Source organism: Anomaloglossus baeobatrachus, chromosome 5, assembly GCF_048569485.1.
Source record: "Anomaloglossus baeobatrachus isolate aAnoBae1 chromosome 5, aAnoBae1.hap1, whole genome shotgun sequence".
In the NCBI taxonomy this organism is placed as follows: Eukaryota; Metazoa; Chordata; class Amphibia; order Anura; family Aromobatidae; genus Anomaloglossus; species Anomaloglossus baeobatrachus.
Window position 1 is genome coordinate 265,701,834 of NC_134357.1, and position 72,089 is coordinate 265,773,922.

At 44.1% G+C, this 72,089-nt stretch overlaps 1 protein-coding gene across 4 annotated transcripts; it reads left to right on the top strand.

Moving 5' to 3' along the window:
- Window positions 1-6,284: 6,284 nt before the first annotated feature.
- On the top strand, window positions 6,285-51,998 carry LOC142311217 (uncharacterized). 4 transcript variants are annotated; one of them, XM_075349424.1, is made up of 7 exons: window positions 6,285-6,387; window positions 18,222-18,378; window positions 30,318-30,509; window positions 30,592-30,697; window positions 30,819-30,895; window positions 37,954-38,062; window positions 45,180-51,998. In XM_075349424.1, exons 2-7 carry the CDS (start codon window positions 18,301-18,303, stop codon window positions 46,550-46,552), a joined length of 1,935 nt encoding a protein of 644 aa, XP_075205539.1. In that variant the 5' UTR covers window positions 6,285-6,387; window positions 18,222-18,300; the 3' UTR covers window positions 46,553-51,998. The 4 variants fall into 4 exon arrangements, with proteins under 4 accessions (XP_075205539.1, XP_075205543.1, XP_075205540.1 ...); XM_075349428.1 differs by having other exon boundaries at window positions 45,183-51,998; XM_075349425.1 differs by lacking the exon at window positions 6,285-6,387 and adding an exon at window positions 6,391-6,417.
- The last annotated feature ends 20,091 nt before the right edge of the window (window positions 51,999-72,089 follow it).

A 72,089-nucleotide genomic window follows, 5' to 3' on the forward strand; every position in this document is an offset into this window, starting at 1 on the left:
CTGATCGGCCGGCTTTTGTGAACGTTCAGCTGATCGGCCGGCTTTTGTGAACGTTCAGCTGATCGGCCGGCTTTTGTGAACGTTCAGCTGATCGGCCGGCTTTTGTGAACGTTCAGCTGATCGGCCGGCTTTTCTGAACGTTCAGCTGATCGGCCGGCTTTTCTGAACGTTCAGCTGATCGGCCGGCTTTTCTGAACGTTCAGCTGATCGGACGGCTTTTCTGAACGTTCAGCTGATCGGACGGCTTTTCTGAACGTTCAGCTGATCGGACGGCTTTTCTGAACGTTCAGCTGATCGGCCAGCTTTTCTGAACGTTCAGCTGGTCGGCCGGCTTTTCTGAACGTTCAGCTGATCGGCCGGCTTTTCTGAACGTTCAGCTGATCGGCCGGCTTTTCTGAACGTTCAGCTGATCGGCCGGCTTTTCTGAACGTTCAGCTGATCGGCCGGCTTTTCTGAACGTTCAGCTGATCGGCCGGCTTTTCTGAACGTTCAGCTGATCGGCCGGCTTTTCTGAACGTTCAGCTGATCGGACGGCTTTTCTGAACGTTCAGCTGATCGGACGGCTTTTCTGAACGTTCAGCTGATCGGACGGCTTTTCTGAACGTTCAGCTGATCGGACGGCTTTTCTGAACGTTCAGCTGATCGGCTGGCTTTTGTGAACGATCAGCTGATCGGCCGGCTTTTCTGAACGTTCAGCTGATCGGCCGGCTTTTCTGAACGTTCAGCTGATCGGACGGCTTTTCTGAACGTTCAGCTGATCGGACGGCTTTTCTGAACGTTCAGCTGATCGGACGGCTTTTCTGAACGTTCAGCTGATCGGACGGCTTTTCTGAACGTTCAGCTGATCGGCTGGCTTTTGTGAATGATCAGCTGATCGGCCGGCTTTTGTGAATGATCAACTAATCGGCCGGCTTTTCTGAACGTTCAGCTGATCGGCCGGCTTTTGTGAACGATCAGCTGATACCCTTTTAAACAGTAAAAAGAATAAAAAACAATGGACCCGTTGTTTTGCAGCATCAATCACATCAGTTGTGTCACTATCTGCAACGCATCCGTTGCATCAGTCACACAAATGATTGTAACTGATGCAAAAAGATGGAAGTGTGAAGGTAGCCTAAGAAGGGAGGTTAGGGACAGCATATGTTGGAAAGCCGTCGAGGAATGGGGGCACCATTTTACCTTTAGGGTGCGTGTAACGTAAGTTATATCTCCATTGGCAGGTAGTGGAAAGAAATACTGAGGGTAATTTAGAAATTGCTGCCCTTTAACTAACATTATCAACCGATACTTTGAAGGTGTATTCTTTTTCTCTACAGGATTTATCTATTGAGGCTGTCCCATAGTCCTGGGATTTTGTTTGTTAATTATTCACGGTGTGCGATGGTTTATGATTTTTACTGAGATTTAAAGGGAACCTGTCACCAGATTTTTCCCTATGCAACTGAAACTACCACCTTCTGCAGCTCCTGGGCTGCATTCTATGAAGGTGCGCCTTGTATCTGGCCCCCTTTTCAGACTGCAAAAACAACTTTATAAATATTACCTTTTCTTATGTAAATTTTTAGTAGGGCCTAAAGGGTGGGCTATCTTTCTCCTTCGTTCCCCCCTCCTGCGGCTGTATGCCGTCCCGTGTCTGTATTTGAATTATGACGACGGCCCTGTCATCCTCCACGCTGTGCCGAGGTCTCGCGCATGCGCCGTTATTGTAGGCCACTATCACGGGCCTATGCACAATCTATCCCTCGCGTGCGCCCGGGATGTATTTGCTCAGGCACGAGATTATGGGCGGCGCTGTGCATGACCTCACCAGCATCATGCTAGTACCCGCCCATAATCTCGTGCCTGCGCATTTAGCTCTGCCTCAAACTATATGCGTAGGCGTTGTCCACATCTTCTGTTTTTCTTTCACGGCAACTAGTACCCACCTTTCCCTGGAGCAAGAAATTAATGCCTTCTATGCCCGCCACGTTCTTACATCATGTCTCGCAGGCGGCAGTAGCGGTGACGTCACGGGCTCCCGCGATACTGCTGAGAACTCGGCGAGCATAGACGTCAGTGACAGCGCTGACGTCAGGAGTACAGGAGATCATCACAGCAGGTAATGATTTCATCTAACCTCCTGACGGCAGCGTTCGTCATCCCCTGCAGTGACCTGGGCTGACCTATTGATGTTAGCTCAGGTCACTGCTCTACTCTCACAGCCAATGGGGAACATTCTGTTCTTCATTGCCTGGGACAGTGACTATGATATGGATCGTCGTGGGACCCCCTTATTGGATTACGCTGTACCCAGATTTGATTGTTCTTTTCAATAAATTGGTGAAAGAGGGAATGTTTTGTGAAGTGTTTGTACAAATAAAACTTTTATGTTGCCTATTTTTTTTTATTACTGACTGGGTTGGTGATGTCGGGTATCTGATAGACGTCGTAACATCACTAACCCCAGGGCTTGATGCCAGGTGACATTACACATCTGGCACAACCCCATATATTACCCCGTTTGCCACTGCACCAGGGCAATGGGATGAGTTGGGGCGAAGCGCCAGGATTGGCACATCCAATGGAAGCGCCACTTCTGGGGTGGCTGTGGCCTGCTATTTTTAGGCTGGGGAGTGTCAAATAACGGTGGACCTCCCTAGTCTGAGAATACCAGACCACAGCTGTCCACTTTACCTTGGCTGGTGATCCAATTTGGGGGGACCCCACGTTTTTTGTTTTAAATTATTTATTTAATTTAAAATAACAGCGTGGGGTGCCCTCTGTTTTGGATTACCAGCCAAGGTGAAGCTGCCAGCTATGGTCTGCAGGCTGCAGCCGTATGCTTTACCCTAGATGGCTACAAAAGATAGGGGGACCTCACGTCATTTTTTTTTAATTATTTAGTTTTTTTTTCTAAATTCAAGGCTAAACACCCTTTAGTGCCACATGAAAGTCACTAAAGAGTGCCAGCTTAGAATATGCAGGGGGGTGGGACATTATATAGGTCTTTCTCATCTATTATCTATCTATCCATCTATCTATCTATCTATCCCTCCATTCATTCATTCATTCATCTATCCCTCTATGGCTCTGTCTCTATATCTATCTATCCATCTTTATATCTACCCATCTATTTATCTTTCTAGCTGCTTCCATTTTTTGCGGTCCACAAAAAAACCGGAAGGCACACGGATGACACACGGACCGCAAAAACGGAACGATCATGTGAATGTAGCCATATTCTGCTGTGAAGTGATAATCACAATTTTTTTTTTCCAATCTCTTTATCTATGTATTGCTTATCCATACCATATTCATTCTAACGATGTATAACTGTATCTCTCTTTGTCTCTCCATCTCTGTCAATGTCTCTCTACCTCTCTTTATATCTCTTTCTCTCTCTCTTTCTGTGTCTTTCTCTCTATTTTTCTGTTTATCTCTTTCTCTCGCTCTCTTTATTTCTATTTCTCTCTTTTTCGCTCTCTCTCTATTTCTCTATGTCTCTTTCTCTCCCTCTCTTTCTGTTTCTCTCTTGCTCTCTATTTGTCTCTTTTTCTCTGTCTATCACTTTCTTTCTATTTATCTATCTGTCTATCTCTCTCTGTGTATCTCTCTTCTATCTCAATGTCTGTGTGTCTCTCTATTTCTCTCTATCCTTTTATCTGTGTATTGATGCCAAAGGAGCTTAAGGCAAGTTTTGAAAATTACAAGTAGAAGAGAAGAGCAGATGAGAAGAATTGAGAGAAGTAAAATTAAAATAAATACAAAACAATAAGCACATATACGCCAAAAAACATCAACTAATAATTTGATTCTACATCTCTCCTTTATTTTTATATCTATTCCTCTTCACATTTATCTAGCTCTATACCTCTGTCTCTCTATCTATAGAAAGAGAGAAAGATAGAGAAATAGAGAGAGAAATAGAGCAAGAAAGAGAGAGAAAGATATAAAGAGAGAAACAGAGAGAAAGATATAAAGAGAGATACACACAGAAAGAGAGAGAAAGATATAAAGAGTGAGAAAGAGAGACACACAAAGAGAAATAGAGAGAGAAAGAAAGATATAAAGAGACACACAGAAAGAGAGAGAGAGAAATAGAGAGACAGAGAAAAAGAGAGGAGAGAGAAAGAGAGAGAGAAAGAGAAAAATAGAGAGGTAGAGAGACATTGACACAGAGGGAGAGACAAAGAGTTATACAGTGTTAGAATGAATAAGGTATGGATGGGGAATACATAGATAATAAAGAGATTTTGGAAAAAAAAAATAGTTTTTATCACTTCACAGCAGCATATGGCTACATTCACATGTCATCCGTGTGCCTTCCGTTTTTTTTGCAGACCGCAAAAAACGGAAGCAGCTAGAAAGATAAATAGATGGGTAGATATAAAGATGGATAGATAGAGATAGAGACAGAGACAGAGGGATAGATGGATGAATGAATGCATAGAAGGATAGATAATAGATGAGAAAGACATATATAATGTCCCACCTCCCTGCATAGTCTAAGCTGGCACCCTTTAGTGACTATTACAGCCTGTAAACCACAGCTGGCAGCTTCACCTTGGCTGGTAATCCAAAACAGAAGGCACCCCATGCTGTTATTTTAAATAAATAAATGATTTAAAACAAAAAATGTGGGGTTCCCCTCCCAAATTAGATCACCAGCTAAGGTAAAGCGGACAGCTGTGGTCTGGTATTCTCAGACTAGGGAGGTCCGCGGTTCTTGGACCCTCCCCAGCCTAAAAATAGCAGGCCGCAGCCGCTCCAGAAGTGGCGCTTCTATTAGATGCACCAATCCCGGTGCCCTGGAGCGGTGGCAAACGGGGTAATATATGAGGTTGATGCCAACTGTTTAATGTCACCTGGCATCAAGCCCATGGGTTAATGATGTAACGGCATCTATCAGATACCCGACATCACAAACCCAGTCAGTAATTAAAAAAAAATTGACGCCAAACAAATTTGTATTTGAAAAAACACTCCTCAACACATTCCCTCTTTCACCAATTTATTGGAAAGAAAAATCAAATCGGGTCCAGCGTAATCCAATAAGGGGGTCCCACGACGATCCATACTCATTGTCCCAGTCAATAAAGAACAGAATGTTCTCCATTATCTGGGAGAGCAGTGCAGTGACCAGAGCTAACATCATTAAGTCAGGCTAGGTCACTGCAGGGCATGACCAGCGCTGACTTCAGGAGGTTAGCTAGGTGCATTACCTGCGGTGATCGCTGCACTCCTGACGTCAGTGCTGGTTACTGAGATTAATGACCACTGCGTTCACAAACGAGGTATCGCGAGCAGTCCGTGACGTCACCGCTAGTCAGTCTCGGGCCGCCCGCGAGAGGACGCGGCGGGCATAGAAGTTAGTGACGAGTGTTGACGTCAGGAGTGCAGGACTTCATGACCGCAGGTAATGAACTTTTCTAACCTCCTGACAACAACGCTCATCATCCCCGCGGCTGCTCGCATTGCTGTGCGGGGAGATGCTGACACACTGCAGTGCGAGCAGCAGCGGGGCTGGAGCGGGACACAGACTGCAGGGGCACCCGATAATAGTCACGCAGAAGTGCTTCCGTGCAGCTTCCGGGGATTTTGCAGGCCCATTCACTTGTATTGAGTCACGGTCCGTTATTACGGAACAGAATAGGACATGTTCCATAATAACGGAACGTACATACTGCATCCGATGTCCTTTTTTGTAGGATCGGATGCACACGGAAGTGCTTCAGTGTGTTATCAGATCCTGCACAAGACATTGAAAACATGGCCCTGTCCCTGTGTTCGCAAAAAAACAGGAATTGACCAGGACAGACGGAACGGTCATGAGAATGAGCCCTTAAGAGTGTTTAGTTTGCACCTGTTCACATTTGTCTGGTAGGAAGTGCTGTCAGTTTTCGTATTATAGATGATGTAGCAGCAAAAATATGTAATTGGTGGAGGAAGGTTACCTATGTAACTGTGACAGGACAACTGGTCTGGGGGGAGACTGTCCATATTGGAAAATGTGGGGTAGCGCAGCAGTGAGATGTATTTTTTGGTCTCCCCCACAGTTCTTTTACGTCAAGGCAACTTCACCCCAGCTCCTCATCCATTACGGCTACACCATGAACCCCAGTAGCAGGCTTAGAAGTGGAGTCAGTAACAACTGCAGGCCTCTCGCTCGCTCATCAAACACGTCTACACGTGAAATATGGAGCAATAGAAACGGGCCGGTGCTTTTCCTTCACTGCAGGCTCCAACAAAATGGTGTTTACCGAGCGACCGCGCGTCACCTCAGCACTGCTGATCCTGGACTCTAGCAGCCGCTCACCCTAGTCACGTGGTACGCACAGACCGGAAGTCTCTGCCATTCCCGGGAGTGGCGGTTGGGAAATAAAAGGTCGTTCTTCCGGCAGCGGCACAGTGAGTGCTCTGTGTGTGTGGATGTGCTGGGTGAGAAGGTTGTCCTCATGAATCCTCCGTGACATCATGTCTGTCTGTGCTGTGTCTAGTACTGAGGAGGGGAGGGGCAGAAAAGTGGCCGTGCGGTGTAGGTGGCACGTAGAGGACGTTCTCCCTGACAGAGTGGAGTCCTAGGCTGCTCTCTGTAAGGGTCATCTGGGTGCACTGCTTCTGCCAATGTATAGGATCACCCCCTCTGCCAATGTACTGGATTATCCCATCTGCCCATGTATAGGATCATTTCTCTGTCCATGTATAGGATCATCACCCCATCTGCCCATGTATACGACCACCTCCTCTGCCCATGTATAGGATCATCCCTATCTGCCCATGTATAGGATCATCCCTATCTGCCCATGTATAGGATCATTTCTCTGCCCATGTATAGGATCATCACCCCATCTGCCCATGTATACGACCACCTCCTCTGCCCATGTATAGGATCATCCCTATCTGCCCATGTATAAGATTACACCCTCTGTCCATATACAGGATCATCCCCTCTGCCCATGTATAAGATTACACCCTCTGTCCATAGAGGATCAACCCCTCTGCCCATGTATAGGATCATCCCTATCTGCCCATGTATAGGATTACACCCTCTGTCCATGTATAGGATTACACCCTCTGCCCATATATAGGATCATCCCCATCTGCCCATATATAGGATCATCCCTCTTTGCCCATGTATCGGATCATCCCTCTTTGCCCAAGTACAGGATCACCCCCTCTGCCAATGAAGGGGATCATCTCTCTGCCCATGTACAGCATCACTCCATCTGCCCATGTATAGGATCATCCCCATCTGTCCATGTATACGACCACCTCCTCTGCCCATGTATAGGATCATTTCTCTGCCCATGTACAGCATCACCCCATCTGCCCATGTATACGATCACCCCATCTGCCCATGTATACGATCACCCCCTCTGCCCATGTATAGGATCATCCCTATCTGCCCATGTATAAGATTACACCCTCTGTCCATGTATAAGATTACACCCTCTGCCCATATATAGGATCATCCCCATCTGCCCATATATAGGATCATCCCTCTTTGCCCAAGTACAGGATCACCCCCTCTGCCAATGAAGGGGATCATCTCTCTGCCCATGTACAGCATCACCCCATCCCATCTGCCCATGTATAGGATCATCCCTCTTTGCCCATATATAGGATCACCCCATCCGCTTATGTAGATGATCACCCTTTTGCCAATGTAGGGGATCGTCCCCCTGTGCGATGCTTCCTGCACCCTTACCACTGCATGGCATACACTGTATGTGTATGTAAAATATATATATATATATATATATTATAAGAGCGCATGCTGGCCTTTCTCCTGTATACAGGACCAGTATGGCCATGTTTAGCTATACTGATGGCTTGGCAGTCTGTGGAACAATACCATGGCCTTCTTTTGGCAGTTGAGTTTGGCCTTCTTATTGTTCCCATTTCTACTGACCAGGTAAATTTAGTTTGATGAAAGTTTAGGTTATAAAATAAAAAGTAGTTAACTCTTTACCAATCCCGTGCCACTTTGAGTTATGATCCTTCTAGGCTCCTAAGGAGTGCATGATGTGAAAATGAGATTGTAGTTATGAATGGCTGTATAACCCCTTTAACCTCTTGGTCAATAGAGTTCATAGCATTTAAGGTGTTTGCTGGGTTTCCTTGGTAGCCTGGGGACATGATCTAAGCATTTGCCTGTTCTGGCACCCCATGTAATACTGATCGGAATGAATACTTTTAAAATGCTCAGTATATATTTAAGGCTATATTAACACGGGGCATTTTTGTACTGCTTTTAGCATGGTTTTTGCCTTGGTTTTATGCAAATCCATACTAATAAAACACTACCTTTACAGTCACAGCAAAGCCTATGAGATAACAGAAATCTCATACACACACACACACCTGTGGTGTTTTCCTGACCATTTTGTCAATCAACCTGGTTTTTGCTGTGTTATTTAAAAGAATGAATATGTCCATTCTTTTCTGCGGTTTTGTCTTGGTCTTTCACATTAGTGATGGGTGAATTCGCAGATACCCTGGAATGGCGGGTCTAACTGGGTTAATAAAAAACTCAATTCCGGCCCAAAATTGATCCAGGGTATCTGGCCGGACACCGGTCCTCATATGAGTCTATAGGGACCAGAATCCGGCACTTAAAAATGGTGGTGGAACGGGGGGAATACTTACCAAATCACGAGCACGGCTGTATGCTCCCCCGGCCGCTCCATCTATTTTCGGGCCGCTCATTACCTTCATTGCATATCCACTGCTTTCCTCGCCCACCAACATCAGTGATTGGTTGCAGTCAGACGCGCCCCCAGCCTGTGTCACAGCGTCTGACTGCAACCAATCACTGACCCGGTCTGCGAGTTTATCATATAGTAAAAATTAAATAAAAAAAAAATGGAGTAGGTTCCCCCATATTATGATACCTAGCACAGGTAAAGCATTTAGTTAGATGCTGCAGTATCAAGCTAAGAGGGACCCCATGCTGACTTTATTATTTAAATAAATATTTAAATAACAATTTTCACACCCAGCCAAGATAAAGCCTGACAGCTGGGGGCTGGTATTCTATAGCTGGAGAGATCCATGTTTATTGGGCACCCCCCCCCCCCCAGCCTAAAAATAGTAGCCTGTAGCCGCCCAGGATTGTCACAGTTTACCTGGCTCTTACCGATTGCCCTGGTTCGGTGCAAATCGGGGTAATATAGGAGGGTTTAATATTACTCGTAAGGGGTTAATGTCAGCTCACAGCTGCCACTAAGCCCTAGATTGGTAATGGGAGGCGTCTAAGACTTCCCCCCCATTACTAATCTGTAAAGAAATAAACACAAACACCAAAAAATCTTGAAATAATATCCAAAAACACCCTCTTTCACCACTTTATTAACCCCCAAAACACCCCTGCAGGTCCGACGTAATATACATGAGGTCCCACGATGATTCAGCTCTGTTACATCTGAAATTACAGCTCGCGATTATGGAACATGTCCGCACGCTGTAATTGCATGCAGAGAGTGAGCCGTGATCAGCGGTGATGTCATTCAGGTGATTTGCTGTCACATCTAGATGTTATCACGGTCCTCCAGCTGTGACTGCCAATAGCTTCAGTGACCTCATTGTGCGGCTCATTTAGGCTATGTGCGCACTTTGCTTTTTTACCTGCTTTTTTGCTGCTTTTCCAACTGCAGCGTTTAATGCCAAAATGGATGTGTTCTGCTTTTCAAGCAAAGTCTATGGGAATTTGGGATTTCTTGTGCGCACTTTGCTGTTCAAAATGCTGCGTTTTTGTGGCAGAAATTTGGGCCAAAACTCCTTCCTCCAACCTAGGCCCTATTTCCTGTCCTCTTCCCTGATGGTAGGACCCCCTCCACAACCCACCACCCGGGGGGGATGAGCAAGAATAGGAGTCTACACCCCACCAACGAATACAAACAAACCCTAACAACAAGAACTACTCGTATACACGGCAACCACACACAAAGGAGCCACTAAGGCTATGTGCGCACGCTGCGGATTTTGCCGCGGATTTACCGCGGATTTTCCGAAAATCTGCAGCAGCGGCACTTCCAAGCCATTTCAATGGCATTTTTGGAAATGCTGTGTCCATGCTGCGGATTTTTCCGCGGCGGATTTGCCGCGGATTTTGATCCGGAAAAATCTGCAGCATGTCAATTATTGTTGCGGATTTTGGGTATAGAATGGGGGAAAAAAAAAAAATCCGCATCAAAATCCGCGGCAAATTCGCGGTAAATCCGCGGCAAAAATAAGGTGCGGATTTGCCGCGAAAGTCGCGGATTTTCATGCAGAAAAATCCGCAGGTACATTCTACCGTGGACACATAGCCTAAAAGTGCACAAGGGGAAACAACAAAAAAGGGGTGAAGACAACAGACTACTGGGAAACTATCATACAATCCAAAGACACACCTAGAAATGTAGCCCACAGCATAACAGAGAGTGTTAGGCTATGTGCCCACGCTAGAATGTCCCTGCGGATTTTTTTGCCTGAAAATCCGCGACTTTCGCGGCAAATCCGCACCCGCGGATTTGCCGCGGATTTTGATGCGGATTTTTTTTTTTTTTTTTTCCCCAAAGCCAAAAATCCGCACCAAATCTGCACCAAACAATTGACATGCTGCAGATTTTTCCGGATCAAAATCCGCGGCAAATCCGCCGCGGAAAAATCCGCAGCATGGGCACAGCATTTCCAAAATGCCATTGAAATGGCTTGGAAGTGCTGCTGCTGCAGATTTTCGGCAAATCCGCGGTAAATCCGCGGCAAAATCCGCGGTAAATCCGCGGTAAATCCTGTAGCGTGGGCACATAGCCTTAGGCCGCTTTCACACATCAGTTTTTTGCCATCAGGCACAATCCGACAAAAACTAAAAAAAAAGGATCCGGCATCTGTTGCCGCCGGATCCGTTTTTTCCTCCATAGACTTTCATTAGCGCCGGATTGTGCCGGATGGCCTTGTGTTTCATCTGTTTTTTGCCGGATACAGCAAAATTTACTTGTCCGGCGGCCTTCAAATGAAATGTTGAAGTGAACATTTTTGTGTCCGGCAAAAAAAAACGGATCACTCCGGATCCGGCGGCATACGGCGTGTTTTATAATAGAAGCCTATGGATGTCGGATCCGGCGTAATGCGGAAAAAAACGGATCCAACCGCCGGATCCGTTTTTTTGAACCGAGCATGCTCAGAATCACACCGGATCTGTCAAAAAACTGAAGGAACTGATGGAAAAAACTCATGCAACTGATCTGTTTTTTCGCCGGATCCGTCGCATCAGTTTTTTCGCCGGATCATGCCTGATGCCAAAAAACTGATGTGTGAAAGCAGCCTTAAGGCCCAGTCACACACAACGACTTACCAGCGATCCCGAAAACGATCCAACCTGATAGGGATCGCAGGTAAGTCGCTGGGAGGTCGCAGGTGAGATGTTACACAGTCAGCTCTTACCAGCGATGCAGGAACAATACAGGTCGCAGTAGCGACCTGTATAACGAGCTCGGTGGTCATTGGGAACCTGTCACACAGCGTCAAACACAGCGATGTGTCCTGCCCAGCAGGACATCGCCTTTGAAGAAAATGGCCTGGACCATTCTACAACGACTAGAGATCTCACAGCAGGGGCCTGATCGCTGGTAGATGTCACATATAACGAAATCGCTAATGGGATCGCTACTGCGTCACGGAAACCGTGACTCAGCAGCGATCTCATTATGTGTGACGGTACCTTTACACAGCTCCTTTCAACTCCTGGTCAAGCTGCCAAATAAAAGGAAATAACCAGCACCCTCTGGTGGATGTAGAGGGTATTTATACAACCTGGGCGTGGACCTAATGAAACCCCTGACCAGGAGTCAGGAGCTACTGGAAGGAAACCTGGCATTAACCCTCTCCTTCCCAAAGGAAAGGGAATTCATTTAATCAGCAGAGTCCTCACTACAGCAATACTAAACATGTGGACACTAAGGCTATGTGCGCACGTTGCGTAATTACATGCAGTTACGCTGCGCTTTGTAGCGCAGCGTAACTGCATGCGTCCTGCGTCCCCTGCACAGTCTATGGAGATTGTGCAGGGGCCGTGCGCACGTGGTGTCTTAGAGCGCAGCGCTTCGGCTGCTGCCCAAAGCACGCGTTCTAAGTAGTGACATGTCACTTCTTCTGTGCGCTTTGCCGGCAGCCCCTGCTCGGTCTATGGCAGGAGCTGCAGGCAGAGCGCATGGAATCTGCTTTTTTTTTTTCCACTACGGACATTTTCGGCAGCGATTTGAAGCGCACGTGTGCTCTTCAGATCGCTGCAGAACTTTCTGCAGTGAAGTACGCAACGTGCGCACATAGCGGTTTAAGCACATTGTGGGGCTCAGAAGAGAGGGGAGCATTTGGATTTGGGAGCACAGGTTTTGCTAGATTTCTTTTTTCCAGAGCCTTCATGCTGACAGTGACATGGAAACCCCTTATATTTCCATTAACAGATAACAGACCTTAGTGGGGACTTGTGTATTTGTGGGTTGAGTTGAATGCTATTTGGTGGCAGTTTGGGGTTCATAACATTTTGGCTCAGTTCACATTCATCCTGTGCTAGATGCTGAGTGCTTACATCAGGGTTTCCATCTACATCTCCAAATTACGTGATTCAGATGAAATCCCCGATGGAACAATTCACTATAATGTGACAGCAGAGTTAAGGCTGCTTTACACACTACGACTTCGCTCAAGCGATCTCGTTGGGGTCACGGATTTTGTGACGCACATCCGGCCGTGTTAGCGATGTCGTTGTGTGTGACACCTATTAGCGATTTTGAATCGTTGCAAAAACGTTCAAAATGTAATTGGTGACATCCCCCCTAATCTCGATTACCGTTGCTGCTGCAGTAACGATGTTGTTCCTCGTTCCTGCGGCAGCACACATCGCTATTTGTGACACCGCAGGAACGAGGAACCTTACCTTACCTGCGTCCCGCCCACAATGAGGAAGGAAGTAGGTGGGCAGGATGTTACGGCCGCTCATCTCCGCCCCTCAGCTTCTATTGGGCGGCCGCTTAGTGACGTCGCTGTGACGCCGAACCAATCGCCCCCTTAGAAAGGAGGCGGTTCGCCGGTCACAGCAACGTCGCTAGGCAGGTAAGTAGTGTGACGGGTCTGAACGATGTTGTGCGCCACGGGCAGTGATTTGCCCGTGTCGCACAACCGATGGGGGCGGGTACGCACGTTAGCGATATCGGTAACGATATCGCAGCGTGTAAAGCAGCCTTTACTCTGGACTCCATTTGGACTCTGTTCAGCAGTATCTGTGTTTTCAAAGGTGAACAAAACTGTTGATGACCGCACATCTAAGAAGATGGACACCTCCGGACCACAGGCCAGACGGGAATTCAATGTGACTCTCTCTGCCTCATTACAGTAAATTTTCCATTAAGAATTGTATCTGAGTCCTGATTTTCACATAGTCTCTGGTGTAAGCGCTCCTTGTAGATCGCAGAATAAATGTGAGCTGTACCGTACTGCAATCTTTGGGAGGCAGAATGAACAAATCAAAAGCAGTTAAAAAATTGGCTTTATTTTTTACGCCCCACCGTATGGTATAAATCATTAGGCGGCTTTATTCCTCAGATCAGTACGATTACAGCGATACCAGGTTTATATAGTTTTTTTTATTTAGGTTTGGTTACTATCACATTAAAAACGCTTTTTTTTATAAAATAAAGTTTTTTTGCATTACCGAATTTTGAAGGCTTTATTTTTCAGCTGAGTCATGTGAGGGCTTGTTTTTTGCAGGATGAGTTTGAGTTTTTATTTGTAGCATTTTGGGCCACATAATATTTTTTTATCGCGTTCTACTCCGCTTTTAAGACAAAAACTTCAATTCATGAAAAGTTTTTTTTTTCTACGCCTTTCAGCTTGCAGTAGAACACAGATTTATTCTTTGGGTCAGTACAATTACAGTAATGCCACATATATATATATATATATATATATATATATATATATATATTTTTTTTTATGTTTTGCTGCTTTTACACCATAGGAATTGTTTTATAGAAAATAGAAACTGTTTTTGCATTGCTGCATTCTGAGAGCTATAGTTTTTTTTATTTTTTCACTGACCGAGCTGTATGGCGGTTTTATTTTTGTGTGACAGTTTTATATTTTTTTTACATAATTATACATATTTCTTGGCATATTGTTTCAATTTTCTTTCTGATTTTTTTTTTTTTTTTGTAATGTTTTCGAATTTCTTCCTTTTTTTTTTTTACTTAGTCCCCAATAACATTTACTGCTCTGATCGCAGCGATAGTATATTGCAATGCATAATCATTGTAGTGTACTGTAGCTGTCAGTTTTACACTGACAGAAGCACGTGGCATCATGCTGCAGACATGATCCCAGGCACTTTCCGTAGCTTGGTGACCTTCAGTCACCATAGCAGTAATCAGGCCCTCGCGACTACATTGCGAGGGCACCGATCAGAGGGGAGAGGGAGCACAATCCCTCTCCCAAACCCCTAACTGCTGCGATTGTTATTGATCACCGCATTTAAAGGGTTAAACAGCCAGGGTCGGCGTGGGGACCGTCCCTGGCTGTGAGACCTTAGGCTTGGCTGTCATATAAGCGATGATCGCAGGGGCATAGTGCATACATACGCACTATGTAATGGATCAGGATGCCCTATCCAACCATGACATATTGGGAACGTCAAAGGTCGGGAAGGGGTTAATGAGGCAAAAGGAGGGTGATTTAATATTTTTTATTTTTATTTTACTGTATTTATTAGTTTTCCTTAGAGAACGTGAACATGGAATTGTCTGCCTGTGCTATACATAGCAATGCATTAGCACAGCTCTGTGTTGCAGAAATCACAATCTCCTATGAACGCCGGCTTTCCCAGGAGTATCATATTGTCCAGGCTGCTCCAGCAGACCCCGGGTGTCATCATGTCATAACAAACCATCTGCGCCCTGTGATCTCATCATGGGTCCGCCGATGGGCAGGAGAAATTATGTGCCCCCCCGCCTGCACATGTTTAATCCCGCTGTCAGATATTGACAGCAGAATTTAACAGGTTAACTGTCATAGCTGTTAGAGGCACATGACGGCTAATTAAAGCAGCTGTCATGTGCAGGGAAAGATGTGGCTCTGTGTGCGGGCCTGCATCAAAGGCAGGGACAGGACATATGACGCAAGTTTACATCATGTCATGAAGGGGTTAGGCTACAAGTCTGCAGTCATTCTACATCACTGTAGATGTGTGAATACTCACATCTCGCACTGTTTTTGGCCTCACTCAGTACACTGGCATTGAAGGGGGCCTCGCCGATCTAGTTAGTATTTGGTTGGGAGTGTGCATATTGCATTCTTGCAGTCACATCAGTGCCCAGCACAGGAGGATCCTCACAGTATAGAGTGCGTGCGGGGTGAGGATTCACATAGAATGACTGCAGACTTATAGCTAAAGATTGGACGGCCCCTTTAAAAAGTAGCACAAACTGTATAGGTAATAATGCGCAAATAAAAAAAAGAAAACTAGTCCAGAAACTGGAGAACGTGAGTGATGAAAAACCCTACGCTTTTTCAATTTACCTGTTATTTAAAACACTATCCGTATTCAATACTAATGAATACTGTCATTTTTAGTTCTGTAATGTACTCCTCATTGTGTAAGTTACCAGCCAGACTCGTAGCCAAAGAGCGAGTGCTTACAAGCTGGTTAATATACAGCTTGCTAGGGCTGCTCTGAAGCTGGCCAGATTGCTGGATCTATCAAGTTTTAATGCCCCTGCTCCTCTGCAGGGCTAAAGAGGTTTAGCCACCATGTCACTGGTCTGAACTGTCAGTCAACAATGAAGCTGGGGGGAAGAGAAGAGTACACACTCAGAATGATGAGTTCACACTCAGATCGTGAGCACACAGTTTTAAACCCTTCCCGATTGAGCAATTTTCCATTTTTCCTCCCATTATGCCAAGAGCTACAACTTTTACTTTGATCTAGTCTTATGAGAGCTTGTTTTTTGCAAGGCGATCTGATAATTTTTATTGATAACATGCATGGACCCCAAAATGGTATTATTACTTCTTATTGTAATTTTTGGCCTGGTTGCGGAGACAAAAACAGTGATTCTGGCATTTTGTTTTTCCCCCACTGTACAGCTTTTACTGTATTTTTGCCTAATTTTACTTTTTGACAGATCAGACTTTTACAGGTGCAGCGATTCTATATATATTTACTTTTTTATTTTTAAAGGTGGGGGGAAAAGGGTTTGATTTGAACTTTTATGTATACAGTACAGACCAAAAGTTTGGACACACACCTTCTCATTCAATAAGTTTTCTTTATTTTCATGACTCTGAAAATTGTAGACTCACATTGAAGGCATCAAAACTATGAATTAACACATGTGGAATGAAATACTTAACAAAAAAGTGTGAAACAACTGAAAATATGTCTTATATTCTAGGTTCTTCAAAGTAGCCACCTTTTGCTTTGATTACTACTTTGCACAGTCTTGGCATTCTCTTGAGGAGCTTCAAGAGGTAGTGACCGGAAATGGTTTTCCAACAATCTTGAAGGAGTTCCCAGAGATGCTTAGCACTTGTTGGCCCTTTTGCCTTCACTCTGCGGTCCAGCTCACCCCAGACCATCTCGATAGGGTTCAGGTCTGGTGACTGGAGGCCAGGTCATTTGGCGTAGCATCCCATCACTCTCCTTCTTAGTTAAATAGCCCTTACACAGTCTGGAGGTGTGTTTGGGGTCATTGTCCTGTTGAAAAATAAATGATGGTCCAACTAAACGCAAACAGGATGGAATAGCATGCTGCTGCAAGATGCTGTGGTAGCCATGCTGGTTCAGTATGCCTTCAATTTTGAATAAATCCCCAAAAGTGTCACCAGTAAAGCACCCCCACACCATCACACCTCCTCCTCCATGCTTCGCGGTGGGAACCAGGCATGTAGAGTCCATCCGTTCACCTTTTCTACAAAGACACGGTGGTTGGATCCAAAGATCTCAAATTTGGACTCATCAGACCAAAGCACAGATTTCCACTGGTCTAATGTCCAGTCCTTGTGTTCTTTATCCCAAACAAGTCTCTTCTGCTTGTTGCCTGTCCTTAGCAGTCGTTCCCTAGAAGCTATTTTACCATGAAGGCCTGCTGCACAAAGTCTCCTCTTAACAGTTGTTCTAGAGATAAGAAGGTGTGTCCAAACTTTTGGTCTGTACTGTATTTTTAAAATATTTGTAACTTTTTACCAACATACCGTCTCCCTGATATTGATGCAGGCTCACAAGCCGAGCCCTCATTTGTGGCGGCAGATGATGGCTGTTATTCAGTCATCAGCTGCTTCTAACAGCCGTTGGTAGAGCTGAGCTTTTAACCTTTTAAATGCCACTGTCAATGGTGCGTAGGTGAGTTTAGGTGGGGGGTGTTCATATCATTCAATTAGTCCACCGATGGGTTTCCATGGCTGCCATCATGTCAGTATTCTTGTGAAAGACAGCCTGTGGCCAGTGTTTAAAGGGGACCGTGATTTGTGCAATATACAGCAGTGTTGTGGCATTATTGTATATAGCACAAATCAATCAGATGATTCCAGGTTTAAATCTCCTAAGGGAAGAAAGAAAGAAAAAAAAGGTTTAAAAAATATGAAAAAATATAAAAGTTCAAATCACCACTTTTTATTCACCATTAAAAATTAAGATCTAAAAAAATATTAATAATAATAAAACATATTTGGTATCGCTGCATTTGTAAAAGTCCGATCTATCAAAATATAAATAAATGAATCCGATAGGTAATCAACATAATGACAAAAAATTAAAACAGAAATGCGTTTTTTGTTTTTTTTTGTCTCCTCAACAACCCAAAATAATTAAAAGGTGATGTATACATTATATCTACCCCAAAATGATATCAATATAAACATTGGCTCAGGGCTTTCGGGGACATAAGCGAACATATTTTACATTTTTGTTTTTCATTTCTAAAAAAAAAAAGAAACCATTTTTTACCTTATTTTTTAGTCTCTTTGGAGGACGAGTCGGCAATCGTCTGATCCACATGCAATAATAGAGAACCCAGACCTCGTGCTTTAAATGATGCTGTCGGAGTTTGACAGCGGCATAATATGGGGTCAAGCTCAGCTTTTACACACATCATACACGGGACCCGACATTGGACATACCAGTTCATCCAGTGTTGGAAAGGGTTAATCATGGTGCAATTTTGGAATATCTTTACTTTGTTACATCACCAGTTCACTTCTTATTTCTACAGTTTAGGATCTTATGTGCTGAAATCTTCTCATACTATAGTCTGCTAGACAGAGTTCCTGGTCCAGACTGACCCACCGAAGATGGACAAGGATAGAAAAAAATTGAGCGAGACGTTATTAAACCTCGCCTTGGAGATCGTTTACCTACTGACAGGAGAGGTAAGGAGTTTTGGGAGTTACATGGCACTACTAGATAAATGACTCCTTAATCAGACCATTGTTTGATGGCGGAAGGCACAGCTGAGAAATCCCGGAATTCAGAAGCCAAGGCAATTGCATGATGGCAGCAACCTTTCTTGTAAAACTTTTGCAGGTTCTTGATAAATGTAGAAGGACTTTAAAACTTATATGTAATCTGTCAATAGGATCAACCCTCATAAGCTGCCTAACTGGACACATACAAATCAAAAAGGTCCATGGAGCCTCTGTTAGGAGTCTCGACACGGAAAATAGCCAGATATCCCTCCGAAGGACCTAGCCAAGGAGTGGCTCTTTTTAGTAGACCACCATAACCACCATATTAAGTGGCCCTTTTAGTGAATATCCAAATCTTGACGAGTTTAAAGGTATGACAAGGGAAATACCAAGGCCAGGTATCCATCCACAGACAGCTGTTTCGGGGTATTGCCCCTCATCAGTGTGGAGTAGGATTCTGGCTGGGTGCCAAGAATCCTACTCCACAATCCTACAGATATCAAGATAGATATAGATATTTTACATATAACCTACCTATTTTGACCCTGAGAATAGCTAATTGAGCTGGTAGGTTATATGTAAAATATCTATATCTATCTTGATCAGTGATATTTATATGAAGAATTATTTATAACTGGTCATTAGATAATATGAATATTTTTATAGTGGGAAAATCCTCCTAAGAAAATACAAACTGGTCTGAATGAATGTGGATAATAAGGAATACTCTGTAATTTCTGCAAGCCCTTCATTTTGATCAGCAGCACTATAATATTCAGTATAGGGTCAGAGGGGTTAGTCATCGTTGAGTGGGGGCCCCACTGCATTACCCTTAGTGTGCCAACCTCCGCGGTCAGGAAGGGAGATATCAGGGACTCTTGGCCTGGGCCCCTTCCCTGATTTATATGTGCGGCAACCTGGTTTTTACTTGCACTTTTTGAAATTTTGATTAAATAAAGTTTGATATTTTATGACCCAGTACAGCAGAGCTGACCCAGTACAGCAGAGCTGACCCAGTACAGCAGAGCTCACCCAGTACAGCAGTTTACGCAGTACAGCAGAGCTCACCCAGTACAGCAGAGCTCACCCAGTACAGCAGAGCTCACCCAGTACAGCAGAGCTCACCCAGTACAGCAGAGCTGACGCAGTACAGCAGAGCTGACGCAGTACAGCAGAGCTCACCCAGTACAGCAGAGCTCACCCAGTACAGCAGAGCTGACGCAGTACAGCAGAGCTGACGCAGTACAGCAGAGCTGACGCAGTACAGCAGAGCTGACGCAGTACAGCAGAGCTGACGCAGTACAGCAGAGCTGACGCAGTACAGCAGAGCTGACCCAGTACAGCAGAGCTCACCCAGTACAGCAAAGCTCACCCAGTACAGCAAAGCTCACCCAGTACAGCAAAGCTCACCCAGTACAGCAGAGATGACGCAGTACAGCAGAGATGACGCAGTACAGCAGAGATGACGCAGTACAGCAGAGATGACGCAGTACAGCAGAGATGACGCAGTACAGCAGAGATGACGCAGTACAGCAGAGATGACGCAGTACAGCAGAGATGACGCAGTACAGCAGAGATGACGCAGTACAGCAGAGCTCACCCAGTACAGCAGAGCTCACCCAGTACAGCAGAGCTCACCCAGTACAGCAGAGCTCACCCAGTACAGCAGAGCTCACCCAGTACAGCAGAGATGACCCAGTACAGCAGAGATGACACAGTACAGCAGAGATGACCCAGTACAGCAGAGATGACGCAGTACAGCAGAGATGACGCAGTACAGCAGAGATGACGCAGTACAGCAGAGATGACGCAGTACAGCAGAGATGACGCAGTACAGCAGAGATGACGCAGTACAGCAGAGATGACTCAGTACAGCAGAGATGACGCAGTACAGCAGAGATGACGCAGTACAGCAGAGATGACGCAGTACAGCAGAGATGACGCAGTACAGCAGAGATGACGCAGTACAGCAGAGATGACGCAGTACAGCAGAGCTCACCCAGTACAGCAGAGCTCACCCAGTACAGCAGAGCTCACCCAGTACAGCAGAGCTCACCCAGTACAGCAGAGCTCACCCAGTACAGCAGAGATGACACAGTACAGCAGAGATGACACAGTACAGCAGAGATGACCCAGTACAGCAGAGCTCACCCAGTACAGCAGAGATGACACAGTACAGCAGAGATGACACAGTACAGCAGAGATGACCCAGTACAGCAGAGATGACCCAGTACAGCAGAGATGACCCAGTACAGCAGAGATGACCCAGTACAGCAGAGATGACCCAGTACAGCAGAGATGACGCAGTACAGCAGAGATGACGCAGTACAGCAGAGATGACGCAGTACAGCAGAGATGACGCAGTACAGCAGAGATGACGCAGTACAGCAGAGATGACGCAGTACAGCAGAGATGACGCAGTACAGCAGAGATGACTCAGTACAGCAGAGATGACTCAGTACAGCAGAGATGACGCAGTACAGCAGAGATGACGCAGTACAGCAGAGATGACGCAGTACAGCAGAGATGACGCAGTACAGCAGAGATGACGCAGTACAGCAGAGCTCACCCAGTACAGCAGAGCTCACCCAGTACAGCAGAGCTCACCCAGTACAGCAGAGCTCACCCAGTACAGCAGAGCTCACCCAGTACAGCAGAGATGACCCAGTACAGCAGAGATGACACAGTACAGCAGAGATGACACAGTACAGCAGAGATGACCCAGTACAGCAGAGCTCACCCAGTACAGCAGAGCTCACCCAGTACAGCAGAGATGACACAGTACAGCAGAGATGACACAGTACAGCAGAGATGACCCAGTACAGCAGAGATGACCCAGTACAGCAGAGATGACCCAGTACAGCAGAGATGACCCAGTACAGCAGAGATGACCCAGTACAGCAGAGATGACCCAGTACAGCAGAGATGACGCAGTACAGCAGAGATGACGCAGTACAGCAGAGATGACGCAGTACAGCAGAGATGACGCAGTACAGCAGAGATGACGCAGTACAGCAGAGATGACGCAGTACAGCAGAGATGACGCAGTACAGCAGAGATGACGCAGTACAGCAGAGATGACGCAGTACAGCAGAGATGACGCAGTACAGCAGAGATGACGCAGTACAGCAGAGATGACGCAGTACAGCAGAGATGACGCAGTACAGCAGAGATGACGCAGTACAGCAGAGATGACGCAGTACAGCAGAGCTGACCCAGTACAGCATGACACCTAGTCTCAGCATTTCCTTGAATTCATTTTCTGCTATGCTTTTTAGTTTTTCTGGTATTCTATAAGGTTTCTGTCTAACTGGAGCATGATTCCCTGTATTTATTTCATGACAAATGACAGATACACGCCCTGGCTGACTACCGAAAACATGTGAACTTGATCTAATAAGGTTTCTCAAGTCGAAATGTTGCTCCTCGGATAACCTTGGATTAAAGATTACATCTGACCACTTTGCAGAATTATTTAAGAAAGGATACATGTCCTCAGACATATCTTGTGAAGACTCTGGAAGAACAGTACAAGCAATGTTACGTTCTACACTGCCCTTTGGTTCTGGTTCAAGCCATCGTTTCAATAAATTAACATGATAGACCTTACTACTTGTTTTTTTATCTGGCGTTTCAATTTCAAAGTCTACAGGTCCAGTTTGTCTAACAACCTTATAGGGACCCTGCCACTTCGCCATCAATTTATTTTCGCTGCTAGGAAGTAAGAGGAGGACCTTATCCCCTACTTGAATGGATTTCTTTCTGGCATGCTGATCATACCATTTCTTTTGATAGCATTTGGCTTTATGAACATTATCATGAGCTACCTTAGGGTACCTTCACACTTTAGCGATGCAGCAGCGATCCGACCAGCGATCTGACCTGGTCAGGATCGCTGCTGCATCGCTACATGGTCGCTGGTGAGCTGTCAAACAGGCAGATCTCACCAGCGACCAGTGACCAGCCCCCAGCCAGCAGCGATGTGCAAGCGACGCTGCGCTTGCACGGAGCCGGCGTCTGGAAGCTGCGGACACTGGTAACTAAGGTAAACATCGGGTCTGGTTACCCGATGTTTACCTTAGTTACCAGCTCACACCGCTTAACTTAGCGTGTGCAGGGAGCAGGAGCCAGCACTGGCAGCGTGAGAGCTGCGGAGGCTGGTAACGAAGGTAAATATCGGGTAACCACCTTGGTTAACCGATGTTTACCTTAGTTACAGCTTACCGCAGGCTGTCAGACGCCGGCTCCTGCTACCTGCACATTCAGGATTGTTGCTCTCTCGCTGTCACACACAGCGATGTGTGCTTAGCAGCGGGAGAGCAACAATAAAAAAACGAACCAGCACTGTGTGTAACGAGCAGCGATCTCACAGCAGGGGCCAGATCGCTGCTCAGTGTCACACACAGCGAGATCGCTAATGAGGTCACAAAAAACGTGACTCAGCAGCGATCTCAGTAGCGATCTCGCTGTGTGTGAAGTACCCCTTAGTCAGTTGCATTAGTTTATGTCTCATTTGTAACACATGTTCAACCACATTTTTCAGATGACCAGTTGTACCTTCCCATACTTCTCTGATAATAACCAAGAGTCCTCTGGGACGCCTCCCATATAACAATTCAAATGGGCTAAACCCTGTTGATTCTTGTGGGACTTCACGGTAGGCAAATAACAAAAATGGCAGCCATTTGTCCCACTGTTTTGGATCATTGTGTGCAAATTTCCTAAGCATATTCTTCAAGGTCTGATTATACCTTTCAGTCAACCCATCTGTTTGGGGATGATAAGGAGTCGTCTTGAGGGGCTGTATACCAAGAAGTTGATAAACCTCTGACATAAAAGAAGAGGTAAAGTTAGTACCTTGATCAGTCAGGATATGCTTAGGTAATCCCACCCTGCTAAACACTTTCAGAATTTCCTCTGCAACCCTTTTAGCAGTAAGGGTAAGTTCACACAGTGGGTTTTTCGTGGCGTTTTTGCGCAGTTTTCGGGTCCATTTTTGCTCAGAAAACTGCATGACTTTGCTTCCCCAGCAAAGTCTATGAGTTTTCATTTTTGCTGTCTGCACACAGCGGTTTTTTTCAGCTGCGTTTTTGTGGTGCCACAAAAACGCAGCATGTCAATTATTCCCGCGTTTTTCACTGCGCTTTTCATCCATTGAGTGCAATGGGATGTTGAAAGACGCAATGAGAAACGCAAATAGCTGCGTTTTGGTGCGTTTTAGTGCATTTCTAAGACCAAAAACGCAGGAGGTGGGTAGAAAAAGTGACGTGTACAGGAAGAGGATTCCTTCTGTCAGTAAACACAGAAGCGTGAATCCTCCCGGTACCGTCACCGCCGCTTCCACCTCCGGTCCTGTGCATGTATGCTGCCGTGCGGCGCCATGTCTGGGCGGGAGGTGGAAGCGGCTGCGAAAACAAAAGTTAACAGTAGAAAAAAAAAAAAGTCATACTCACCTGTCTGCAGACTCCCGGTGCCATGCCCGCTCCCAGATCCTCCTACCGGTACCGCCGCTCCGGGTGTGTGCAGTCTCCCCGGATACGTATGCCTGCAGGATGCAGGACCTGGCGATGGATCACCTGATGCAGTCACCTGACGCGTCAGCTGATCGTAAGTCTCGGGCTGACGCCGGCGCCCGGCCGGTTATCAGCGGATGCGTCAGGAGGACTTCATCCCTGATTACCAGCAGCTCCTGCAGCGATCTGACGGGATCAGACTCCGCTGCAGGAGCTGCCGGTAATCAGCACATAAGTATTTTTTTTTTTTTTTGCACAGATGCATCTGCGGATTGTATAAACGGCTTTTATACAATCAGCTGATGTGTGATGTGCTTCAGCCCCTAGAACCTGACACATCATCTGATCGCTTTGCCTTCCAGCAAACCGATCAGATATTGGATCCGGATTGGACGGGGCGGGACCCTTGACCCAGGATTACTGCGGAGGGGGTTCTTTATTACAATAAAGATGGAGTCACTAATTGTGTTGTGTTTTATTTCTAATAAAAATATTTTTCTGTGTGTTGTGTTTTTTTTTATCTTTACTAGAAATTCATGGTGGCCATGTCTAATATTGGTGTGACACCATGAATTTCGGGCTTAGGGCCAGCTGATAATATACAGGTAGCCCTAACCCCATTATTACCCAGTGAGCCACCCGGCATCAGGCAGCTGGAAGAGTTGGATACAGCGCCAGAAGATGGCGCTTCTATGAAAGCGCCATTTTCTGGGGTGGCTGCGGACTGCAATTCGCAGCGGGGGTGCCCAGAAAGCATGGGCACCCTGCACTGTGGATTCCAATCCCCAGCTGCCTAGTTGTACCCGGCTGGACACAAAATTTAGGCGAAGCTCACGTCATTTTTTTTTTAATTATTTCATGAAATTCATGAAATAAAAAGGGCTTCTCTATATTTTTGGTTCCCAGCTGGGTACAAATAGGCAGCTGGGGGTTGGGGGCAAGCCCGTACCTGCCTGCTGTACCCGGCTAGCATACAAAAATATGCCGAAGCCCACGTTATTTTTTTTTTGTTTGGGGGGGCAAAGAAATCCTGCATACAGTCCTGGAAGGAGGATGCTGAGCCTTGTAGTTAGACAGCTGCTGTCTGCTCTCCTGCATACACTATTGGATGGAGGATGCTGAGCCTTGTAGGTCTGCTCCCCCTGACTTTCCAGCATACAGTCCTGGATGGAGCATGCTGAGCCTTGTAGTTCTGCAGCTGCTGTCTGCTCTCCTGCATACACTATTGGATGGAGTATGCTGAGCCTTGTAGTTCTGCAGCTGTTTGCTCTCCTGCATACACTAGTGGAGAATGAAGAACATATTGAAGAAGGAAATGACATCAGACCTTTTTTGTTCACTGATAAAAAAAACGCATAAAGACGCAGTGAGCAAAAACGCAGCACAAAACGCACCAAATCGCAGCAAAACGCGTGCGTTTTTTGCCACGTTTATTTGATGCGGGTGCGTTTTTGTGCGGTTTTTGCCACAAAAACCGCACAAAAATGCAGCGTCAAAAAAACGCAGTGTGTGAACCTAGCCTAACTGTTCGCATGGGAATGGCTTCCGGGTACTTTGTGCCATAGTCCACAATGGTAAGTATAAAACGATTACCTTTAGAGCTCCTCTGTAATGGACCAATAACATCCATACCAACAGTATGAAATGGTTCATCGATTACTGGCAATGGTATAAGTTCGTCATAAACTCCAGGCCAATAGAACCGATACAGAACTCTAGCTAAAGTTTTTTTGTAACCCAAATGACCTGCAATAGGGACGTCATGTGCTAGTTTCAAGATTTCTGATCTAAACCTTTTTGGCACAACCGTCGTACTTGTTCCCCAGTTTTTGGATGAGTACATACTCTATACAAGATATCATTATCAATTGTGAAAAATGGTGCAGCCGCCTGTCTGTCATGTTTCCCCACCAATGCACAATTTCTTAATGCATACACATCAATGTCCGGTTTCTGCTCAAATGCAATGTCAGTGTCCCACAGTCCAACACGCTTATACTTGCCATCCTGATGCTTAGATGGTGATGGTTGCATAACGTCCTCATGAAACGGAAAGATTTCTCCCAAGGTTTCAGATTCCTCTTGAGTCCTTGCTTGCGCTCTAGTAGTAACAGCAGAGAAATGGGATTCTCCCATAATCAAGTCCTTGAAACCTGGAGTAGTTCTGCCAAGGATCACTGGTACTTGCAGCTCAGGAACAACAACCGCTGACATAGTAAAACAATTATTGTCCACTTGCAATGCAATCTTTGAAGAGGAATACCTTTTTGTATCCCCATGAACACAAGTAATAGGTATTCTAGGAGACTCATGGGTTACCAAGGTTCCCTTAACCAGGCTTAGTTTACTTCCTGAATCCAGCAAAGCATCCACAGAATGTCCATTAAGGCTGGTTTCACACTACGTCTTTTTAACATCCGTTGAAAACGTTATTTTAGCGGAAATACGGATCCTGCTTTTACAGCAAATAACGTATGCAAACGCATCTGTTATTTTGCAGGATCCTGCACTGGATGTTTAGGGGCGGGCATTGGAGTCATGTGATCGGGAGTGAGGGGAACTAGACTGGGAGCCGGCTTCTGACAGCTGCAGACGCTGGTAACCAAGGTAAACATCTGCCTTGGATACCCGATATTTATCTTGGTTACGAGTGTCTGCAGCTGCTAGGAGCAGGGCTGCCTGCACACGTAACCAACGTAAACATCGGGTAACTAAGAGGTGGTTACGCGATATTTACCTTGGTTACGAGTGTCCGCAGCTCTCAGGTGGGAGAGAGAGGAAGGGGGAAAGACCGAGATAGAGAGAGAGGGTGAGGGAGGGAGGAGGAGAGACAGACAGATCACGCGAGACTGGTTCTGGGCATGCTCAGTACTTTCTGGGCATGCTCAGTACAAAAGCAGGATCCTGTCTATCAGCATGCCAGCGTTCACCTGCGTTTGCGTGCTGTTTAGTCAGGATCCAGCAATTTGCAGTATTTGGACGCAGCTCAAAAACGCTACAAGTAGCGTTTTTGAAACATGTTAAAAAACTGCAAGTCACTGGATCCTCACTATAACGCACGCAAACGCAGGTGAACGGATGTTAACGCGAGTCCATTGCAAATGCATTGAAATGAAAACGCATTTGCACTGGATCCGTACTTCCGCTAAAATAACGTTTTCAACGGATGTTAAAAAGACGTAGTGTGAAACCAGCCTAACTAGCACTGGCCGGATAAAGTCACTGGAAGAATAAAATTATGTTGATGTTGAGCTCTCAGTGTTCTTCTTTGGACAAAACTTTGCAGTATGGCCGCTCTTATGACAGATATAACACATTTTGTCACTTTTGGCTGATTCCAATGGTGTCCTAGTGTCTGGGCTCCTCCCACCAAACAGTAATTTGGACGGTCTGAATGTTCTGTTGATATCTTTTTTTGCAAAAAGAAAGTCCTCTGCTAATGAAATAGCTTTGTCAGCACTCTTGGGGCTATGTTTTTTAATCCATGCATTAACATCAGCTGGAAGAATGTATAGAAACTGTTCAAGTATAATCTCTTCACCAACCTCTAATGGATTTAGTGTCTGGCTTCATCCATTTCATATATAAGTCTTGCAGGCGGGTAAAGACCTCTCTTGGATTATCGGTGTAGCAATATTTGAGATCCCTGAACCTCTGTCTGTAGGTTTCCTCATTGATGTCATAACGCATTAGGATCATTTCTTTCACCAAATCATAGTTCTTGGCATCCTGTATATTCATGTGGCTATATGCAAGCTGGGCTTGTCCCATAAGATATGGTGCTAGTCTCACCACCCATTGCTCGTCTCACCACCCATTGCTCCTTAGCCCACTGACAGGTGCTTGCGATTCTCTCAAACGTGGTTAAATATGCTTCAACATCATCTTGTGGAGTAAGTTTTGTCATATGAGGGTCTTTCCAAGGCGACTCCATTGCAGGTGGAGCACGAGAAGGGGGGAGATGCTCGCTGTTCCTATTTTAGCGTCTGGAACAATTCCCTCCATCGTTCATCCTGACGTCGCAATTCCTCATGATGTCTCCTGGTTTCCTCTTCTTCTGTCAGCTTGGACTTGCTGCAGAGCCAGCCATTTCATCAGCTCAGCAATGCTCTCAGGTAAAGTCCTTTCAAGTGGTTCAGCAGCACTGGGCTGTTCAGCAGCACTGGAGTATTCTGCCTCATCCTCTTTGTGCTGTGTCCTTCACTTTAGGTCTGGCACCTAGACCTTCCATAGCCTTGGTTTTCTTTACCTCAGTTCGCTTTTCAGCTGGAGATCCTTTTGCTTTCACACGCCAGGAACGTGTCTTGTACATAACACCTTTGATTTGCACTAGGAGTACTTGGAGCAATACTCAAAAGTAATCCCACTTCTGACACCATATGTGAAGCATGGGATGTTAAGAGTCCGTTAGATCATGCAAATATTTTTCCCAAAGGCATTTATTTTAACACAAGAATCTGTCTTCCAGCAAAAGAGAAATATCACCAGGCAAATCCATATGCAGTTCACATTGGTCTGGTACATAGGCTGTTGCAGCTCCACAAAACAGAAAACATTATCCACACAGATTGCTGTTAATTGCAACCTTTTATACACATGGAAAACTCCCACAATCCCTTGCACCAGGCCCTATATAACACCAGAAAATTCCTGGCCAGTCTCTTATAAGGTCAGGACAGACACACCTTGCTGCAGGTAAGTGAATTTATAACATAGAAACAGATATAATATGCAGACTTTCCTTGGTATTTGTACATTATTCCTAACTAGCAGCACACAGCAAGAAGAGAAAAATACATCAGGTGGCCAGCCCAATAAGAAAAGTAAGAAGTAAAAGCATCTACACACATTCACACAGAAGCTGTCAGATTAGGAAAAGTCATGTACCAGTACCAGGATTACAAACCTAAAAAGAAACTTTCTACCTCCTCACACAAACGCAATCGTCTCAGTGCTTCAGCTTCCATCTCACACGCAGAGTGGGCGAAGGGCATTACAACAAAGGTGATCGCGCTGAGAAGTCAGCTGTCAATGTGCTTGTGTTTGTAATGAGACATAGTTCATCTCTGCTGCACTGCTAGTTATAATAAGGCACAGCTCTGCAGCAGAGCAGACAGCCATAAGACAGGACAAGTGCTGCTGAAGATGTTTGTAAGGAGACAAAGTTCACTTCTGCTGTACTGTGTTAGTTCTAATCTCAATGTAGAGCTGAGTTTGGTTATGAGAGCGAGGTTTCAATCATTACATGTCTCACAATGGTATTAACCCTTTTTATTTAAGATAAGCTCTGGAGGCCGATTCTCTGGGGGATCTTTATCTGGCCCACAATTCTTAACAGAACAATGTGGATTTCTCTGGAAATTGTATTCCACTTTCTGTGACCTGCATGCCCCATACCTCAGGAGAGCAGAACTTTATAACAGATTCCCTTTAAAAGTTCTAATTCAGAAATTACCCATTAGCTTTGGGTCCACACATCCTGGTTAAGAAGCAATTGATTCACCTTTAAAGGGAATTTGTCAGCAGGTTTTTCTACCCAATCTGAGAGTACATGATATAGTAGCAGAAAACATGATTCCAGTGATGTATCACTGCCTGATGTGCTTGCTGTCTTTTTGATAAAATCACTGGTTTCTGCTGCAGATCTAGCAGTTCTCTGAATGCTGAGCTCTAAATAACTCCGGACACTTCAGTGATTGACCGTTTACTGTGTATGTGTATAGGCACAAAAGTTGCCAATCGGTGGAGATTGCGGAGTTATACTGAGTTCTATAGAGGACTACATGACACTCGTTTACCAGTCCTCTAGTGATAAAATCCACTGTTTTATCAGCAGGAGGGTGTCAAAACTACAGCAAGCAGCCAAGTAAGTGACACATTGGTAGGATCAGGGTCTCTGTCTATACATATGCTGTTATCAGCTTAAAGAACAAAAACCTGCTGACAGATTCCCCTTAAAGGAAATCTGTCAGCAGGTTTTTGCTATATAATCTGACAGCTGCATGAGGTAGGGCCAGAGACTCTTATTCCAGCGTTGTATCACTTAGTTTACAATGGTTAAGATAGTCACGTTGTTTTGTGCTGCAAATGTATCAGAGCTTAGATGTTGAGTTGTGTATAACTCCACCCACACACCTGCTTTCTGTGTGACAGAGTGCTGCTAATCAGTGCTGCGGCACGGTTGGACTAGAAAGCAAAAGCCCAGTTGGCCTCTATATATTGACATATCACTGTAATCAGAGTCTCTGCTCCTACATTATGGTGCTGTCAGAATACATAGCAAAAACCTGCTGACAGAACAAAATACAGGCTGAGTGACATTGATCTTACAAGTCTGTATAGGGCTTGTTCACCACTACGTTTTTTGTGATATTTCCTCATCTCACACAGGAATGCACAGTAGTGAAGAAGACACCTTGTGAGAGCGGCATTCCTACCAACCATCCTAATGCCTCAAGAGAACAGAGCCAGACCCAAAGCACCATCACATGCCTTCAAATATACTCAATAATTAATATCAGAAAAAATAGGACGAAGATCCTAGACCTCACCAATAAGATCATTGAGGTGCTGACTGGAGAGGTGAGCGCTGCTGGGATGCTTGCACATTATACGGTAAAGCCAAGAATGGTATCTGGATGATGACTGTATCATTGTGTGCCAGGATTTCACAGAATATTTCTCCATGGAGAAGTGGAAGTATGTAGAAGGACATAGCGATCTGTACAAAGATGACATGAATGATGATCAGCAGCCTATGGCCTCACCAGGTTAGAGGATACTTTGGTTAATTGTAAAGGCAATCAGATTTAAGTGTCTTATGGATATATACATTTTCTAGTCATCACAAGTAAACCATATCTTCAGGTGATGTATGTGTATGTTTTATAGGTGGATCTAGTAATACAAGCACACCAAAGAGAAGTGCCAGTCCGTTCTTTTCCCAGGATTGTCCAGAGGATCATGAGGTAGGTAGAGATTAAGGTTGACCAAATGCTCTAGAGCAGGGTTCGGGAACCTATGGCTCGCGAGCCAGATGTGGCTCTTTTGATGGTAGCATCTTTCTCACAGACAAATCTTAAATAAAAAATACAGTTTTTTCCGGTTTGTAAGGTGCACTTTTTCCCCCCAAAACTGAGGGGAAAATGGGATTGTGTCTTACAAACCGCGTATGGCTTACCATATGGCTTATGGCAGTGGTGGCGCAGGGTCAGTTATTTTGTGGGGTGTCGCGGCAGAGGGCGCCATTGATCTTCGGGCTGCTTTGAATCTCCCACAGTTAACGAGATCGACTTCAAGAAATTGGCCGCGGAGACGGTGTGCACAGATAGGACAGGATAGGACTCTGCAGCCATTTTCTTGAAGTCTATCGTGTCGATCTGCGCACACACCGTGGCCATTTTCTTGAAGTCCATCCCGTCAACTGCGGGAAATTCCAAGCAGCCCGCCAGCAGATCAATGGCGCTCGCCAATGTGACACCCCACGACCCTCTGCACACTGACCCTCTTGAGCCGCGACACCCCATCCTCCGTGCCTGCAGCATCGCCTACCCTGCCTCTTGGGACCTTTTGAGCTGCTCCACCACCGCTCTCCCCTAGTGAGTATGGCAATCACAGAATTACATTTTATAATATGTGGCGTTCATGGCTCTCTCAGCCACAAAGGTTCCCAACCCCTGCTCTAAAGGATCTATATATGAGCGCTTCATTGACTCTTATAAAAGAAAAGTAGAAAACATTTTCCATGAATAACTCGCTCCAAACTAAGTTGTACATCAGTTGTGTCACTGCAGAGTCCTACAGCAATCAGCTGTAATATGCAGTGATATCTGACAGCAAGCTCTTTCCCCTGGAGTACCCTTCTGGGAAGACGAATCTTTAGCCCTGCTCAAACTGCATCTTTGTTGGTTTCGTGTGAATCCCTCTAAAAATGGGACTCAGAGCGGATTGAGATGGACCACTGACAGGGCCATAGATTGCAGTGACACAAACTGAGTCCAAATAACCTCCATGTGCATTTTTCTTCTGTTTTTTCAATGGAGGGACTAAGTAACAAAGTTAGGATAGGTCATTAATATCTGATAGTCGGGGGGGAGGGGGATACTAAATATGCCCACCGATCTGGTGCGATGGACTGATGTCCTCAGGCACAGAGTTGTACAAGATAGACCTGTTAAGCATATGGTGACTGTGTACGGCTACTGTACTTCTGCCCTGTATTTACACCCTCTAGGTGTTATTTCGATAATGGGGTCAATAGCGGGGGTTTCTACTGTTCTGGCACTTATCAGCTCTGTAAATAGTCTTCAAACATAGCTCTCCTCTCTTGCAGTGCTTTCATTGTGCCCAACCAGTACTTTCTGACCACATATGGGGTATCTGCACACTTGAGAGAAATAGCCCAACACATTTTGTGGTCCATTTTTTCCTGTTAAGACCCTGTTACATGCAACGACGAATCTAACGATATATCCGGATTCCGTGACGCACATCCGGCATCGTTAGCAACGTCGTTGCGTGTGACACCAATGAGCGAGCGTTAACGATGGAAAATACTCACCTTATCATCCATAGTTGACACGTCGTTCCTTTTCAAAAAATCATTGATTGTGGAGAACGCAGGTTGTTAGTCGTTCCCGAGGCAGCACACATCGCTATGTGTGACACCTCAGGAACGACGAACTACAGCTTACCTGCGGCCGCCGGCAATGCAGAAGGAAGGAGGTGGGCGGGATGTTACGGCCACTCATCTCCGCCCCTCCGCTTCTATTGGGCGGCCGCTTTGTGACGCCGAACAAACCGCCCGCTTAGAAAGGAGGCGGTTCGCCGGCCACAGTGACGTCGCTAGGCAGGTAAGACCGTGTGACTGCTTTTAACGATATTGTGCGCCACGGGCAGCGATTTGCTCGTGACGCACAAACGACGGGGGCGGGTGCTTTCACCAGCGACATCGCTAGCGATATCTCTGCGTGTAACACCCCCTTTAATCTTGAGAGAAATTAAACATTTGAGGCTAAAGCAATATTTTATACAAATAGAAATGTTTCATTTTTTTGCTTCCACTTTGTCTCCATTGCTGTGAAGCATCTGAAAGGTTAACAAACTTTCTGAATGCAGTTTTTAATACATTGAGGAGGGCAGTTTTCAAAACAGTCTTGTTTTGGGGTTTTCCGACATATAAGCCCCTCAAGGTCACTTCAGAATTGAAGTGGTTCCTAAAAAAAAAAAACCAAAGAAAACAGATTTTTTAAATTTTATAAAAAAAAAAAATGAAAAGTTTCGGCTAAACTGTTAACCATAGTAACATTTTAACAAAAAAATATTTGAAAACTGATGCTGATGTAAAGATATGTCCCTACCTTTGATGTGGGCTCACATGCCGAGTTAATCAGCTATCAAGTGCCTTTAACAGATCCACCCACAGTTGTTAACCAGTTAAATCCCGCTGTCAATCTCTGACAGCGGCATTTAACACATAGCAGCAGTGGGGTGTCATTCCTTCCCATCGGCATGCCCCTAACATGATCGCGGGGCGCCGATGGGTTGTCATGATAGCTGGAGATCTGTTGATGACCCCGTGCTTGTCATTATGAATCTTTCTCATTCAAAGGAGATTTTGACTTCTCCTATAGAGAGCAGGGCTAATTCACTGCTATGTATACCACAGGCAATCAGATGATTGCAGCTTCAATTTCCCTAAGGCTGGAGTCACACTTGCGATTGGAAAATCGGACCGATTCTCATGCTAGAAAGTAGCATGAGCTCTGTCTGAGTGTTGATCCGTGTGTGATGCAACTGCAATGCGATTCTGTGATTTTTCCTCATGATTGTAGTCCATGTGCAATTCTTGTGTGATCCGTATGGGATCTGTTTTTATTCTCAGCAGCTATGTCATCTGCTATTCAGCTCTGCTACGTAGCCGCTGACAGCAGCCACAGAGAGAGCCATGTGGCAGAGCTGAATGGCCGCTGACAGCAGCCACAGAGAGAGCCATGTGGCAGAGCTGAATGGCCGCTGACAGCAGCCACAGACAGAGCCATGTGGCAGAGCTGAATGGCCGCTGACAGCAGCCACAGAGAGAGCCATGTGGCAGAGCTGAATGGCCTCTGACAGCAGACACAGACAGAGCCCCACGATCAGAATGAAGTCGGATGAACGTCACCAGACTTCATTGTCATCCCGCGGCTCTGTCTGTGTGTCGTGGCCTGATTTTCGCTCACCGGTGAAGGTCTCACCGGTGACCTCAAATCCCCTGAGTGACTTAAGTGATCTGCGCGATCAGCGGTGCCATCACTGAGGTTACCCGCGGCCACATCAGAAGTCCTCCCGCTGAGATCTGTGGCCGCAGGTAACCTGAGTGACGTCATCGCTGATAGCAAGACTCACTTCAGTCGCAGCGGGGAGCTCGTGACTTTCGGTGGTTGTCATGGTAGCACAGGGTCATGTGATGACTCCTGTACTACACATGAATTACTTTCAGTTCACTCGACCCGGTGCCAAGTGAAGCAGATAGTGAGCGTATCTGCTGTTTACAGCTGTGTAGCTGTGATCAGCAGATAGGGCAGAGCGATCGGATTGTTGATCCATATAGCCCCCTAGGGGGACTAGTAAAATAAAATAAAATAAAGTAAAAAAAAAAAGTTTAAAAAATTAAAAACAAAAAAACCCTAAAAGTTCAAATCAGGGTTTGCAGGGTTTTGGACCCAGCGTCTTTTCATTGTGTCCAAAACTCTGCTATGAACAGTCCAAGCACAGTGGATGGGATTTATAGAAATCTCATGCCCACTGTGCTTCCTTTCCCCTCAGCGTAAACAGACATGCGATGCGGCTTCCCGAGTCACGGCATGTCAATTTATGCTGTGGAGATGCAAGTGTTTTCTGCAGGGAGAACAGACCAAAAATTTGCAGGGGCCCAAAACCCTGATCGTGGGCACGCGCAGCTGCGGTCTCCTGCGAAGAACACTTGTGTGTCTGCAGGAGAAGGCATTCTGCGTCCAGATTGTGTGCACCCACCCTCACTTGCTTAAAAAAAAGATAAATACCCTGTAAGAAATCTCTGTGCTTCTGATTCTGATCCTTTCATTTTCTATTTTGCACTGCATCGCTCTGTTGCAGAGTTACTCAGATTTTTTTTCTTTTGGAGGGCAATATGTGAAATTTCTGCTTGTAGTGTAAATGGGTGTTTCCTCCGAATTGTCTTGGAGGGGTGTGCTGTCACCCTTCTGACACTGCCGAGCTATGATTGACAGCAGCTGGGAGGGGAAAAAGCATACGTCCACCGAGAAGAAGGAACGTAAATTTGGACTGCAAGCAGAGACCTCTCATACTCTATTCCAAAACCAATAATTGTGAATACAGTTAAAACCAGAAGTTTACATACACTTTCTAAAAAGACATATCTGCAGGTTTTCCTCACTATCTGACATGAAATCAGAATAAACCTTTCCTGTTTTAGGTCAATTAGGAACCAAAATTATTTATATTTGCCAAGTGCCAGAATAATGAGAGAGAGAGAATGTTTTATGACATTTTTATTACTTTCTGCAAAGTCAAAAATTACATAGCCTAACAGTACTATGCATTTAGACAATATGGGACAGCCCATATGATGATGTCATGTCTTTAGAAGCTTCTGAGTTAATCACAGACACACCTGTGGATGTATTTTACCGTATTTTTCGCTTTATAAGACGCACCGGAATATAAGACGCACCCCAAACTTAGACATAAAAAAGGTAAAAAAAAGAAAAATGGGGTCCGTCTTATACTCCGGTGTTCTCTTACCGGAGGGGGGCAGCAGTGGTGGTGAAGCGGGGTCACAGGAGGCACAGGTTGTGCTGGCAGGCGCGGCAGGTCAGTGGCAGCGGGGTCCGTGGTTGCAGGTGCCGTGGTTGCAGGCGCGGTGGCGTCCGCGGTGGCAGGATCCGTGGGGTCCGTGGTGGCGGCAGCAGCCGTGGCGTGTGAGCCGTGCAGCAGGCCGGTGCAGTGAGTGTCCGCGGTCCCGGTTCAGTGGTGGCAGCGGCGGCGGCAACTGCTCAGTGGTGGCAGCGGCAGGGACTGCTCAGTGGTGGCAGCGGCAGGGACTGCTCAGTGGTGGCGTGTGTCCGCGGTCCCGGTTCAGTGGTGGCAGCGGCGGCGGCGGCTCAGTGGTGGGAGCGGCGGCAACTGCTCAGTGGTGGCAGCGGCAGGGACTGCTCAGTGGTGGCGTGTGTCCGCGGTCCCGGTTCAGTGGTGGCAGCGGCGGCTCAGTAGTGGGAGCGGCGGCGACGGCTCAGTGGTGGAGTGTGTCCGCGGTCCCGATTCAAGTAATGGCGCCCGGAGCGACGCATGCGCAGATGGAGCTCTCATCCAAGGGCTCCATCTGCGCACGCGCTGACTCCCGGAGCAGCGCGTGCGCAGATGGAGCTCTCATCCAAGAGCTCCACCGGCGCCATCATTTGAAAGTGGGACCGCGGACAACTGGTAAGCTGCACAGCCGCCCGCCCCGCATGCACAGAGTGGCAGCCAGCAGGCTGCCCGCCCACCCCGCGTACAAGCCGCCGGGTACCTGTGCTTGCGTGCGGTGGCAGCCGGGTACCCATGGCTGTGTGCGGGCGGCAGATGGGTGACTGTGTGAGGGCGGCAGCCGAGTACCTGCACGGGCACCCGACTGCCGCTCGCACACAGCACCCGGCTGCCGCCCGCACACAGCCATGGGTACCCGTCTGCCACCGCATGCAAGCACAGGTACCTGGCTGCCGACCCCACACAGCACCCGCTGCCGCCCGTACACAGCCACGGGTACCCGGCTGCCGCTGCATGCAAGTACAGGTACCCGGGCGCTTGCATGCAGCCACAGGCACCCGCCCGATCGCCTCAGACAGGACCCCCCCCCCCCCGCTACCGCTTTATAAGACGCACCCCCCATTTTCCTCCCAAAATTTGGGGAGGAAAAGTGCGTCTTATAAAGCGAAAAATACGGTAATTCACACCTGAAACACACTGCTTCTCTGTGTAGCATCATGGGAAAGTCAAAAGAAATCAGCCAAGATCTCAGTAAGAGAATTGTGGACTTGCACAAGTCTGGTTCATCCTTGGGTGCAATTTTCTGATACCTGAAGGTGGCTCATTCATCTGTACAAACAATTATATGCAAGTACAAACAAGATGGGAATGTCCAGCCATCATACCGCTTAAGAAGGAGACGGGTTCTGTGTACCAGAGATGAATGTGCTTTGGTAAGACATGTGCATATCGACCCAAAAACAAAAGCAAAAAAACCTTGTGAAGATGCTGGCGGAAGCTGGTAAGAGTGTGTCATTATCCACAGTGAAACGCGTACTGTATCAACATGGGCTGATTGGCCGCTCTGACAGGAAGAAGCCATTACGCCAAAAAAACATATAAGAAAAGCGAGATTAATGTTTGCAAATTCACACAGGAACACAGACCTTAATTTTTGGAGACCTGTCCTGACGTCTAACGAAACTAAAATTGAACTGTTTGGCCATAATGATCATCGTTACAATTTGGAGGAAAAAGGGAGAGGCTTTTAAGCCTAAGAACACCGCCCCAACTGTGATACATGGGGATGGCAGCATCATGTTTTGGGGTTGTTTTGCTGCAGGAGGGACTGGTGCACGTCACAAAATAGATGGGATCATGAGGAAAGTAGATTATGTGGCAATACTGAAGCAACATCTCAAGACATCAGCGAGGAACTTAAAGCTTGGGCGGAAATAAATCTTCCGAATGGACAATGACCTGAGGCATACTCCCAAATTGGTTACAAGGTGGTTTAAGCATAACAAAGTCAATGTTTTGGAGTGGCCATCACAAAACCCTGATCTCAATCCTATTGAAAATTTATGGGCAAAGCTGAAAAGAAAAGAAAAAAATTCCCTAGTCCTTAAAGGATTATCTAAATATTTCTAAGCAAATAACAGGATGTTATTTCAAAGGAGTTGATGATTTTATTTTAAAAATTTTAAGCATTCACTTTACCAGCCATTTTTCTGATAAGAATTTTATCTGTTTATTGAATCAGGCTGAAAATCTTATTGACATTAAAGTTGAAGTAATGGATGGCGATGAGTCATATGGGATTGGTGATGTGCAGTGTAAGGAGGAGGAGATACCTGTAGAAATCAGCACACGTAAGTTATAACCAAAGAATACAGAAGTTATATTTTCTCCTTTTTACAGATTTTCCCATTACTAAGATGACAGTTGGAACTTGCAGTTGGAACTTTCCTTTAGCTCCTCCTTCCTCTCCATAGAAATTTAAAAGCACCAGCTATCATCTTTCTTAGTAATGCTTTCACTGTATACATTATTTTAGCCATTAATTGAATGTGAAGGATCAGTCCAGAAGGAGAAAGAAGCAGATTTCTCTGATAAGATATATTATTAACGTGCTCATTTTCATGTCTACTATCCATTTATGACAAAAAAAAATAAAATAACTGTTATGCAGGCGTCACACGGTACGATCTATCATGCGATCGCACGAGCGATCACACCCGCCCCGGTCGTTTGTGCGTCACGGGCAAATCGCTGCCCGTGTCGCACAAAGACGTTAAATCCCCGTCACACGCACTTACCTGCTGTGCGACCTCACTGTGGGCGGCGATCATCCTCTTCCTGAAGGGGGTGGGACGTTCGGCGTCACAGTGACGTTAAACAACCACCGGCCAATAGAAGCGGAGGGGGGAGATGAGCAGGACATAAACATCCGGCCCACCTCCTTCCTTCCGCATAGCAGGCGGGTGCCGCAGGACGCAGGTAAGCTGTGTTCATTGTTCCCAGGGTGTCACACGGAGCGATGTGTGCTACTCCAGGTACGATGAACAACCGGCCATGAAAAATAAACAATTTTTTAAAAATAAGCGACGTGTACACGACTCACGATTTGTGACCGATACTGCATCGCTCGGAGGTGTCACACGAGACGAAGTCGTGAACGATGCCGGATGAGCGTCACGAAAACTGTGACCCCGACGATGCATCGCACAATAGATCGTCTTGTGTGACGCCCGCATTAGTCTTGAACAGTAAAATATAGGGCTTTTGGTACATGTCAAATGTACTAAAGCATCAGAGAAAAAAAAAGTCACAATCTACAAAGATGATGTTGCCAAAGCCAGATTTGGAAGTTGAAAGACGTTCTTCCTCTCGAACAGTTGAAAATGTGCCATATCGTTAAATAAATTTGACACAGAAATACAGTCTCAAGGTGGGGTATTTGATATTAAGCGCAAGAGGAGTCATAAATGAGACTGGACCCTTGGCCATATTCCCTCATCTCACAGGACAAGATCAGGTCCATTCTCACCGTGTTTCAGTTTAGAGTGAGCCTAAAATATTGCCATTTGCCTGTTAACAAGCTAGCAACCCGACGACATTCTATCATGCAGATTTGTGCCACCATTTTACAAACAGACATTTATTGCATTGTTGATGTCTGCTAGAACCAGCCCCATGAACGACCACTTCTTCATTTCTTCTATGCCCGGATGTTGCAGGTTTTCACCAGAGGTAGGACTGTCATCTATAAACTATTAGACACTTGCGGTATATTTATTATATTTTGTTGTCCGTTACATAGCAAAGCAAACACAGGTTAACATTTTCTGGAATTTAAAAGGAATCTGTCACTATGCTTTGACCACCCCATCTGAAAGAAGCATAACGTAGAGACAGAGACCCTGATTCCAGTGATGTGTCATTTACTTTGTTGGCTACTCTGGTTTTTATTAAAAACTGTTTTATCTGCTGTAGAACTAGCAGTTCTCTGAATGCTGAGCTTTGTATAACCCCACTCACACCACTGATTGGCAGCTTTCTGTGTACTTTGTGCATAGGCAGAAAACTGCCAACTGATGGAGGTGTGGTGGTACTACATGGCAGCATGTTTACTAGTCCTCTAGTGATAATCTCCTGCTGATAAAACAATGATTTTATCAAAATTACAGCAAGCAGCTTAGTACGTGATACATCACTGGAAGATTAGGAGGCAAAAATCTGGTGACAGATTCCCTTTAATGAATAATGCTCTTTACCAGTCCAAAAGCCCGAAATTTTAAAGCGTAACTGTTGTTTTTATTTTTTATTTCATAAATCAGTAACACACATAAAATTAATAATAATGGATCTTAAGGTGGCTTTACACGCAACGATATCGCTAAAGTGATCTAGTTGGGATCACGGAATTTGTGACGCACATCCGGCCGCTTTAGCGATGTCGTTGCGTATGGCACCTATGAGCGATTTTGAATCGTCGCAAAAACATTCAAAATCATCACCCCCTATTCCCAATTATCGTTGCCAATGCTTTGGCGATGTAGTTCGTCGTTCCTGCGGCAGCACACATCGCTACGTGCGACACCGCAGGAACGAGGAACCTCACCTTACCTGCGGCTGCCCGCAATGAGGAAGGAAGTAGGTGGGCGGGATGTTACGTCCCGCTCATCTCCGCCCCTCCGCTTTGATTAGGCGGCCGCTTAGTGACGTCGCTGTGACGCCGAACGAACCGCCCCCCTTAGAAAGGAGGCGGTTCGCCGGTCACAGCGACAGCGCTAGGCAGGTAAGTAGTGTGACGGGTCCGCGCAATTTTGTGCGCCACGGGCAACAATTTGTCCATGTCGCACAAACGATGGGGGCGGGTACGCACGCTGGCGATATCGCAGCGTGTAAAGCGGCCCTTAGACAAATCTGCTGATTTCTCCTCCTGGACTGATCTTTCACTTTCAAAGTTCTCAATTCCTTGGTAAAATCTGTCTTTAGTAAATACAGGTTTCTAATTTACTGAGAAGGGATGGCTTGTGCAGTCAGATTATTAGAAGAGCGCATTATCGGATGTTCCCCTGATAACGCGCTCTCTAGTCACCTGACCGCTGCAGCAGTCCTGTGACTTCGGACAACACCTCCTGAGCCAGCACTAACCTCCAGATCAGATGGCTTTGGAAGGTGAGTATGCCTTATTTTTTTTAAACGTACATTTTGTATTGCATTTTTCAGAATTATTACAATATGTCTAACATTTGAACAAGAATAAATTCACCTTACCAATTTACCCCCCCTTGTCTTAACCCACCCTCTTTTATTCACACTTTATCCCCCCCAACATTTTTAATACGCTGAACACCAGGTATAAGTCGCAGAACACACAGCTCCTCTATATTCTGATTCCCGTTTGAAGCCCTATGTCTCTGAAACCCTCGTCTCGCCCTACTGTTGTGTCTCTACTGCGTGTGTATTTTCAGCTTTCCCAATGTGCCTTGCAAGTCTCCCAGTAGATACCATTCCGTATTAGTGAAAGGAGATACCACTTTCCGTATTTCTGCAACTCCATACTGTTGTACTATAAATCTCTTCCATTTTTTAAAAAAGTTTCCCGTTAGTTCGTCCTTATTTCTTTCGGCTTCCAACTGTTCAATATTGAGCAGCTTTTTAATCTGATTGACCACCTCCTCCTCTGATGGAACAGATTCCTCGAGCCATCTGCGTAGTAGGGCCTTTTTCCCTATCATAGCAATATTATGAAAGAGTCTTGGAATCGTGGTCCCCCGTGTATCTCCTCCTCCTTCCTTTTCTTTAGTCCTGTGGTGGAAAATCCATAAGAATGGGTCTAGTTCCATTTCCACTTCCCATACTTTTTCTATAAGTGTCTTCATTTTTCCCCAAAATTTCTGACTTTGTGGGCACTGCCAAATCCAGTGGTATAAGTCCGTTTTCGGCTGTTTACATTTGGGGCAATGTTCTATTTTATTCATAGTCTGCTTGGTGGGGATGTTAAAACCATAAATTGCTCTGTGCATTAATCTAAACTGTGTGTCCCTCCATTCCTCATTAATCACCTCCTTCCTCATCCTCATCCATCCCTGCTGTATCTTTTCCCCTGCCTCTGTATCTTTTAGTTGTCGTGCCCACGCTCCCCAGACCTGGTCCGAGTGCAGTGGTACCAGTGCTGTTCTCAGATCTTTGTACAGGGAGGAGATAGTAATCTCCTGTTTATCCTTCATTATAAATTGGTCCATTTCATTCATTACCTGTTCTTTTCTAACATCCCTCAATAGTCCCATTATTCCTTTTTCCACCTGTTTGTATTGTATGATTTGGAATGGGGAAAGCCCGTACCTGTTCACCATCTCCTCAAGGGTCAACCACCTATGTTCCGTTTCATGGAGCAGATCCTTCACCCCACTGATCCCCTTATTTCTCCATTCTAGAAATAGTTTGTTTTCCCTCCCTGCTGGGAATTCCGGAAAATTCCAGATATTTAGGTATTTGGAGATTCGCCAGGACAGGTTAAACTTTTTCCTCACTGCTTTCCACGCCATTATCGTATCCCTACATACCAGGGAGTGCTTAATTTTCCTCGGAATATTGGCCAATGACGTGTGTAATATTGCCCCCAAGTCCCATGGTCTACAGCACTCACTTTCCAATTTTATGTTAGAATAGCTATTTGTCTTCCTCAGCCAGTCTATTACATGCCTCATCAAGTATGCAAGGTTGTAGCCTCTCACATTTGGCATCTTGATTCCTCCCTTTTCCAGTGGTAGCATTAGTTTTTCTGCCCTAATTCTTGGTCTTTTTCTCTTCCATGGGAGCTTGTAAATGCTTTATTCAGTCTATTTACATCCGCATGCTTTAATAATATAGGGATAGTCTGCATTGGGTATAACAGCTTCGAGAAACTCATCATTTTTAAGAGGTGGTTTCTAGCTAGCAGGGATAGCGGCAGCCCCTCCCACATCTTTAGCTCTCGTTCTATTTTCTGTATCAACTGTTTGAAGTTTATTTCATAAATGGAGGCAGGCTGGCGTCCCAACTGGATCCCCAGGTATTTAAGGTGGGTTTTTGCTATCGGTATCCCACATATGTTATCCTCTATTCCATAGATTTTCAGGGATGACATAGTTCGCTCATTCAGAAACAGTATTTCACATTTTGTCTTGTTCAATTTAAAACCTGCCATAGACCCAAATCTCTCTATCTGTTGTATTGTTTTTAAAAGGTCATTCTGTGGTCTGTTCATGAATAATATGATATCGTCCGCGAATAGAGCTGAATGTACTTTTTCCATTCCAATGTTAATGCCCTCAAAGCAATCTCCTCCATTGATCAGTTTTGCCTTATTTTTTAAAAAACTTGTTGTTTTGAAGATTATACAATAAAGCAAGGTTACATCATAGAATAGAAAGACAAATATGTCATATTGCTCATTAATACTATCTGGTAAAGTTAACGTTGCCCTTATTATACCATGGGTCAAATATCTTAACAAAAAGCATATGACACTTCTGTCAGACACTTCATCACCTGAGTCAAAGGGGAATCAAGCCAAGGCTTCCATACCTTATCAAAGTTTTGAAGACAATGTCCACTTTTATATAGCACACTCTGATAGGAAGCAGCAGAAATGACCATATTGATCAAGTGTGAAACCAATTAATCTCATAGTGATAGCCATACAAGCCAAAAAATGTTTCCCTAAGGCCCCTTTCACACGTCAGTGATTCTGGTACGTTTGTGCTTTTTTTTAAACGTAAAAGAATCACGGACATACGCAGACGCATTATAATGAATGGGTCTGCTCACACGTCAGTGATTTGTCACTGCACGTGTCTCCGTGCAGCGTACCCGCGTGTGCGTGATTGCTGCACGGAGACATGTCCATTTTTTTCTGGCATCACTGATGTTCCACGGACCACGCAGTGGTGTGGTCCGTGAAACATGTGCCAGAAAAAAACGTACTTTTAAAATAAAAAACATTTTAACTCACCCGGCGTCCAGCGATGTCCTCTGCAGCCCGTGCAGCTTGCTCCTTCTGTGCCGGCTGATTACTGTCGCGCATATTCATTATGCGCGACACAGCCGACCCGGAAGCAGCTGCTGCAGGGGTCACCGCCGGCCGGATGCTGCGTCGCGGGAGCGATCAGCACCACGGACAGCGGGAGCGGGCGCAGGTGAGTGAATCTCTAAGTGCAATCACGGGCCACGGAGAACGGAGCCCGGATTGCACTTAGACAACCCACGTGTGCCGTGATTTTCGGCACACGCAGGGACATGTGCGTGTTTTACACGCCAGTGAAAAACGTCACTGTTTTTCACTGACGTGTGAAACGGGCCTAAGAAAAATGCAAGGGTATTGAGCCAGGGTCTCCATCAAGTATATCCAATAGGCACATCTTAAGAAGATTTAAGTGGAGATAGCTACGACCACCTTCCAAAAGGAGGGCAATACCACCTTAGGTGTATAAAATCTGCTGCCTCCTCCCCATACGTATGGTTGATATAATATGGATATACCCTTATAGGTGTCACGTAGCATTGATGGACTATATATGTTTGGATTAGCTTGTTATTAATTGCAGCTAAAACAAATTGCTGGGAGGCCAAGGCTTTGGTTATGCTTTTAAAACTATTGATGCCTGGAAAAAAAAAATTACTATCTGAAAACCCTTTGAAGCAGGGGTGGGGATCATTACCTGCGGCCCCCGGGCAGATTCCCAAAGACCACAGTGCTCAGGCGCCAGCCATGTCTTGCTGGCTGCTGACCTTTTAAACCCCGCACACAATACACATCCACCAACCTGGAAGGAGCCCATACATTCTAGGCTCAACTATGCACATACTGTGAGGTCAAGGAACCCCAGTCATGTCTAGGCTCAGTAGTGATGTATATTCCTTCCAGCGCTCCCCTGTGCTGTATATGCCCCCAGCGTCTCATGTGATGTATATGCCCTCAGCAGTTCCAGCCCACACAAACCTAGTAAAGCAGTTGAGAAGGAATAAGATCAATGTCTCCTAATATTACAGCTGCACCAAAAACAAGAAGCTCCAGCCGCCACAGTGAGTTAATTGTTTGACTAAATATAGTAGGGTAATTTGTAAGTTGATGATTTTGTGCGGCCCCCGAATGATGGTACAAATTTTCAAATTGCCTCTGGCCGAAAAAAGGTTCTCCACTCCTGCATTGAAGAATAGGCCATCAATACTGTGATGCTGGAAACCTGATGAAGTATGCTATGTACTGTCATTCCGAGCGAGCATGTCAGAATTAATAGCTGAGAGGTAAATTTGGATGACCTCAGCATAACATTCTTGGAAGCTAATAAATTTGCAAAAATGTTCTATACACCACAAAAGTATTTGTCCTATGCATTCAGTAGTGTCGAGGAGTCACATGTGATGTCCTGCCTTAACTTATTGATTTTTATTTTTCATTAAAAAGCTGGGATATTCAAATTTTGTTTTTATTCTCAGCAGATGGATTTACGGAAAACTCAGGACATCTGACCTCTTTATCCGCGGATTGTAAATTAGATGTCAAAAATATCGCAATAAACACTTCAAAAGAAAACGTCATCAACCCGAATCAACTGTCATTTCTTCACAGCAAGCAGCCGTTATCTGATCCCTCTACTTCATTAGATCAGTCATTCATAACTCAACAAAGCACAGGTCAAAAGGGGGACAAATTGTTCCCATGTCCTCAGTGTGGAAAATATTTTAAAAGCAAGGCAAGTCTACTTAAACATCAGCTACTTCATTTAGATAAGAAACCATATTCATGCTCGCAATGTGAGAAAGGTTTTACCCAGAAATCGGGTCTTATTAAACATGAGAGAATTCATACAGATGAGAGGCCATTTCCATGTACTAAATGTGGGAAAAGTTTTACACAGAAATCCGTTCTTGTTGAACACCAGAGAGGTCACTCAGGAGAGAAACCATTTTCATGTACAGAATGCGGGAAATGTTTTACCTGGAAATCTGTTCTTTTTGAACATCAGAAAACACATACAGGAAATAAACCATATACATGCGAGGCGTGCGGCAAATGTTTCACTCAAAAATCGAATCTGGTTGATCATCAGAAAACTCACACAGGAGAGAAGCCATTTTCTTGTTTTGATTGTGGAAAATGCTTTAGCCGTAAATCTGGTCTTGTTCAACATCAACGACTTCACACAGGGGAAAATCCATGTATGCAATGTGGGAAATATTTTACCCAAAAATCGGATCTTCTTAAACATCAACGGACTCACACTGGGGAGAGGCCATTCTCATGTTTAATATGTGGAAAATGTTTTACCCAGAAGTCATCTCTTGTTGGACATCAGAAATGTCACACAGGGGAGAAGCCATTTTCATGTTTAGAGTGTGGAAAACGTTTTACTCGAAAATCGGTTTTGTTGGACCATCAGAAAACACACACAGGCGAGAGGCCTTACCCATGTTTGGATTGTGGGAAATGTTTTGCCCAAAAATCAGATCTTGTTGTTCATCACAGAGTTCACACAGGGGAGAAACCATATTCATGTGCAGAATGTGGAAAATGCTTTACTCAGAAATCATCCCTTGCTGAACATCAGAAAATTCACACAGGTGAGAAGCCATTCTCATGTTCTGAATGTGGGAAATGCTTCATCCAGAAATCTTCTCTTGTTAAGCATCAGATGACTCACATAGGGCCTCAATCATATTCAGTAAGTGAAATATTTTATCCAGAAATCAATGTTTTACCAGCAGAAAATTCCATTAAGGAAGAAGCTTTTTTAAATGTTCAGTGTGTGGAAAATGATTTGCCTGAGGATGAAACCTGTGAAGACATTTCAGTCTTGAGCCCTGATTAGTGAAGACTGTCGTTTTGCACATCATTCTTGATGAAGACTGCACTCAATTTATTAAAGGGCTCATCTGGGACTTTTATTTTTATAATTTGCGTAAGCACTACAGGCTGGTAGTTACAAATGAGCTGAAAGTTGGTTTTGCTCGGCACCTATCTTTGGTGGCACAGAGCGATCACTGATCGCTTCTACCAGTGATTCAGCGGCTTCTGCTGTTGTCACGTCATCAGAACAGCAGTTTCTTTTCCGCTCTGCTTTATTTACAGGGCGTGATGTCCGATTTCATGCTGAATGACGACTGGCTCCCGGTCGCCTAATTGCGAGACGTCAGCATGATGTCACCAGTCATGCCTTATTGACACCTCAGCTTACAAGAGCTACTCTGTTGACATGGAGCAGCTGAATTGCCGACACAAGCGGTCAGTGAGTGTTCTGAGTCGGCGCAGAGTACAGTAGCCAGTTAGTTCATCTATTAGCAACTTCTTGCCTATTAGTGTTTAGACACATAGTAAAAATTAATAACTTCCTGGATAACCTCCTTAAAGGGTCTGTACCCCCATGTAAATTTGATGCAAAATGTTCATACAAATACAAATTTCAAGCGGTTTTATCTCAGAAAACTGCTTTTTGAATCTGGACCTTTGTGTGTTCTTAGAAATCATATAAAATGTTAATTTTCTGGCTGAATTAATATTTTTTTTCTTTATATGAATAGTGGTCTGCCGTAGCTCAGTTCAGGTGAGGTGGATAGAGCATCAAGTCTGTTAAATTAGCGACACCACTAGTATCCTATTCCCTATCTCTGCTTTAATCATAAAGGGCCAACAACAATCCAAAAGTTTCTTAGTTTTAGAGGTAAGCCTAAAATTACATTTTCTCTGTCACTTCATTGCATGACACAGATTGACATGGGTGTATGCTGCAGGAGACTGACCTTAAGAATTACAACTAAGAAAAAAAGTTGACTATACCTGCCTACTAGCAATTAAGCTACTCAGTTTAGCTTAGTGTCACTAGGAGACAGACACGGGTCAGGAGCCCACTGTTTTCTTCATTCTTTTCCTCTCTTCTCCTTTCTGAGGCTTCCTACAGACTCCTACTCTTTCCCTTGCCCTTTTTGCGGCCTTCTGCAGCATCAGCTGAAGTCAGGACTGGAATTTAGTCACTGAATTTGTTTGTAGCCTGGTGGAGCTGGTAGGCCACTCCCCTTCTCAGCTAGACTCCCTTTAGTGGGTCTTTTTTTTCCCCCTTCCCTTTCTCTTGGCCTTCCTGCAGTGGGGTCTCGAGTCTGGTTTGGCTTTTAGCTCCCTCAAAGGCTAGGTCTTGGCTCGATCTATACCTTTTCAGATGAACTTGGCTTCCAGACCGCAAGTCGTCTTTCAGTGTTTGGCCTACTCTGTTCCTCTTTACCAGCCTCTCTTGGACCTTAATCTTGTTTTCTGTGCTTCAGTATCTTCCCTTTGAACCAATCCACAGCACTCCCCCACGCTGGTGCTTTTGATCATGATCATTTCTCTTAGACAAGTATCTGAACTAGCGACTCTTTTCTCCCACTCTCCATTTCTTGTTCTCCATATGGTCCCAATGTTATTTCTTCTTTCCACCTTAACGAATAGATTGTTCTTCTCTCTGCCCTTACCCTTCTAATACTGTGGAGAAATCCCTACACTGTTTGGATCTGGCCAGAGTGGTGCGTCACTATTGGAAGGTGACAGCTTCCTTCAGATGTTCAGATGTCGTATTTGTCAGTCAAAAAAGATCTCGCCAAGGTCTTCTGCCTCCAAAGCGACCATTGCCCTTTAGATTAAAGATGGCATAAAAAATCCAAAGTCTGCCATCTAAAGTCTATTAAGCTTTCACTGGCAGAGTGGGCACTTTCCTCTTGGCTTTATAAGCATTAAGCCAAGAGGAAAGTGCCCCCTCTGACAGTGTAAGGTTAATAGATTTTGGCAGTAGGGGCTTCATGGGGTCTTCGCCATCAAGCTTCATCCTTGCAACTTTGTAAAGCTGCTACTTGGTCCTCTGTTCACACCTTTTCAAAATGTTGCAAAGTTCATACTTTTGCCTTGGCAGATGCGAGTCTGGACAGAAAGGTGCTACAGGCGGCAGTCGCTTGGGTTACTTCCCTGAGAGGAATTGCCTTTACCCATTTATATGTATTTCTCACCCTAGAGGCTGTTTTGAGACATCGCTTCGTCTCCTTTGTCCCCCAATGCAGCGACCGAGAAAAGAGAACTTTTGTACTTAACCGTGAAATCTCCCTCTTGTAGTCTTCATTGGGGGACAAAGCACCAACCCTTTTATTTATTTATTTAAGAATAGTGTTCTCTGCTTCTCCTACTGCTTTTTCTCACTAACTGAATAGCTTGGATGCCAGTAGGCGGGCGTAGCCTGCTTGGAACGAGTCAAGTTTTTTTCTTAGTTGTAATTCTTAGCGTCCACCTCCTGGTGGCAGCAGCGTATATCCTTGGTCTCCTGTGTCCCCCAATGAAGGCTATAAGGCTGCTTTCACACCTCCGGTTTTTATTAGCAGAGCCGGCCAATCCGTCTCTAAAACCTATGCAACGGATGCGGCGACAAAACCGTATCCTTTGCATACGTTTTTACATGCGGGCCGCCCGTTTTTTGCTGCTTGCGGCAGGCTACTGAGCATGCGCAGTGGAAAAAAACGCATGCGGCGGCCGGATGCATGCATTGCAAATCGCGGCGCGATGCGTTTTTTTTTTTTTGCCGGACAAAAAACGTGCCAGGCAACGTTCCATCCGGCCGCCGCATCGGCTAAATCTGCCGCATGCGGCAAAAAACAGACGGAACGCAAGCCCATGCGGCACAATACGACACTAATGTAAGTCTATGCAAAAAAACTGCAACCGGCGTAAAAAAAAAAACGGTTGCGTTTTTCTGCAAGGCGCCGGATTGTGCCGCACAGGAAAAAGGGATGTGTGAAAGCAGCCTAAGAGAGACTTTACGGTAAGTACAAAAATTACATTATTTTGAGTGCGGATTGCCTGCGGATTTCAGCAACAGCTGAAACTGTGTTTTCTGTTGAGGTGCTTGTTCACACTTTGTGTTTTTGCTATCAAAAAATGCATCATTTTACTGTACCAGCGGAATACATGAGATTTCTCAAATTTCATGCACATACTGCTTTGCTTTTTTCCTTGCAGATTTGTAGCAGTTTCAGATCTGTCGCATGTCAATTCTTTCAGCGTTTTTGCAGCCTTTTTCATCTATTCAAATGAACTGGGGAAAAGAAAAAAAAAATGCCAAAAATGTCGATACTTAATGCAATGTACACATTTTTGGTGTAGAAATGTCTACTTCAAATACTCAGAGTGCTCATACCCAAACAGGTTCTCTAAGGCTAAGTTCACACTTCCGTTGTTTTGCATCAGTCACAATCCGTAGCCTTGAGGAATTACGGAATCCTGCTAAATATTTTGCAGGAATCCAGTATTTCCCCATAGACTTCTATTAGTGACGGATTGCGACTGATGACCCTGCGTTGTATCCGCTGCGTCGCGGTCCGTCGTTTTTGACTGACCGCCGAGCGGGGAGCAACGCAGAATGTAACGTTTTTCGGGCCGTCAAAATTAACGCGCCGCGCAGGAATCCGTCGCCATCCGTCAAGCTTGTAATGTTTGTCTATGGTGCTGGATTCCGTCGTAATCAGTCTTACGACAGAATCCAGCGCAGGATTCCGTCATGCTCTACTGAGCATGCCCAGCATGTTTGGCACACCCACTGGGCTGTCCCAAACACAAACGGATCATGACTGATCCGTCAAAAAACGGACGCACAGCGGATGCAACGGACGCAACGGATCAGTTTTTTCACAGGATTCCTGCATCAGTTGTCAACTAAAAAACGACTGATCCGTTGCTGACGGACCTGATGGATCTTTAACAACGGAAGTGTGAACTTAGCCTAACACATGGCTAAAAGATATGTTTGTAATTAGTTACAAATGAACTGAACATATAGTATGTTTTGTAGACATTTTGTGTATTTCTCTAACATATCCTTTTCTTTTTATAGATGGTCCATTTACATTTCACCATTTGTGTGTTAATTTAATATGCATTCTGTGTGTGCAACTTGTAAATATCAATAAACTTCCTTATAATGGTTTTAACATTGTAGATTGCTTGGAAGAGCAATGGTTACTGTACTTTTCACTCAAAAGAAACAGCTTATGATACTAAATTAAACTTAGGCCTCTTTCAGACTTCAGTGATGTTTCTCGTATGCAAAAACTGGATTGATTTTCATCAGTGTTTGGTTAATGTTTCACAGTATACCATCAGTATTTCATCAGTGATTTTCTCGTATGAAAAAATAAATTTGCAAAGCTTCTTCTGCCTATTACAATATTAAAAATCTCAAGGTGGACTTCAACGAATTGGCGCCGGTGGCACTGAGCAATCTCCACATGCGCAGCTGCTGGCACCATTTTCATGAAGACTGCCAGGACATCAATCTGCGCAAGCACCGACAATGGCTCCTTCAGCGCCGGCGTGAAATTTATATATGGATGAAGAAAAAACATAGAGGCAGAAGAGGGGCAACGACAAGGCTGGAGACCCCTTCCTCCAGGCCCGTCCCAATACACGAAGATATGAATAGAAGTAAACTTCAAACATATATTAAAGAAAATATACAAAACAGATTTCTGAAACTCTTGTACCATTTTAATCAGTATGACGGTGCCAATATGGCCCTGTCTGTAGTTTACTTAGTAAAATGCTGCGGACAGGTTCTCTTTAAAGAGCAGTGTGGAGGTGTGCACTGAAACTCAAATTCCAAGATGGCACCGTCCCCTTGTGGTGGTGCAACCCCCTCTACTACGTACTGACTGTATTTTACATAAACATAGCAAGCGCTTAGCAGGGGTGGAGCCAGCAAAAGGAAGCAGGTGCCATCTTGGAATCTGAGTGGATGCAGCCCAGTGCTTAGTAAGGTGTGCAGTGCCAGCACAAGAAGTGGGTGCCATCTTTGAAGTTGAGGGGATGCAGTCAACTGGCACTTAAAAGGGCTGTCATAAGCAGAGGGAGCAGGTTCCATCTTTAAATCAGCACGGAGGCAGCCAGTACTTAGGATAGGGTCCAGAAAAGGGAGCATGTTCCATCTTTTGATTTAGAGCAGATGAAGCCAATACCCAGCATTGGGAGCAGTCTATCTTGGACTCTAGTCCAGAACAGCACCCTTAGCCCTACTAAGCTGATTCAGCACGCTTAGCCAAATAAAGCAGGGACTGCACCCTTAGCTCTACTTAGCAGGGGCAGCACCCTTAGCCCTACTTATCAGAGACCTACTACTTAAAGGGAACCTGTCACCACTTTTTAGGCCTATAAGCTGCGGCCACCACCAGTGGGCTCTTATACCAGATGGGTGGCTTCGTTCTCCGGAACCGTCGCCTCCCCTTTCGGCCATCTTGGTCTTCCTTATTCTGAAGCCGTGGTGCATGACGCGCCTACGTCATACACACGCGCCGACATTGAGGTCCTGCGCAGGCGCACTTTGATCTGCCCTGCTCAGGGCAGATCAAAGTATTGTAGTGCGCCTGCGCAAGACCTCAGTGCTGGCGCGTGTGTATGACGTAGGCACGTCATGCACCGCGGCTTCAGAAGAAGGAAGACCAAGATGGCTGAAAGGGGAGGCGCCGGTCCCGGATAACGGCGCCACCCATCCGACTGTTGTGCACCGGAGCGACGTCCTAGCTGAGTATTATAAAGTATTTTTTATATTCTACACAGCAGTTTGGACTCTTCTATACAGGATGTTTGAATGCTATATATAACAGTCCAGTGGTGGTGGCCGCAGCTTATAGGCTGAAAAAGTGGTGACAGGTTCCCTTTAAGTAAAGAGCTCTTAGCCCTACTACCCAGGTACCTTTATCTTATTGCCCTACTACATAGGGACCTTTCTCGTATAGCCCTACTACCCAGGGACATCTCTCTTATAGCCCTACTACCCAAGCAACTTTCTCTTATAGCCCTGCTACCCATGGACAGCTCTCTTATAGCCCTACTACCCAAGAACAACGTTAGCACTACTATCCAGAGAAAGCCCTATTTAATAGCAAAATGGCCAGAGCACGTTGCTATGTTGAACGTGCCTTTGGCATTTTGGCCTCAAGATGGCGCATTTATCAAACCACCATACAACTCCAACCACCGTCAAGGCTGTCATTAAATCGACAGTAGTGTTACATAATTACTGTAGATTACATGAAAGCAATGACGAAGACATTGAGGAGTTGCCTGCTTTAAATGCACCATTTGTAGAGAATGGTAGTGTCAGAACCAATGTGTCCACTTCTGGTCTACAAGTGAGGAATCAGTTTAAAGATTATTTTAGTTTATATCGCCATAGTCATGTATAATTTTGGCATTGTTATAGTTTTTTAACACTTGGTTACATAAGCACAAACACATGTGTAATACAAAAGAGAAAATGACCATACATAGGTATAATTTGAGGTTTTTTTTTGGTTGGTTGTGTTTGTGGTCCCCATAACCTATTGTGATATAACTATATTGTTATAACATCAGGATTTTTTGTTATTCTCAAAACAGTACTACTGAATGTACATGACTAATAAAATGATGGCAAATTTGATTTGAAAAAGTTAGTCCAGAATTATTATTTTACCTATGTATGTATGTTATCTTTTGCAAGACACCCTGTATTTTTTTTTTTTTTAATACAATTTTGTCAGGGACATTAGCCCATACAAAACACCATACTTTATTATGCAATAATGTCACGCAAACATAATTTGTTTGACACTATTGAAATACAAGTATGGGACCAGACCATATGCAGATACTGCATAGTGGCTGGATTTTTAATAATAATGGTGTCTGAATGTTAGTGTAGTAGTTTATGTGCATGCATTTTTTCCCTAAACCCAGTTTCTTCTAATGGATGGTCCAATCAACATGTCCAGAGCAAGGCTTCATTCTAACAGGCAGGTATTGTTTTTGAAGTGATAGAGTAATTTCTATTGAATTTTTGTAAAGGAAAACAAAAATATGACCACCTGCATATAAGTAATGTGTTACATTTTGATATGTTTCCACACCAGCAATACCATAGAAAACATACCAAAATGTAAAATAATACATACAATATCACATTATGATTCAACTAAATCCTCTAGGCTAGTGATGTTTTCCTGTGTAGGCTCCATTGCATTGACATCCACAGAATGTTTGCTGCACAACAGTAGATGTTGTAGTGAGTGACTGATCAGTGTTTCCACTAGTAACAGTTGTTGTACTTGGAACAAATAATGAGGCAGTTGTTTGAGCAGATGGAAGACCAAGTGTAGGTGGTACATATTGATGTGTTGGAAGAGGCTGAGTATGTGTGTATGTAAAGTTAGTTGGGTAAGTCGGATGTTGAAAGTACTGTTGTTGTGGATTATTAGGAACATGGTATGCTGTTGGTTGTTGAATCATTTGAGGTAGTCTATGAACATTGCTAACAATACTAGGATAGTTAAAAGAGGTTTGCATTGGTGTTTGTTGGGGTATTTGTGGGACAAATGTTGGCTGTTGAGATGGCCTTTGTGTCATTAATGTACCTGTTTGGTGTGGGACAACTGTTGGCCTAATTTGTACATCAGTTACCATAGAAGAAGATGGACACTGTATATGTGTTTGTTGCACTACAGGATTTAGTTGAAAATTAGAGAAATGTTATTCTGTTTGGGTTTCCACAGTTTGTTGAGTTGTGTTTGTGTGTGGGCCACGTGGATTAGCTCTCCATTGTTCTATCACTTCTAAACAATAAATGGGTTCTGGCTCACGATGGGTAGCAGATATTAGTGTTATTAAGGACGCCCTCAATCTGTCCTGCCTATCAGGTGCAACCAATGCAAGAGAGGGAGAAAGGGAGCGGCAAAATCTCTCTCCATCACTCTCTGGTATCAGTGAATTCATCATGTGTATTATTCTGGTATCAATGATATCTGGCAGGGAACGTAAATCTTCATAACGCCTATGTCTGCGACCACGGATAGATTGTGCTACTGTGCGCATGGTATTAGTTGATATTCTTGGCTGTGTGCCTGCATGTTGCTGTGGACTACTCTCTGCAAGAACTGGTGAAGGGCCACTTTGTTGCCCTGTAGACTGGCCTGGAATTACATTAGTGGATTGACTTGCTCCCAAACCCAAATCAGAGGACATTTCTTCTGCGTCTAGCTGGCTGGTGTTGGGGATTGGTGGAGGTTGATATGAGGTAGGCTCCATCTTGGAAGCAGAGGTCGCTGTTAATACTGCTGACTGGGCTTCCTCACTATCTTCTAGATTATCCTCTGTACTTTGAAGAAAGAAAAAAAAAAAAATAATTTGTGCCTTTTAAAAAAAACCACCATGTGATGTAATGGTTTAACCCCTTAACGACCTTTGACGTACTGGGTACGTCACGGTGACATGGTGCTAAACGACCCATGACGTACCCAGTACGTCATGGCGAAATCGCGGTCCCGGAGCCCCGGGGAGTCCAATTTCTTTGATTAAACGGTAGATTCGGGAAGGAGGGGACCTCTGCCTGACCTCAGGAGGGGTGGTGCCTCCTCCCCGAACCTACAGAGGCTGTGATTGGCTGACAAACGCCGCTCAGCCAATTACAGTCACTGTAATGTTCCAGCCATTGAAAATGGCTGGAACATTGAAATCCAGCCCTGATCAGTGCTGCTGTAGCACTGGCCATTGGCTGGAGCTGGGTGATCGGTGCTTCACCCGCCCCCAGCTCTGATTGCAAAGACCGGTCTTGTGACCGCTCTCTCCAATCAATGTGGATCTGCGGCCTGTGACCGTCCCTGGAAGCCGAGGAGAGCGGTCTCTGCGGGTGCCCATCGGTAAGTTCCTGTCCCCGCCGCCCGCCCCTGTCCCCGATCGCCCTGCCAGCCCCACCGCTGCTCCCGATCCACCGCTGTCCCCGCCGCCATGCTCGCCACTGTCCCCGCCGCTGCTCCCGATCCACCGCTGTCCCCGCCGCCACGCTCGCCACTGTCCCCGCCGCTGCTCCCGATCCACCGCTGTCCCCGCCGCTGCTCCCGATCCACCGCTGTCCCCGCCGCCACTCTCGCCACTGTCCCCGCCGCTGCTCTCGATCCACTGCCGACACGCTCGCCACTGTCCCCGCCACCACGCTCGCCACTGTCCCCGCCGCTGCTCCCGATCCACCGCCGCCATGCTCGCCACTGTCCCCGCCGCCACGCTCGCCACTGTCCCCGCCGCTGCTCCCGATCCACCGCTGTCCCCGCCGCCACGCTCGCCACTGTCCCCGCCGCCACGCTCGCCACTGTCCCCGCCGCCGCTCCCGATCCATCGCTGTCCCCGCCGCCACGCTCGCCACTGTCCCCGCCGCCGCTCCCGATCCACCGCTGTCCCCGCCGCACCCACCTTTTTCAGCCGCTGCTGCCCCCGAATCGGCCCCCACTGTTCCCGATCGGCGGCCCCTTCTCCATCGCCACTACACCTCCTATCCCTCCATGTGCTGCAAGCCACCCTCCCCCCACATGTGGGGGGAGGGTGGCTTGCAGCACATGTGGGGGGAGGGTGGCTTGCAGCACATGTGGGGTGCTGCAAGCCACCCTCCCCCCACATGTGCTGCAAGCCACCCTCCCCCCGGGGCCCCCCCCCTCCATGTGCCATCTCTCTCTCCCATCAGACTCTGCCCCCCTCCCCGATCTGCTGCCTGCTCTCTCCCATCCTCTTCATCTACTGCCCCCTCACCCTCCTCAATCTGTTGCCTCCTTCATCTGCTGCCTCTTCTGTCTGCTGTGATCCTGCTGCCTAGATCCATCCTGTAAGGTAGGTATCCCCATCTCACCTCCCTCCCCCCCCCATCCTCCGCCGCTCCTCCATCCGCTGCGCCATTTCCCATCATCCATCCGCTGCGCCCTTTCCCATCCTCTGCCGCTCCTCCACCCGCTGCGCCCTTTCCCATCTTCCATCCGCTGCGCCCTTTCTCATCTGCCGCCCCGCCCTCTCGCATCGCATTATCCAGCGCAGTTGCTCGCTTCCAGACTGCAGTGGATGATGCGATGCGAGACTCGTGCATTGCTCTCACGTTTGGCACTGGTCTTAGTGGCAGGCGCTCATATTTTTTTTTTTTTGTTTTTTTATTTATTTTTTTTTTTACTGATGTCTGTATTTTTATTTCGCCAAACTAATTTTTTTGTATGGGGGGGGTCTAGTTTCCAAAATGGGATCACATGTGGGGGAGCTCCATTGTTTAGGCACCTCAGGGGGTCTCCAAATGCAACATGGCGTCTGCTAATAATTCCAATCAATTTTACTGTGAAATGGCGCTCCTTCTCTTCTGAGCCCCGATGTACGCCCAAACAATTGATTTCCACCACATATGAGGTATCTGCGTACTCAGGAGAAATTGCACAATACATTTTATGGTGCATTTTTTCCTGATACCCTTGTGAAAAAAAAGCTACTTGTTTGAAAAAACAATTTTGTGGTAAAAAAAAATAAAATATTTTCACGGCTGAACATTACGAACGTTTGTGAAGCCTCCAGGGGTTCAAAGTGCTCACTAAACAGCTAGATAAATTCCATGAGGGGTCTAGTTTCCAAAATGGGGTCACATGTGGGGGAGCTCCATTGTTTAGGCACTTCAGGAGGGTCTCCAAACGCAACATGGCGTCCGCTAATAATTCCAACCAATTTTGCTGTGAAATGGCGCTCCTTGCCTTCCGAGCCCTGCCGTGTGCCCAAACATTTACTTTCCACCACATATGAGGTATCGTCGTACTCAGGAGAAAATGCACAATACATTTTATGGTGCATTTTTCCCAGATACCCTTATGATAAAAAAAGCTACCTGGTTGAAGCAACAGTTTTGTGGTAAAAAAAAATGTTTTCTTTTCATGGCTCAACGTTATAAATTTCTGTAAAGCCCCCAGGGGTTCAAAGTGCACATCAAACATCTAGAAAAAATATTTGAGGGCTCTAGTTTCCAAAATGGGGTCACTTATGGGGGAGCTCCATTGTTTAGGCACCTCAGGGAGTCTTCAAACCCGACATGGCGTCCGCTAATGAGTGCAGCTAATTTTGCACTCAAAAATTCAAATGGCGCTCCTTGCCTTCCGAGTCCTGTCGTGTGCGCAAACATTTGATTTCCACCACATATGGGTTATCTGCGTACTCAGGAGAAAATGCACAATACATTTTATGGTGCATTTTTCCCGGATACCCTTGTGATAAAAAAAGCTACCTGGTTGAAGCAACAGTTTTGTGGTAAAAAAAAAAAAATTTCTTTTCACGGCTCAACGTTATAAATTTCTGTGAAGCCCCCAGGGGTTCAAAGTGCACATCAAACATCTAGAAAAAATATTTGAGGGCTCTAGTTTCCAAAATGGGGTCACTTATGGGGGAGCTCCATTGTTTAGGCACCTCAGGGAGTCTTCAAACCCGACATGGCGTCCGCTAATGAGTGCAGCTAATTTTGCACTCAAAAATTCAAATGGCGCTCCTTGCCTTCCGAGTCCTGCTGTGTGCCCAAACATTTGATTTCCACCACATATGAGGTATCTGCGTACTCAGGAGAAAATGAACGATACATTTTATGATGCATTTTTCCTGATACCCTTGTGAAAATACTAATTTTTATGGCTAAATTAACATTTTTTGTGTTAAAAAAGTAAAATTTTCATTTTTTCTTCTACATTGCTTTGGTTGCTGTGAAGCTCCTAAAGGGTTAATAAACTTCTTGGATGTGGTTTTGAGCAGAGTGAGGGGTGCAGATTTTAGAATGGGGTCACTTTTGGGTATTTTCTGTCGCCTAGGTTTCTCAAATCACTCCAAATGTGATGTGGTACCTATAAAAAATTTTTTTTTGTAAATTTTGTTGGAAAAATGAGAAATTGCTGATGAACTTTGAACCCTTCTAACTTCCTAACGGAATTTTTTTTTTTTCCCAAAAATTGCGCTGGTGTAAAGCAGACAAGTGGGAAATGTTATTTAGTAACTATTTTGTGTGACATATCTCTCAGATTTATGGGCATAAAATTTCAAATTTTGAAAATTGCAAAATGTTCAAAATTTTCGCCAAATTTCTGAAATTTTCACAAATAAACGCAAAACATATCGGCCTAAATTTACCACTGACATGAAGTACAATATGTCACGAAAAAACAATGTCAGAATCGCCGGGATCCATTGAAGTGTTCCAGAGTTATAACCTGTCAAAGTGACACTGGTCAAAATTGCAAAAAATGGCCGGGTCTTTAGGCTATGTGCCAACGCTGCGGATTTACCGCGGATTTGCCGCGGATTTTCCGAAAATCTGCAGCAGCGGCACTTCCAAGCCATTTCAATGGCATTTTGGAAATGCTGTGTTCATGCTGCGGATTTTGATCCGGAAAAATCTGCAGCATGTCAATTATTGTTGCGGATTTTGGTGCGGATTTTGGGTATAGAATGGGGAAAAAAAAAAATCCGCATCAAAATCCACGGTAATCCGCGGCAAAAATAAGGTGCGGATTTGCCGCGAAAGTCGCGGATTTTCATGAAGAAAAATCCGCAGGTACATTCTACCGTGGACACATAGCCTTAAGGTGAAAACAGGCTGGGGGCTGAAGGGGTTAAACCTACTTTGGTACTTCCATAATGGGCATAAGGAAGCTCAGTTTTTCATAATGGACATATTTTTTCTTTTTTGCAGCGGTAGCTGTGGTGGCCACTGGGTTATATTCTCTTCTGAACTGGTCACGTGCTGAGCGCCATAGCCGTTTGACAAGATCCACTGTTAAAAAAAAAAAAAAAATTAAAATAAGATCACAAATTCTAACAATTGTAGATTTAAAAAAAAAATTAGACATTTGTCTTGTATTGCAGCAATTGTAAAAAATAGGAACACATCCATGTGTATGAAAACAACAACCCATAACACTCATATAGTGACATAATAACACAATAAGCATGGGAAAGAAAACAAGTTCACCAGTAAAAATCTTAAACCACTGTATAATCATTCATCTCCTTTTAATTGTTAAAAAAAAAAAAAAACTACAGAAAGCCATAAGAAACAAAATGACTACAAACCCATGAAGTTCCATATGTTCTACATAGATTTTGCATTATACACTACACATTACTGTTTCCATTCCAGACATGGTGACACCAAGGGACATGCATAATAAACCAAACATAAAAATACAACTCAAAATGTATAGACATTTCACAGCACATTTACAATAGACAATGCACAGAAATGCAAACCAAAAATAACCCCAAACATGTTTAATAGTGGCTTAACCACCCTGAAATGCCTTTTGTACGTGCATAAAATGCTTTGCAGGCCACATATACACATGCTGACATTACTAGAAAACTGCAATGAATAGTTCAAAAGGCCAAAAAACTACACTCTCCTGTTTGTGAGTCTCCAGTGTATCTCAAAATGAGTCAGGCCCATTAATACATGCAGAAAAAAGAGGTGTCCAGCTCTTCAGGCAAAGAATCACGTCTTTATTTCATCATGCAGACACAGAGAATGACATGACCAGCACAACGCGTTTCAGGTGAAAACACTCACCCTTAATCATGATGCTGGAGAGACGGCGCTACAGAGTTTATATGCAAATGCTAATTAGCAGAACAGATGATTAAATCACTTAAGCACTTTACATATTCAAAAATAAAGTTACCACGAAAGTTATTACATGTAAAATAAAATGCAAATACAAATACAATATAGGTATCAATGGTTTTCTGGACTAAGTTAGGAATGTATATAAATTCTGACATATTAATTGTGGTGCACAACTATACATATGCAGATATAACATCTACAAGTAAGTGCACATAAAATATATGCAAATGCCTGACTATATATATGAATGAATCTGCACATATATGAGGATGCACACAAGAATTTTTTATGTGCATAGCTACAATATTTTTTTATTTTTTTTTAAATGTATTTATCTCCCCCTCATGTGCTATTGAAAAATCATGCTACCTTTAATTACAATTTTGGGTGCAAAATGACCAGAGTTGCCTAAAATGACCCATTTTTGTGCAAGCGCTGTACTCCAATGAATTTTTAATAAATTTTTTTAGGGAAAAAAAATTTTAAGAAAAATTTCTTTTTTATTTTTTTTTATTATATAGAGTTTTTTTCCCGGTTTATTAATATTAGGCTGTATCCAACTGAGTGAGATGAAAATATATATTGTGTTCAAGCAGAGGCCACCAAATCATATTGTGAGTTATAATTATCTGTCAGATAATACTGACAGAATAACCAAACTCTAAAAGTGCCACAACTGGATTTTGCAATGCATTCATTTCTGATTACAGCATTTGGAATTTTGGAATTAAATTTCAACAATTTCAAGAGGAACTAAAAATTTTAGATTTTCTTTGCCTTGTCTTCGGCGCATGGATTCTTTCATATTGGTTGGAATGCATGTTAGCCGCAGGGTGCATTTTTAGTTCTTCTTGAAATTGTGGAAATTTAATTCCAAATGCTGTAATATATATTTTCATCTCACTCAGTTGGATACAGCCTAATATTAATAAACCGGGAAAAAAACTCTATATAATAAAAAAATATAAAAAAAAATTTTTTCTTAAAAATTTTTTCCCTAAAAAATTTTATTAAAAATTCATTGGAGTACAGCACTTGCACAAAAATGGGTCATTTTAGGCAACTCTGGTCATTTTGCACCCAAAATTGTAATTAAAGGTAGCATGATTTTTCAATAGCACATGAGGGGGAGATAAATACATTTTAAAAAAAAAAAATATTGTAGCTATGCACATAAAAAATTCTTGTGTGCATCCTCATATATGTGCAGATTCATTCATATATATAGTCATGCATTTGCATATATTTTATGTGCACTTACTTGTAGATGTTATATCTGCATATGTATATTTGTGCACCACAATTAATGTCAGAATTTATATACATTCCTAACTTAGTCCAGAAAACCATTGATACCTATTTTGTATTTGTATTTGCATTTTATTTTACATGTAATAACTTTCATGGTAACTTTATTTTTGAATATGTAAAGTGCTTAAGTGATTTAATCATCTGTTCTGCTAATTAGCATTTGCATATAAACTCTGTAGCGCCGTCTCTCCAGCATCATGATTAAGGGTGAGTGTTTTCACCTGAAACGCGTTGTGCTGGTCATGTCATTCTCTGTGTCTGCATGATGAAATAAAGACGTGATTCTTTGCCTGAAGAGCTGGACATCCTCTTTTTTCTGCATTTCATTGGGCTGTGGCAGTGCCTGCCCGTTCTCCAGGATGGAATCGGGATTGAGCTTTTATACGGTGAGCTGATTCATACAAATTGGATATTTACTACTGCTTATCGGGACTCCCGTGCTTTGCTCTCCTTACTTAAATAGCAGACAAGTTGGTTTTCTGGACTTAACCCTTTGTGCTCACCCATCTAACAACATGAATGGCTGTAGTCAACGCTTAAATAAAGCAAAATTGCTATTTGGAGCCACTAATATGAATACACCTGCAACTTTTTCAAGAAATGATGAATCTGTTAAAACATTGCAAAAATTAGCAGAGAAAGAGAATAGAATTTGGTGGAATGTAACCACCTTAAAAAATTACATGGAAAAATCCATCATTCCAAGGGGCTTACGCCTGAAAAAAATTCCCAATACAATCTACTCTGAGAACTTTGTTTCTAAATGGAATGACATATTATCCTCGTGCTCCCTGAAACTTATGGGACTAATCATTGAACATGAGGAAATTTCACTCAAGGAAACCCAGATAAATCTGGATGAAGCAAAATCCACATTGAAATCAATCACTTCTGAAGAAGATTATTTGGAAACGATAAATCGTATACAAACATCGGTCGACAAAATTGAATCAAGCATCATGGACATGAAAAAACGCAAATTTAATAGGGACCTACATGATTACTCATCTAACCAAGTGTATGAATGGGGCAGATGGGAAAACACTAATAAATGGAAAAGTCTGCGCTCCATATTAAAGACTCCCAGAATGAAATCCAAAGTCTCATTTGGCTCCTCTGATCTGGATACTTCTATGGGATACACTACAGATGAATCATCTGCTGAATCAACATTTCAACCTTCAAAAAACTACTACAAAAAACAGAAAAATTTCAAAAGAAATGTAGAAGAGGAGGTAGGAAGCACAAGTCTAAAAAGCTATACCCTGCATCCCAAAAGGACTTCGACTCTAATGTGAATTTTGATGTTATCAATTTGTCTTCATATAATATATCGGAAACACAGAGAGCACCTCTTGCCTTAGGTTTAAATCTTGCACCAACTACTAATTTTGATTTATTTGGTACATTATGTGACATTAACAAATTTGTTTGTAATGTTGTACTGAAAAAACACTTTTATGAAGGTGATATTGTACAAACACCAATAGAGTTGAGCATGAAAATGTGTTTGCAAATTGTGGTGAAAAAATCTCCGCATCTTATAAATCTATTGGTATTATATATTCATTAACACTGACCAAATGCATGAGCATCAGGTCTGAAAATATTTATAAGTAATTTAGTCACTCACAATATAAAAAATTCACCCTTAACCCATATGATCCTAATTCACACTATGTGCGGCTTGTGTGGTTTCTGTGTGTTATGTTTGCTCAGCGACAATGAGGGTAATTACATATTCACTAACACTGACCAGATGCATGAGCATTAGGTCTGAAAATATTTATTGGTAATCTAGTCACTTACAACATAAAAAATGTATCCTTAATCAATGTGATCCTAATTCACACTTTGTGCGGCTTGTGTGGTTTCTGTGTGTTATGTTTGCTCAGCCACAATGCGGGTAATTGCATATTCATTAATACTGACCAGATGCATGACCATTAGGTCTGAAAATATTTATTGGTAATTTAATCACTTAAAACATAAAAAATTCACTTTTAACCAATGTGATCCTAATTCACACTATGTGCGGTTTCTGTGTGTTATGTTTGCTCAGCCACAATGCGGGTAATTACATATTCATTAACACTGACCAGATGCATGAGCATTAGGTCTGAAAATATTTATAGGTAATTCAGTCACTCACAACATAAAAAATTCACTTTTAATGAATGTGATCCTAATTCACACTATGTGCGGCTTGTGTGGCTTCTGTGTGTTATGTCTGCTCAGCCACAATGCGATTTTCTTTGCCTTGTCTTCGGCGCATGGATTCTTTCATATTGGTTGGAATGCATGTTAGCCGCAGGGTGCATTTTTAGTTCCTCTTGAAATTGTTGAAATTTAATTCCAAATGCTGTAATCAGAAATGAATGCATTGCAAAATCCAGTTGTGGCACTTTTAGAGTTTGGTTATTCTGTCAGTATTATCTGACAGATAATTATAACTCACAATATGATTTGGTGGCCTCTGCTTGAACACAATATATATTTTCATCTCTCAGTTGGATACAGCCTAATATTAATAAACCGGGAAAAAAACTCTATATAATAAAAAAAATATAAAAAAAAAAATTTTCTTAAATTTTTTTTTCCCTAAAAAAATTTATTAAAAATTCATTGGAGTACAGCGCTTGCACAAAAATGGGTCATTTTAGGCAACTCTGGTCATTTTGCACCCAAAATTGTAATTAAAGGTAGCATGATTTTTCAATAGCACATGAGGGGGAGATAAATACATTTTTAAAAAAAAATTGTAGCTATGCACATAAAAAATTCTTGTGTGCATCCTCATATATGTGCAGATTCATTCATATATATAGTCATGCATTTGCATATATTTTATGTGCACTTACTTGTAGATGTTATATCTGCATATGTATATTTGTGCACCACAATTAATATGTCAGAATTTATATACATTCCTAACTTAGTCCAGAAAACCATTGATACCTATATTGTATTTGTATTTGCATTTTATTTTACATGTAATAACTTTCATGGTAACTTTATTTTTACATATGTAAAGTGCTTAAGTGATTTAATCATCTGTTCTGCTAATTAGCATTTGCATATAAACTCTGTAGCGCCGTCTCTCCAGCATCATGATTAAGGGTGAGTGTTTTCACCTGAAACGCGTAGTGCTGGTCATGTCATTCTCTGTGTCTGCATGATGAAATAAAGACGTGATTCTTTGCCTGAAGAGCTGGACATCCTCTTTTTTCTGCATTTCATTGGGCTGTGGCAGTGCCTGTCCGTGCTCCAGGACGGAATCGGGATTGAGCTTTTATACGGTGAGCTGATTCATACAAATTGACCATTAATACATGCCAAACAAACGATACAAATATGGATATACTCTGCCTACAGAATGAGCACATGTAGGTAAAGACAGAAGCAATGCAAATATCTGTACTCACCATATCTATTTTTCTTTCCAGGGGTACATTGAGACCATCCATTCCGAGGGTAGACTAGCTCTGCCACAGACATCCATGCTCGTTCCACCATTAACCTGTCATGATAGCCATCAACACGTGTGTCCCACAGCTCTGGATGCCTCTCCACTTCTCCAATCAGCCTCTCTGTATCGATTCTGGGCGCCATGCTCAGTACCTGTGTTGTTCTCTGTGCTCAAAGTTCCCCTGCAGTGAGAGGACAGGTGCCCAGCTGCTGTCTGGCGTGCAAATGAGACAGGAAATGTATGTTTGGCGCCAAAATTAATGGCCATCAATTGACCTGATAGATTGGTAACAAGTGTTTCAGATTTTGTGATGAAAAACGGACACTGACGATACGTGCTGAACACGGACATACTCCGTGTGCGGTCCGTGCAGGCATGGACCCTTAGACTAAAGCGGGTCCGTGCCTGCGTGTTGCCGGCCAAAAATGGACATGTCGTCCGTGTAGAAAAGCGCACACACGTACTTACGACACGGACACACGTTCCATGTGATTTTACGTACGTGTGCCATCTTCCATTGAATAACATGGGTCTCCGTGTGTACGTGTCTCCGGTTTGTGCAAATACGTACCGCACACGTACAAATTACACGGATGTGTGTTGCGGGTCTTAGACATACTACTCAGAGATCTTTCTCTTATAGTCCTACTATGTTGGGACCTTTCTCTTATAGCCCTACTACCCAGTTACGATGCTGTTATAGCCCTACTACGCAGGGACAACTTTAGCTCTCATTGCCCTGCACAAAAATGGCCTAACAAGGAAGAGTATCGCAGCTACAAAGATTGCACCTCAGTCAACAATCTATCGCATCACCAAGAACTTCAAGGAAGGAGAGAGCTTCCATTGTTGCCAAAAAGGCTCCAGGGCGCCCAAGAAGGACCAGCAAACGCCAGGACCGTATCTTCAAACTGATTCAGCTGCGGGATCGGACTACCAGCAGTGCTGAGGTAGCTCAGCAATGGCAGCAGGTTGGTGTGAGTGCTTCTGCACGCACTGTGAGGCGGAGACTGCATGAGCAAGGCCTGGTTTCAAGGAGGGCAGCAAAGAAGCCACTTCTCTCCAGAAAAAACATCAGGGACCGACTGATATTCTGCAAAAGGTACAGGGAGTGGACTGCTGAGGACTGGGGTAAAGTCATTTTCTCAGATGAATCCCCTTTTCGATTGTTTGGGACATCTGGAAAACAGCTTATTAGGAGAAGAAGAGGTGAACGCTACCACCAGTCTTGTCTCATGCCAACTGTTAAGCATCCTGAAACGATTCATGTGTGGGTTGCTTCTCAGCCAAGGGAATCGGCTCACTCACAGTCTTGCCTAAAAACACAGCCATGAATAAAGAATGGTACCAGAATGTCCTCCAAGAGCAACTTCTCCCAACTGTCCAAGAGCAGTTTGGCGCCCAACAATGCCTTTTCCAGCCTGATGGAGCACCTTGCCATAAAGCAAAGGTGATCACTAAATGGCTCATGGAACAAAACATAGAGATTTTGGGTCCATGGCCTGGAAACTCCCCAGATCTTAATCCCATTGAGAACTTGTGGGCAATCATCAAGAGACGGGTGGACAAACAAAAACCAACAAATTCTGGCAGAATGCACGCATTGCTTATGCAAGAATGGACAGCTATCAGTCAGGATTTGGTCCAGAAGTTGATTGAGAGCATGCCAGGGAGAATTGCAGAGGTCCTGAAGAAGAAGGGTCAACACTGCAAATATTGACTTGCTGCATTAACTCATTCTAACTGTCAAAATAACCTTTTGGTACTCATAATATGATTGCAATTATATTTCTGTATGTGATGTAAACATCAGACAAACACAATTAAAAACCAGAGGGCAACAGATCATGTGAAAATATAATTTTGGTGTCATTCTCAAAACTTTTGGCCATGACTGTACTCTGCATGTTACATGCATTGTGTGAATAATGTGTATATCATGTAATACATACTCTGCATATCACACACGCGACATGTTACACGCAAACATGTTGCATATTTCATACACTGCATATTAAACACATTGCATGATACTCATACACTGCATATTACACAAACAAAATATAGCAACAGAAAGAATATAGAAAAGATATAGAAAGAAAGAAAAAGTCCTACAAAATAACTTTTAATAAATTTATCACTAAAAATGATAGGTCCATTTTTAAAAACAGCGTCTTAGTCATCTTTAATACTGTGCCTTGACCGAGACTCCGTGATTTAAAGGAGCACTACTGGGATCATTGCTGCTACTTGGGTGAGAGCATTCCTTTATTAAGATGGTTTGTTTCCTGTAATAAGCATTATGAGGAAAAAAGTTGCTCTCCTCAATGTATATATATGATGTACTGTCCCTACATTTAGTATACATTTACCTTTACGGGCGGTTCCCGTGGTTAGTGGAACTTTATTAACACTATATTATCTACCTTATTAGTAAGGTAAAAGGAAAAAGCAAAAATGTACAACGGCAATTTATGAAAATTTTTATACATTTATTAAACAGTTCAGAATAGACATACATAAATATAATCAAAAGATTAAAATAGAACTTTGGTGAGAGGACCAGCAGGTGGCACACTCACTCCACAGCTCAGTGACCAAAAGTAACTAGATAAAGATTTTGAGAGAAAAATAGCTGCAGTAAAACACTACAGAGATGTCCGCTGATTACCAAATAACTATATATAGCTAGCTGCCTTGATGCAAAAAGCAAAAAGATAGTGTCCATACAACAGCAGAGCATATAATAACCAGGGGACACAAAGGTGAAAGGAACCACAGCAGTAAAAAACTCTACAGAATATTGTGGTCTTCTCTCTTTTATTGTGCCACAAGCACCTTACTGGACCCTTTTTGAGCTTTGGGGTCCACACTTGCTGCTCTATGTTCGTTTATGTGCTGTTTTTAAAAATGCAAATCAAAAAAATCTGTGGAGCCTCTGTTAGGAGTCTCGACACAGAAACCAGCCAGATATCGCTCCGGGATGGACCTAGCCAAGGACTAGCTCTTTTTAGGAAACCACCATAACCACCATATTAAGTGGCCCTTTTAGTCAATATCCAGCTCTTTGACAAGTTTAAAAGATATGACAAGGGAAATACCAAGGCCAGGTATCCATCCACAGACAGCTGTTTCAGGGTATTGCCCCTCATCAGTGTGGAGTAGGATTCTGGCCAGGTGGGAGCAATGCCTAGTAGACCAACAAGACAAAACAATCACTGATCTCGGGGAGACCAGCCAGAGAAAACACTGCTGGCAGCCAACGAGGGCACTCAATACAGTGAAATCCTAGATGCATTGCCCCCTGAGAAATATGCAAATCAAAAAAATCTGTGGAGCCTGTTAGGAGTCTCGACACAGAAACCAGCCAGATATCCCTCCGGGAAGGACCTAGCCAAGGAGTGACTCTTTTTATGAATACCCACCATATTAAGTGGCCCTTTTAGTCAACATCCAACTCTTTGACAAGTTTAAAGCTATAACAAGGGTAATACCAAGACCAGGTATCCATACACAGACAGCTGTTTCGGGTATTGCCCCTCATCAGTGTGGAGTAGGATTCTGCACCTAGGATTTTACTGTATTGAGTGCCCTCGTTGGCTGCCGACGGTGATTTTTCTGGCTGGTCTCCCCGAGATCAGTGATTGTTTTGTTTTTAAAAATGGACGTAGGTAATTTTTAGTGATAAATTTATTAAAAGTTATTTTTTAGGACTTTGTCTTTATTTCTATATACCTGTTGCTATATATGGTTTACTCTACCCAAGTATTTTTCTGGAACTACTGTTCCTCGGTTAGTGGTATCGTACTATTCAGTTTATATTACACAAACACACTGCATGTAAAACATACCCACACACACAGAATGTAGAGAACCTACATGGGTCTCTCCTCCTTATAAGTTCCTCTTTGTCTTTGGTTCCTCCACACTTCTGCAGGGTAAAGGATGTTTGATCACTTGACCATTAGGTCAACAAAGGTCCTTCTTCACTTCTAACTTCAGAAACTGTACTGATTATTCCAGCCCTAGAATTTTGGCACTGTATCTGGCTTATATGAGCTGAGTGGAATTTTTATTTTTTTAATTTCACCTCTCAATTGTGAACCTATTAGCAATTTTTTTGGCATCTAATGAGTTACTATTTCTTAAGATCAAATGGGTATTATAAAACAATTTTCCATGGGGTTGTGCACTTCTTCATCCTGTACCTGCACTCGCAGGGGGTTGGACCCGATGGCCCTTGCGGTTTCTTCCAACTCTATCATTCTATGAATCTATGTATGATGCTGACCAATCATAAGCAGGCAGCAACAATCAAAGGAAAGAACAAGCTCCCACCATTGCTTAGAGCAGGTTTCTCAGTGTGTGAAATGTAATCACACATCTGCTGTCCTTGAGAAACTTGTTCTGACTCTGCAGTAAGATCAATCCAAATAGTGCAAGACCACAACCACATATTCCGGTGTAACAACATCATGAGAAGTACCTACCTAATAGCTACAGTGAAGAAAATAAATATTTAATACACTGCAGATTTTGCAAGTTTTCCCACCTACAAAGAATGGAGATGTCCGTAATTTTTATCGTAGGTATACTTCAACTGGGACAGGCACAATACAAAAAAAAAACAAAAAAAACAAGAAAATCTCAACGTATGATTTTTAAATAATTAATTTGCATTTTATTGGGTGAAATGAGTACAGTGGAACCTTGCTTAACGAGAACAATCCGTTCTGGGACTGTGCTTGTTCATCAAGTTACTCGTTAGGCAAAGAAAGATTTCCCATAGGAAATCATTGCAATGCTGACAATTCGTTCCACAATGTGTTAAATGTCCAATCCTGGTCCCCTATTCTATCATTCCACACATGCACAAACACACACAAACACGTACGAACACACACAAACTCACACAAACACACACAAGCACATATTATACGCTCACCTTACCTTCCGTTCCATCGCCGGTCTCCTGGGACTTGCTGTTCTCCGGTGCGGGCCGTGTATCGGGTAGCCATAACTACGAGGGCGGAACTTCCTCTGCCAGAGCGCTGATGTCAAAGGCAGAGCCGCTTGCCTCTGATTGGCCAGCGCGCTGCCTTTGAGTAGCGGTGACAGGAACCAGGAAGTTCCTGCTTCGTCGCTATGGATGCCGATGCCTGGAGTGGAGCGGAGCAGAGCGGCGCACTACAGGACCCAGGAGACCGGCGATGAAACGGAAGGTACACATATTATATGCTCACCTTACTTTCCATTCCACCACCGGCCTCATGGTACTTGTAGTTCTCCGTGAGGACGTTGCAATGTACCTGGGAACTACAAGAACCATGAGGCCGGCGGTGGAACAGAAGGTAAGGTGAGCATAATACTGAATGTGTGTGCGTGTGTGTGTGTTTGTGCGTACATGTGTGTGTTTGTGTGGACTGCAAGTGCGGGTCAGAGCGCGGTGGATGTACGGAACCGTAAGTGTGTGCGGTGAGTATTTTGCTTGTACAGCAAAGCTTTCTCGTAAAGCGGGTTACAATTTTACAGAAAGCTTTGCTTGTTAAGCGAAATTCTCGTTAAGTGGGTTACTGGTTAAGCGAGGTTCCACTGTATTTTATCACCTACCAACCAGCAAGAATTCTGGCTCTCATAGACCTGTTATTTTTTTACTTGAAGAAGCTCATCTACTCTGCGCTTATTTCCTGTATTAATTGCACCTGTTTGAACCCCCTACCTGTATTAAAGACTCCTGTCCACACACTCAATAACACTTCAACCATGGCCAAGACCAAAGAGCTGTTAAAACAAATAAATACAAAATTATAGACCTGCACATGCTGGGATGGGCTATAGGACAATAGGCAAGCAGCTTGGTGGGAAGTAAATAAATGTTGGTGCAATTATTAGAAAATGAAAGAAACACAAGATGACGATTTGGTGTTCCATGCAAGATCTCGCCTTGTGGAGTAAGGATGATTCTGGGAAAGGTCAGGAATCAGCCCAGAACTATACCTGAATAAAGCTAGGACCACAGTCTCAAAGATTAACGTTAGTAACACACTACACCATCATGGATTAAAATCTTACAGGCCACACAAGGTCCGTCTGCTCACGCCATCACATTTCTAAGTCCATTTGAAGTTCGCCAATGACCGTCTGGATGATCCAGAGGAGGCATGTGGTCAGATGATACCAAAATAGAACTTATTGGTATCAACACATTTTCAGGATTTTTAGGGGGAATCTGTCAGTCACAGTTGAAGTGTACTTACGATAAAAATTACAGACCTCTCCATTTTTTGTAGGTGGTGTTATGGTTAATATTTTATATTAAGTTTTGATTATCATTTAAGCAATTTATTTATGTTTAATAATTTTGTATTTTTGTATTAGCTTTATGTGTTATTCATAAAAGCAATAGCACTGGGTGTAGTCTCTTTAACCCCTTCAGCCCCGGGGCACTTTCCGTTTTTGCGTTTTTGTTTTTTGCTCCCCTTCTTCCGAGAGCCGTAACTTTTTTATTTTTCCGTCAATCTTGCCATATGAGGGCTTGTTTTTTGCGGGACAAGTTGTACTTTTAAATGAAACCATAAGTTTTACCATATGGTGTACTGGAAAGCAGCAAAAAAATTCCAAGTGTGGAAAAATTGCAAAAAAAGTGTGATGGCACAATAGTTTTTGGGATGTTTTATTCACGGTGTTCACTATATGGTAAAACTGATGTGTGGGTATGATACCTGAGGTCGGTGCGAGTTTGTAGACACCAAACATGTATAGGTTTACTTGTATCTAAGGGGTTAAAAAAAATTCACAAGTTTGTCCAATAAAAGTGGCGCACGTTTTGCGCCATTTTCCGAAACACGTAGCGTTCTTATTTTTTGGGATCTATGGCTCAGTGACGGCTTATTTTTTGCGTCTCGAGCTGATGTTTCTAATGGTAGCATTTTTGCGCAGATGCTACGTTTTGATCGCCTGTTATTACATTTTGCGTAAAACTTGTGGCGACCAAAAAACGTAATTTTGGCGTTTGGAATTTTTTTGCCACTACGCCGTTTACCAATCAGATTAATTGATTTTATATTTTGATAGATCGGGCATTTCTGAACGCGGCGATACCAAATATGTGTATATTTATTTATTTTTTAACCCTTT

Excerpts from the sequence above, each read along its gene's own strand:
- LOC142311217 (XM_075349424.1), top strand. The coding sequence starts at position 18,301 with ATGGACAAGGATAGAAAAAAATTGAGCGAGACGTTATTAAACCTCGCC. Across the intron at positions 30,510-30,591 it reads TTGAGGTGCTGACTGGAGAG|GATTTCACAGAATATTTCTC; the intron begins GTGAGCGCTGCT and ends ATTGTGTGCCAG. Across the intron at positions 30,896-37,953 it reads ATTGTCCAGAGGATCATGAG|GCTGAAAATCTTATTGACAT; the intron begins GTAGGTAGAGAT and ends TTATTGAATCAG.